Raw genomic sequence first — 54,085 nt, forward strand, 5'->3', positions numbered from 1 at the left:
ATTTCTTTCTATTTTTAGTAGAGACGGGGTCTCGCTCTTGCTCAGGCTGGTCTTGAACTCCTGAGCTCAAACGATCCACCCGCCTCGGCCTCCCAGAGTGCTAGGATTACAGGCGTGAGCCACCGCGCCCGGCCCAAAGGCAGTTTCTTACATCCGTCCAGAGTTTCTGTGTACATCTTTGCATGCACGCAGTATATGTATATTTTTTCTTTTTCTTTAACCCAGTTGTTTACATAATACTGTTCTGTACCTTGTTTTTCCACTTAACAATAAATCTTTAATATAATTTTATATGAGCTTTAGAATCTGTCTAAACAAATTCCAGTTGGTAATTTTAGGTGGGATTATGTTAAAGTTCTAGCTTAACCCGGGAAGAACTGATGTCTTTATAATGTTGAGAGCCATCATATCAGAGAACATTGAGTGTATTTCTGTTTATGTCTTCCTTTGGGTCCTTTGAGTAGCCTTTTAAAATTATTATTATTTTTTACATTCACATAGTTAAAAATTTAGGTGATAGAAAAAGATGTAGTGTGAAAGGTTTCCCTCCCTGTGGGAGGTGGATTTTGAGGTTCAGGGCTCCTTCCAGGATCCAGAGAGGGGCCTGAGCAACATGTGCACATGGTTGTGCGTTTTTGTGAATTTTTCCCAAAAGTAAGATATTCTTATATTCTTTTTCTTAAAAAAAGGCATCCATATTGTGTGAGCTTCAGGCCCCATGAACTCTGGATCTGCCTCTGTCCCCTCAGTTTTCCTCCTCAGAGGAAACTGGCAACTGCTGTCCCCTTCCCCCTGTGTCTTTTCTGAGATACTTTATGCCTTTGCCACTAGATGCGCACTGCTCCACGGTCTCCCTTTGTTGTTGTTTTTTTGGTGGTGGTGGTGGTTTTTTGAGACAGGGTCTTGCTCTGTCGCCCCGGCTAGAGTGCAGTGGTGTCATCACAGCTCACTGCAACCTCAAACTCCTCGGCTCATGCAATCCTCCTACCTCAGCCTCCTGAGTAGCTGGGACTACAGACATGCGCCACCATGCCCGGCTAATTTTTGTTTTCTGTAGAGACGGGGTCTTATTCAAGCTAGTCTCAAACTCCTGACCGCAGCAATCCTCCCACCTTGGCCTGCCAGAGTGCTAGGATTACAGGTGTGAGCCACTGTGCCTGCTCCCTTTGTTTTTTGTTTTTGGGGTTTTTCTTTAATTAAAATTTTTTTTTCTTTTTCTTTTTTTTTTTTTTCTGTAGAGACAGGATCTTGCTGTGTTGCTCAGGCTGATCTTGACCTCCTGGCCTCAAGAGATCCTGCCTTGGTCTCCCAAGGCATGAGCCACTGACCCCTTCACTTTGTTTTTTGTTTTTGTTTTTGTTTTACAAAAAGGCAGAATGTTACACAAACTGTTGTGTACTTTACTCATTTAACAATATATCTTGGTGGTCATCCCATGCTAATATGTAAGGTGTTTCCTCATTTTCCATGGCCACTTAGAATTCTATTGTGTGACTACACCATAATTTAGTTAACCATTCTCCAGTTAATGGGCATTTTGGTTATTTCCAATCTTTTGTTCTTATACATAAAGGCTGCTGCCAAATAACCTTAACTATATATGCGTCATTTTGGGCGTATGCTAATAAAAGTGCAGGATAAATGGCCAAGGGTGGCCAGGTCACAAGACTGCATCTCTTGGGGTTTTCGTAGTTAGTGTGGCATTGCCTTCCCTAGAGGGCCGGGGAGGGGAATGTTCCCCTCCATTACCAATGCCCTGTATTTTCAGACTTTTTTTGCTTTTTGACAGCCTGATAGGTAGGAAAGTAGTATTCCAGTATATTTTACATTTGTATTTCTTAGCGTGGGAGGTTAAGTTCCTTTTCATATGTTTAAGGGCCATTTCTGTTTTCCTTTCTGTGAATTTCTCTGTTCGTATTCTTTGTCCATTTTTTTCTGTTAGGTCATTGATCTGTTTTTTATTTCTGGGTGCTTGTCAACTTTCAGGAAGATGAGCCCTTTGTTTGGAATATGAGTGGCTGTGATCCCCTAGTTTATCGCTTATCTATTAGCTTTTTTTTTTTTTGAGACAAGGTCTCGCTCTATCGCCCAGGCTGGTGTGCAGTGGCCTTATCATAGCTCACTGTAGCCTTGAACTCCCAGCCTCAAGTGATCCTCCTGCTTCAGCCTCCCAAAGTGCTGGGATTACAGGCATGAGACACTGTGCCACACCTATCTCTTAGCTTTGCTTATGATGCTTTTTACCATGCAGGAATGCTTGATTTTTTTATAGAGTTGAATATTTCAGTCTTTTTTCTATACTTTCTGGGTTTGTATCATTTCCAAAAGGTTTTTACCTCTCTGAGATGAATTTTAAAAATCCTTTCATGGTTTTATTTTTTATACTGAAATCTTTGCTCTATCGTGTTGTAAGGTGTGAGGTAGGGGTCCACCTTAGTTTTTTTCTTGATTACTTCAGAGCTGTCCCAACAACTTCATAATGCATTTTTTCCCCACTAGTTTGAGATGCTACTTTTTTTTTTTTTTTTTTTTTGGAGGCAGAGTCTTGCTCTTTTGTCCTGACTAGAGTGCCATGGCATCAGCTTAGCTTACAGCAACCTCAAACTCCTGGGTTCAAGCAATCCTGCCTCAGCCTCCCAAGTAGCTGGGACTACAGGCATGCGCCACCATGCCTGGCTAATTTTTTCTATATATATTTTTAGTTGTCCAGATAATTTGTTTCTATTTTTTTAGTAGAGACGGGGTCTCACTCTTGTTCAGGCTGGTCTCGAATTCCTAACCTCGAGTGATCCTCCCACCTCGGCCTCTCAGAGTGCTAGGATTACAGGAGTGAGCCACCGCGCCCAGCCGAGATGCTACTTTTGTTATACACAAAATTCTGATACGTATTTGGGTCTACTTTTGAACTTTCTGTTCTGTTTAATTGATCTGTCCACTTCCTGGTACCATATACTGTTTTAATTATCATGGCTTTATAATATATTTTAAAATGTGGTGAGGCCAAATTCCTACTCTTTATTCTCCTCCCCACTCCCTGCTTCCAGAATTTTCCTGCCTTTTCCTGTTTGTTTATTTTTCCACATAAACTTTCAAATCAGCTTGTCAAAAAAACCATTCTGTGTGTATATTTAACGGTATTGTATCTTATGGCGTAGGTGTAAACCAAAAAAACCCCCCCTCAGATTGTGTATATTTATTTATGAATTAACTTAGAATGAATATCTTTATGATGTCTTCTCTCCAGAACTTACTATGCCTTCCCATTTGTCCAGGTCCTCTTTTTGTCCCTCACTAACACTCCAAGTTTTTCTTCATATGATCTTGTATATGTTCTATGAAGTTTATTCTTGGTATTTTATACTTTGTGATGCTATTATAAATGGGGTCTTTCATCCTGGTTTCTACCTGGCTATAATTTATAAATGTTGGTTTCTGTTATACTAATTTTGAACCCAGCTATCTTACTAAATTCTTTTAATGGTTGTAACAGTTGCTCAGTTGAGCTTCTGGGCTTTCTTTTTTTTTTTTTTTTTTTTGAGACAGAGTCTTACTCTGTTGCCCAGGCTAGAGTGCCGTGGCGTCGGCCTAGCTCACAGCAACCTCAAACTCCTGGGGTCAAGCAATCCTCCTGCCTCAGCCTCCCAGATAGCTGGGACTACAGGCATGCACCACCATGCCCGGCTAATTTTTTCCTATATATTTTTAGCTGTCCAGATCATTTCTTTCTATTTTTTTAGTAGAGACGGGATCTCACTCTTGCTTAGGCTGGTCTCGAACTCCTGACCTCGAGTGATCCTCCTGCCTCGGCCTCCCAGTGTGCTAGGATTACAGGCGTGAGCCACCACGCCTGGCCTGGGCTTTCCAATTCAAAAAACTCACATCGGCCGGGCGCGGTGGCTCACGCCTGTAATCCTAGCACTCTGGGAGGCCGAGGCGGGTGGATCGCTCGAGGTCAGGAGTTCGAGACCGGCCTGAGCAAGAGTGAGACCCCGTCTCTACTAAAAATAGAAAGAAATTATATGGACAACTAAAATATATATATACAAAAAAATTAGCCGGGCATGGTGGCTCATGCCTGTAGTCCCAGCTACTCGGGAGGCTGAGGCAGTAGGATCGCTTAAGCCCAGGAGTTTGAGGTTGCTGTGAGCTAGGCTGACGCCACGGCACTCACTCTAGCCCGGGCAACAGAGTGAGACTCTGTCTCAAAAAAAAAAACAAAAAAACAAAAACTCACATCATTGACAGCTGATGGATAGTTTATCTCTTCAACTATCCAACTTTTGTACCTCCTGTTTATTTTTGTTTAGGATTTTCAGAACAATGTGAATAATAATACTAGTGAAATGGATATCTCTGTTTCATTTCTAACTCCAATGGGAATTTTTCTATTATTTTTCCATTAAGCAGGGTGTTGGTTTTTTGTTTAAGGAAGTATCCATGTATTTCCACTTTAGTAAGATTTTCATTTGTGTAAGTAAGCTGGGTACTGGGTTTTATCATATGCCCTTTGGTGTCTGTGAAGATGGTCAGATGACTCTCCCCTTTGATTTGTTAATCACCTTCTCTTCTGGTCACTTTCTCTTCACATCGTGTCTTGACTCACATCGTGAGTGCAGGGATGGCACCTGCGACCCCACTGCCCAGTGCAGGGCTATTTTGAAAGAACAAATGAACGGCCGTGCCCTGCCTTACCTCACCTCAGCCCAGAGGCTGTGTGACGCTGGCCTCACTCACCTCCAGGAGCATTTTGCTTCCTCTGGGGGCCGGGGGTGGGGTGAGGTGAGGCTCAGCTCCTGGACTGGGCAGCAGAGGGACCAGCAGTGGTGTCCTTGAGTCCCATCCATACTCACTAAACCTCTGGGCCTGGCCCTTAGCTGGGAATTGGTGCCTCAGAGGGAATTGGGCCCTGGCCTAGGTCTTGCAGAGGGCAGCAGGGAAGAGGGGGTGCCAGACACGGCACAGATTATGCCACTGGCCAGTCTTGTAGCAGTGGCCGAGGCCGTGTATGGGGGTATGGGGTGTTATCAACACCAGGCGTTATGGCGGATTTCCTAGAAAAGGAAAAGGAGACGTGAGCTGGATGCTAGGAGGCCACAGGGCAGGGTGGGGCAGGGGAAGGCAGTTTCAGGCAGAGAGAAAAGCCCGTATGTTCAGAGATGACCTGGCAGTACCTGGCCTTGCCTGGCATATGGAACACAGGGGAGGAAGCTCCAGGACAGAACTTGAATCCATGCATGAGAGCCATGAAGGATGCTGATCAGGTGATCAGGGGACCACTCCTGGGCAGCCATACCTCTGACCTGTGCTCATCTGTCTATTCCAGGTCTGGACGGAGCCCTGCCAGTCCGGCCTCTGCTTGCGGGAACCATGGCAGAGGCCGGGGATGCTGCACTGTCAGTGGCCGAGTGGCTGCGGGCACTGCACCTGGAGCAGTACACCGGGCTCTTTGAGCAGCATGGGCTGGTGTGGGCCACCGAGTGCCAGGGCCTCAGTGATACCCACCTGATGGACATGGGCATGCTTCTCCCCGGCCACCGCCGCCGAATCCTGGCCGGCTTGCTCCGGGCCCATACCCCTCCAACCCCTGCACCCCGCCCTGCCCCACGCCCTGTGCCCATGAAGCGCCACGTCTTCCGCTCACCGCCTGGGCCTGCGCCTGCGCCTGCCTCTCCACCCGAGCCGCTGCCTGCTGCTGGAGAGGATGAGGGGCTACCCACTGCCCCGCCCATCCCGCCCCGGAGGAGCTGCCTTCCGCCCACCTGCTTTGCTGCCTCGTCCACAGCTGCCTCCTCCACAGCTGCCCCAGAGCCTGTGCTGCCCCCGCTGCCCGCCAAGCGGCATTTGGCAGAGCCAAGCATTCCACCTGTGCCTCCCCGCACTGGGCCCCCCCGCCTGCTGGTGAGGTGAGTAGATGCCGCTCAGGGTGGGAGGCACGTGCCAGGGGATCCCAGAGGGTGCACGGGGAGTTTCTGGCCCTGAGTGCTGGGGTAAGAAAGGGGCATCAGCCGGAAGGAGCAGCGTGCACAGAGCTTGGAGGAGGGAAGCACTGTCTGGGCACTCTCGGCGACGGTGCGACTGGACTGTTGGGCAGGTGCAGGTGAGGCCGGGGAGGGTGCTGGTGGGACATGCTGTGAACGCCAGGCTCGGCGGGGGGGCGGCCAGGGAAGTTTTAGGCAAAAGAATCTAAGTGCAGGAAGGATGACTGGCTGCTGGTGAGGCTGATGGGGCCACAGGGCCAGGTGAGGCCCCACTCTGGCTGCGCTAACAAGCCTGGAGGGGAGTAGGCAGATTAGAGCCAGGTGTGGGCCCTAGATGGACAGGATGGGGACCACCTGGCGTGGGGGGTGCACCAGAAAGGCCTCTAGGTTTCCGTCTTGTGTGCCTGGGTGGACAACGGCGCCGTCACTGACTCTGGGACCCAGGGACAGGAGTGAGTTTGGGAGGAGGCCTGAAGCTCAGGTTAGGACCTGGCAAGTGTGAGATACTGTGGGAGGAGGGGGTACATGCTGGCATCAGGAGGCAACACGTGGAGGAAATGGAACGCCTAGGACAGTGGCTCTCGGGGTGGGGCGCAGGAACTGTCCAGTCCCTAGTGCCTGTGTTCCCTCACACTCTGTCCCCGTCCCATTGCCACATGTCACCAAAATCCCGGGACACTTCTCAGGCCTCGTCCTATTCACCCTCTTTCTTCCTCAGAACTGTTTTCTCCATTCCGTAGCTCCTGGTACCCCTTGTTTTCTTGAATTTCCTCCTACTTCTGTGGCTGTTCCATTTTAATCTCCTTCACATGTGCCCTCCCTTCCTGCCCTTTTGAGGGGCAGGGCAGCCATGAGGGATCATCCCTAGACAGGACGAGATGGGTGTTCAGGGATTTATTAGAGCACTTGGGCCAAGTCAGGCTAATCTTGGAAGGCTTCTTGGAGGAGGAAGGGATGTACAGAGAGAGGTCTTGTGGTCCCTGTTATTGCTGGATTTTTTGCTTACGTGATGTTGCTGATCCCTGCAGTAAGCCTTCTGGGAGGTTTCAAGCATGGAAACTAAGGCTGAGAGCAGGGATTGGGCACTGGCTGGATCAATGCCAAGTAAATACTCGAGTTGGGGGGCCCTGTGTGTGAAGGGTCTGGGAAGTTCTCTACACACTGGGAGGAACATTAAATCAGGGGCCTTGAAGGCCAAGCCAGGGCTGTTTTGAGGTTTGATTGGTGGAAGCACAAAAAGGGTTCGCGCCCTTCCTGGGTTCACACGGTTGGGAACAGGTACTAGAGTGTCTTGCTGGAAGCTCAGTTTGGAGTTTCCTGGTGCCAGTGTGCCCTCTAGTGGCCGTTCTGCATGCAGGAATAATTCCTATTTGCTTTGAACCCCATCATCTGGCCCGGGCGGGGGCGGGGGCTGGGTGAGGAGGGAGGAGACAGACTGTCTTGTCTGTCTGTCTGTCTCTGGGGGTTGAGAGTGGGTGAACAAGGGGAGGAGGCAGGGCCTTGTCCTTAGGGATCTCACAAAGGCTGAGGAGGCCAAACCCCAGTGGGGGAGCAGAGGCCTGAATTCCTGTTCATGAGGCAGGACAGCTGGGTCAGGCGCGGCTAGCCATGTGACTCTGATGACGAGCTGCCCCTCTGGGCCTGTCTCCTCATCAGGTGCCCTCCATGGTCTTCCACAGCCTTCTGTGGCCCTCCTGGCATTGATACCCGACTTCAGATTGGTCGGGTGAGAGTCCTGTCCACAGCCCTGGGCCCCAGGGTACCAGCTGCTGCTCTCAGAGCTTCAGTCTGAACGTAGTTACTTAGCCAGCCTCTCAGGGAGGCCAGGCCCCCATGGTCAGGAGTCTGGCCCTTGCAGTTAGAGGACCCACAATCCATTCTGTGCTGAGAGGATTGGTAGAAAATTATTTCCTGCAACTTGGGACAATTCTCTGGGGCAGAGTGGGGTTAGGGCTGGGCTGCCAAGCCTGGCTTCCCATGTCCTGGGGTCTTTAACATTTGGAGTCGTGGGCATCTGCACTCCTTGGCTCACATGGTGTACAAAGTCTTCAAAGCCCTGTGGTAGAAAGACACAGCAGATGAGGCCTCATGTAAGTGTAGTGATCAGGGTAGGGGCCAACATGGAGCCTGACTGGCCATCCTGTCCTCTCTTGGCCCCTTCCCGTGACTCCCCGAGGCTCCATGGTGCATGACGGAACACTGCCTCTGCCTGCCCCTGCCCCCCTTGCAGGAGTCCCACCACAGTGGCTCATGGCCTTCCTACTCCAGCTTACAACCTAGGGCCTTTCACACAAAATCATGTGGTGACTGAGGCCTGTCCCCAGAATCCCCAGTGGAATTTGGGGATCGTTGTGTGTGCACGTGTATACTCTCGGGGTCTTGACTGCGTGAGGGCATGCCGGGCCAGTTTGTGTGTGTGCAGCCATGTGCAGGGTGGGGGTGGTAGTCTAAGCTGTCAGGACAGTAGTGTACCTGAGTATTTACACATTCACACAGGTTCTGAGGGCGATGATGCATGATCCTAAGATGTAAAAGCATGTAGGGATTTGTGCAGTTTCAGTGGTGACGTGAAGTGGTGTGTGTGTGAGTTCACTGGGACATGTGTGCACACGTCCATGTGCTCATGTGTACTGCTGCGGTGGGGACCCAACAGTGTGTGAGCACATTTGTGAGTATGCATACGCTGTTTGGGTAGTGAATCGGCGCGTGTGTTATTTGGGTGCTGTCAGGTGTGAGCCAGCACGTGCACATGTGTGTACATGTGCTGCCAAGAGTGTGCACTTGAATGCACTAGAATGTCAGTTCCACTAGAGCCAGGAGCTTTGCTGGCTTTGTTTACTGCCGAATCCCCAACATCTGGAACAGTGCTGGGGGCCTAACAGGCCTCTGGTGCGTATTCATCGTGTAGGTGAATAGATAATGCTGCGGGAGCGTATGTACTGCCGGGTGCTGAGCTTGGGCTGCACGTAGGTATATGTTAATATGCGTATGACACACTGGGCCATAGGGTTAAAGGGCCCTGAGCTCACCGTGCCAAATCCCTTTCCCCATCCCACTACCCAACCCTTGTGACCCCAGATGTCTTGGGAAGGGAGAGGCCTTCAGAGGAGGCAAGTGGGAAGAATGAGGCTGAGGTAGGAGCCTAGGCTGCAGACCAAGGTGCCAGCAAATCAGAAAAGAAGCAAGGATAGGGTTGTCTCCTCCCTACCCTGGCAAGGCCCAGGGCTCTCAGAACCAGGCTCACCATTCTGCCCGGCCTGGGGGACCCCACTCCACCCCTAGAGTCCTCACCCCCTTCCGTTATGTAAGCCCGTGGTAGGGAACTTGCTGAGGAATCCAGAGATGCTGAGAAACTTGCCCAAAGTCTCCCAGCCCAGCAGAGGGAAGCCAGTGTTCAGACCCTGCCTCCTGGCCTCGGGCCAGGCCTGCCCAGCTATCAGTGTCATTGACGTGAGCCCTTTGAACTTGCTTCTCTGAGAGTGGCAGAGGGGTCATTTGTGATCTGGGGTTCCAGGGTCACTCCACGGATCCCCTCCCAGCTTGCTCTGAGTCTCGGTTTCCTTCTCTGATACCTGGATGCCTGGAGATCCCTCAGGAAAAGGGAGATTTGCCCAGCGGGGGCAGCTGCCCAGCTGGAGGCACACTGCACGCTTCCTTCCTGTGCCCTTGAGTGCCCTGCGGCCCAGCCAATCCCCGGTCTTCCTGAAGGCTGATCACTTGTTGCTGGGGCAGAACTTGCTCCCTTCAAAGAGCCTCTTTCCCAGCCTCTCTGGGCCTCATTGTGGCGGTGGGAAGGGGGAGAGGCCATCTCAGGGGCCAGCCAGCATGAGGGCTTCCTGGGTGTCCTCCCCATAAGGCCCCAGCAGATACTGCCGGCTGTCCCATCCCAGCCTGGAAGTGGGGTGCAGCCGGGAGGCGGGGAGGAAGCGTCAGCCCCGCGGGATTCTGGGTGACTTTTCTTTCTCAGTCAGTGTTTTCAGGAAGTGTGTGTTGGCTGGGGCTGCAGGGGGCGGGGGAGGGGGCAGGAAGCCACTGGAGCCCAGAGCTGGGCGCAGACAGACACACACATTCACTCTCTCACTCTCTCCAGGACAGATCACAGTTATACACAGAAACACACCCGCACGCAGAGACGTGATACACAAACACTCAGGGACACAAATCACAGGCGCGCAGAGCCGTACCTGGGCCCAGACGCCTCCAAGAGAACGCGGCCGCAGACACACCCAGGGAGCAGGGTCCAGGTGGGACCCAGGCTCGCAGGGGCAGGCACAAAACAAACACTCTTGTGCACACGCTGAGCCTGCCTGGCCGGAGTCTGGGAGTCCTTGGCCTCAGGAACCAGCGGGCGTCTGAGGGTGAGCGAGGGGCAGTGGGACAGCCCGGGTGGGCTGTGGGGCATTTGGGAGGGAGGCTCCCCGAGGGCCTGGGAGGGCAGGAGAGACAGGAGGGCGTGTCTGTCTGCCTGCCTGTCTGTCTGTCACCACTTTCTGTGGTGCTCTCCTCCCCTTCTCCTTTGCTCTCAGGATTCTGTCTTCTTTCACTTTCTCCACTTCTCCTCTTTTCCCTCTACCTTTTCCTTTCCTCCCTTTCTCTCCTCTCTCCCTCTCCCCTGGGCTTTCCAGGTCTCCAGCTCCCCATAAACCTCTCTCCTGGGTCTGCAGGAGCCCACAGTGCCTGTTTTCTGGGCCTTGCTCAGACTGTGCCCCACAGACTGCTCCGCTGTGGGGTCTCTGCCCTTCAAAGACCTGATGCTGATCCCCAGTTCTGGCCTCTGCCCCCTGCACCCGTCTGGAGATTCCTTTGGGGAGGCTTAGGTTGGCTTATCTCACTGTCAAGTTCACGGGGGTTCTGAACCCCCCACCCCCAGTCCAGGGTGATGGGAGATGTGCAGAGGGCTGGCACTTAGTCAGCGTGGTTCCTACCTGTCCTCTCCAGGGCTGTGGTGTGGTGGGTGCCTGTGGAGGGTAGGGGCTGGCGTCCCCTCCCCGCAGTTGCCATGTATCCCTAATAAACTCAGTGACTCAGTGCTCAGATCACTGTGGACAGAGAGGCCTCTAACCAGGTCCTGTCTGTGCACCTACCTTCCCTATTCCTGCTTTCTGCCCTTGGCTTATCTTTTCCATAGGGCCCAGCAGACACCCGCACCTGCTCCTCCTGCCGGGCCAGCCCTGACTGGACAATGGAGAGGGACTCAGTACTTCTGTGAGCTCCCCGAGGGCTGAACTTCCTCCCCCTGCTCCCCTCAGGAGCCTGGGAAGCACTCAGAGCTGCCCTGGGAGACAGGACCTCTGCCGCCTCCTGCCCAGGACAACAGGGCTGGCCTGGTGGGAAGCTTGGCGTAGGCCTGGTGGTGAAGTGCCTTGAACAAACAGCCCAATAGGTTGTGTGAGCTTAGAGGAGGGAGCAGTTGGGCAGATTTCCTGAAGGAAGAGGTGTGTCTTGAGTACAATGAAATTAATGATCCTGCGTCATTAAATGAAGGAAAAAAAAAAGCCCCCAACAGAATGCCTGGTGCGTAGTGGGTGCTTAGCAAGTGGTAGCTGTTGTCCTAGGGAGAAGTGCTGAGAGCTGGGTGAAGCCTTGGTTGTGAGGATGGGCTCCAGGTTTAGTTGGGTGCTACTGTACCGAGAGGTGGGGGAGCTGCTGACCTTCTCCAGTGACCAGGCTGCAAGGAGGATGGTGGTCATTCATTCATTCAGTACACACTCGCCGAAGCCCCCTCTGTGCTGGGTACTGCAGGTGGCATGGAGAGGATTGGCTCTAGAGGCGTCCAGCGTGTGCAGAAGCTGAGAGGCAGGCTGCAGACATCCCATTCTAGCAAGTGAGACCCCAGGAAGAGCTGTCTGTGATGGGGCCTGGGCAGAAGTGAACAGGACAGAGCCAAAAGAGTGCTGGAAGTGCTGACCTTTGGGTCTCATGATGGAGGAGGAGGGGTAGAAGCAGCCACGGAGGAAGCAAGAGGCGTAGGACCATGGCCTGGGCCCCTGAGGAGGTCAGGGCATGAATGAGGAAGTGGGTGGCCGGGACAGTTTTCCCCTGTAGAAAGGGGACATCAGGGTAGGAGACAGATGTCCCCTGATTGTTGAGTCTGCCTCACCCTGTGGCGCTGCTGGTGAGAGTCCAGGAGCTGGGATTGGGCTGGGTCCCTCAGAGGCCTGCGTGACATCTTATGGGGAAGGTCCTGACTCTAGGATGGGGTATAGGCCTGGGTCCTTGGTCCCCTGTTATTAATTCATGTGCAGCAAACACTGATACAACCATACTGAGTGATTGGAAGTGGGGAGGCTGGGGCAGCCCCAAGGAGGCCCCAAATCAGCCTGAGGTGTGAGGGGAGGCCGGTGTAGGGGGCAGGGTCATAATTCAGGCCTTTTGAAGGAGGATGAGGGTGTGGTAGTTATGAAGCAGGTTCTTGGCTCACCTGTGGGGCCTGAGCCTCCTTCGGCCACAGCCAGGGGGAGGAGGTTGCGCTGGTGACGTGAGGGAGTGGCTCTCATTTATTGAATTATCAGTAGGCCTGGAGGCAGAGAGGAAACGGGGGCTCAGAGGTGACGCGTCCTGCTCGAGGTCACAGACTGATGTGCGGTTGAGCTGGGATTCAAACCCAGGTCCGCCTGGCTCCAAAGCCCTGTCTCGTAGCTGCAGTGACCACACATCTCATTTTGCTTGGGACAGGCTGTTTACACCTCTTGTCCTGACACAGGTATGAATAGTGCCGCTTTTAATTCTCAGAAGTGTTTCTGGTTTATATGACTAATTACATGGTCACCCTACTCTTACCCCTTCTAGCTTGGGGACCCCCGCATATCACCCAGCCTCCAGGTATAAGGTCTGCTGTGTGTGTTTTCCCTAAGCCAATGAAACTGACTTCTTAGGGGGAGCCCAGGCTGGGGTGGATCAGCCCCCGTCCCTGCCCGGGGTGTCCAGTCTTGCCCAGGCGTAGTGGGGAGAGCAGATGGCTCCACACATCCCTGGGCTAGAGAAGAAGGGGCTGAAGGAACAGGGAGTCAGGGGCATGGGAGAAAGTGGGGAGCAGCTCTGCAGGGGCCCCTCAGCGGCTGCCTACAGGGCGAGGCCTGTTGAGCTTGGGGGCTGGGATGGTAGGGAGAGGGTGGAGAGGAGCAGGAGCCCTGCGAGCAAAGGCTGGGAGATGGGGCCACCGAGGATGTGCTCAGGGCTGGTGGGTGAGAAGTCGCTGGGTAACATCCCAGCTGGGCCTCAGCGGGACCTCAGGATTGGAGCTGGGCCCCCCTCTTAAGGGTGCAGGTGCCTGGGGGGCTGGGGCTCCAACTGGCACATGGGCATTCTGTGGGCCCTGTTCTCGGCAGCAGGTCACTGCCCCTTCCCTGGGGTTTTCCCACATGCTATGCCTTCCTGACTCCACTTCTTCTTTCTTGGGCCTGGCCATGACTCACCGGGGCCCTGATGCCCTGCAGTAGACAGGCAGGCAGGGGTCAGCCAGGAGGCTTCCTGGAGGAGGTGGCTAGAATGGGGCCTGGAGGTTTAGGAGAGGGACATAGTCCCTTCCGTGCGCGACTGCTCTGCTGGGAGAGGAGCCCTTTGCCTCTGCTGCCCTCTCCTTCTCGCCATGGTCACGATAGCTGGCTGGCCGAGCTGTGATGACATTCTCTCCAGGTCCTGGATCTGGGTGGCCAGTGTGAGACAGCAGGCCTCAGAGTAGCCCTCGGATCCTGGCGTGGCCTCACTCCTTGGGCTGTGGTGCTGGACTGTTGGGGACCAAGGACAAATTACTTAGCATCTCAGTGCCTCGGTTTACTTCTCTGTAAAGTGGGATAATAATAAGCCTTACCTTATAGAGCTCTTGTAATGAATAAATGAATGAGTCCATGTAAAGTGCTTGGAAGATGGCTGAGAACATACAGACGTAGACACACACACATGCACAATTATTAAGAATTAATTAACCCAGGTGTTTGTTTATTACTCTAAATCCCTGCTGGGTGCTGGGGTTACGGCAGTGAAGAAGGCAGGTGTAGAGCTTGCCTCAGGGCGCCGCCTGCTGGGAGGCCAGCTGGCAGGATGGGGGGTGGTCTGGGCTGCTAGGGGTGGGAGGGCTGATGCTGCTTGACCCTGGGGGCGAGTGGGAGCAGGTGGGCAATCGTTCTCATTGCTACTCCCTTCCCCTCAGCTCTGCCCTCAGATCCAGGGGGAGCTTTAGGAGCCAGGCCCACTCAGCCCTGCTTGGCATCAGAAGGACAGAGCCTGTCCCCAGCTCCTCCGGGCCTCAGTTTGGCCCTGGCCTGGCAGCTTGGAGTTCTGCTCTTGGCTGATCACAGGCCGGGTCTCCAAGGGCCCCTTCCTCTTGGACTCTGGGAGGCAGCAGCCTGATGGATTGATTTGCTTGTTGGGAAGCCTCCAAGGACATCACACGTGCCGGCTGGGGCCAGCACCCCGGGCCATGCCGTTGGGCCTGCGGGCATTCCCTCAGTTGCTCGGTCATCGTTCACCCTTGAATTTGCTTCCCTTCCAACCCTAAGGACCAACTTATCCACCCACCATCTACTCGCCAGCCACCCACCCGGCCAGCGTGCTCTTGTTGCTGACTCAGCCACACCCCATCCTGGACTGTGGGGGCGTCAAGTCAGATGCTGCCCCCTGCCCTCGAGGGACTCAGGGCCACATGAGGGAGACAGCCTTGTGCGGTGCCCACCGGGAGTGGGTTCCTAGGTCCAGCTAAACATTCAAACTCTCAAGACTACCACAGGCCCCACTTGGCATGAGACCCCCAGGGAAGCATAGGGAGCAGCTTGCCACCAGGCAGTGGCAGGTCTTCGTCTGCTGGGGGGTCCTTGCAGTGATCCATGCCATGGTCCACACGGCCAGGTGTCCAGGAACCATTCTCTGGGGCCCTCTAGGTGACAGCTCAGGAGTGAAGAACCGAGACTCACAGTGGATAGGTGACTCACAGGGAGCCAGCCTGGCTTAGGGATCTATTGTCCCAGGGGCCAGGATGTCTCTAACAACCCACAGGCCCCTGCATGAGATGTGCCCAGGTTACAAGTCACCACACTGGGGCAGCCCGAAGCCCCGGCTTCCCCATCAGGTATAGGGTCCACCTACGGTTCCTCTCCATCCAGATGCAGTGCCTTTCTCAGGCCGCTGCTGCCAAAGGCAGCGTTGCCTAGCAGCACGGCTGCCATACCCCCTTTAGCAGGTCGCTAGGGGATCAGAGCTGGAAAGCTGGCTAAACATCGCTCACACGGACGGCGGAGGGTTTTGTTAACTTTCTGTGCACACACAGAGAAGAGACAGCCGTAGCACAGGGTGATGTGGAAGTAGCCACGTGCCCTAAGAAGCACACAGGCATTGGAGTCAAGGTTCAGATCCTGGCTCAGCTAGCACATCACCTGGCACAAAGGAGTTAGTTTGAAAAATGTCATTTGAAATAATTTGTATGAAGCTCCTAATGGAGGGAAGTGCAGACGGGCTGGGGGAGGGAAAAGAAAGGGTGAGGGAAGACTTTCAGAGAAGGGGCACTTGGTTTCAAAGTTAAAGAATGAGTGGATGCCCCTAGGCCAAGATATTACTGGTGGAGGCACTAGCTCAAGCAAAGGTCTGGCACCATGACCATGCCCCGGCCAGACCCTGTCACGCCCTCCCAGCCCTTCCTTGCTTTTGTGGTGTCACACACTGTGAGTCATTGCCAGGAACATTGGGGCAACAGACAAAGCCAGAAACAACCAGCGGGAGAAGCTTCCCGTCCACTCCGATACCCCTCCTTGGCCCCTGCAGGACCCTGGCAGAGACAGCTGGTGGGGCCAGGCCTCCAGGGCTCAGGTACCTTGTCCAGCTGGTGGTCCCTGGGCATCCCGTATGCTGGCACATGACACATCCTGTCTTGGTTAATGCTCTAGCCACCCTGCCGGGTCAGTAATACAGTCCCTGTCTTATAAGAGGAAATGAGGCTCGGAGGGGCCAGGTGCTTGCCCCAGGATACACAGGAACTGAGAAACTGAGGCAGGGTTCCAACCCACATCCTTGATGCCAGAGTCCTTCAGGAGATGCGCAGCCTGCAGGGAGCAGCGCGATCTGTGCTGAGATAGGAGCATCATGACCATGAGAGCCCAGGGGGTCCGAACCTGGCCTTGGAGAGTCGGGGAGGGTTCCTGGGGGAGTGGCAGCAGAGCTGAGGAGCTGGTGTCGTAGAAGGCGAGTATGGTGGGATGAGTGAGTTTGAGGGGTCTACGGGCACCCAGGAGGTAGAGAATATCCAAGCCTGGGCAAGAAGGAAGGTGATCTTGGGCCAGAGACCCACAATTCAGGACCTTAGGAGTTTCCGAGGCTTTGGTCTGTGCCTCGGGCCTCGCATCCCGTTTCAACCCCATCCCTTCCCTTTGCCATCAAATGCCTTCTTACTCTTAAAAGCTCAGGACAAGCATCACCTCCTCCAAGAAGGCTTCCTGGACTCCCCAGTCTGGTCTTTATCCCTCTTCCAGAGTGGAGGCCCAGTGGGTACATGGCGGGAAAAGCTAGAGCACTGGGGACAGCGGGTTCCTGTTTTCTTTAGGCTTTGGGGAGCCAGGCAGGGTTTTGGTCAGGGCAACGAGGTGAGGAGGGCTGTGTGGAGGTGGTGCTCTTTGTGTTTGTGTGTTTGCGTGATGCATGAGTGAACTGGGGGCTTCGTGGGTTCGAGTCCTGGCTCTGTCGCTAAGTGATGCCCAACTTTTGTTCTGTTCCAGCCTTCCCTCCAAGGAGAAGTTATTGCCGCCAGCACTCTCGTCCCCTCCCCAGCCAGAGCCTGAGGAGCCCCTGTCCATCCTCCCCCCGGGGCCTCCCCAGCCCCCATCTCCACCTCCCTGCCCGCCTGAGATCCCTCCGAAGCCTCAACGCCTGTTCCCGGAGTTCGGTGAGTGCTGCCGCCAGGGGATGGGGCTCTGGGTGGGTCCCCTGGGATCGGTCCCTGGAGAGTATGCAAGGATCACACTCTGTGTTCTGTCCTGCCCTGCCACCGGCCCATTGTGTGGCCTTGGGCAGGTCATTCCGCCCCCCTGAGCATCATCTCCAAATGCACCCGCAGATCTGACCTACTGACTGTTAAGTGTGGGGACACGGCAGACTTTCTGAGTCACCCATGGTTTAGTCTCCGAATATTTCCCAGGCAGTGGGTGGTTTGCTTGTCCTGGGTTGTCCACTTTTCTTGATTCTTGTTGCCTTTTTAGCCTTTTTGAGCAGTCCTCCCCTCTGACCCCCGAGCTTGCCGCCTGCTCAGACCTCCCTGTGGTGGCCGGGCCTCTCCTTGGCCACCCCTTAGGGCTGTCCTGTGAGGCCCCAAGGGTATAAACAGCACTTCCTATCCCCTGTGCCTTTTTTGAAAGCCAAGCCAAGGTGGGGGGTGCGGGGGGGGGGTCTTTCTTGGCCTGGGGTGGCTTTGTGAAGCCAACCTGAGGTGCCCCAGGAGGGCAGGCCAGGCCCCTTGCTTCTGAGTGTCCCCACCCCTCTCTCACCAGATGACTCTGACTATGAGGCCCCAGAGGAGGGGCCGGGGGCCCCCGCCAGCGTGATGACCAAGGTAGGTCAGGGCAGTGGGGAGGGTTTGGGTCGTCTGCTTGTAGGTGTGGAGGGAGGACTTCCTGGCTGCCTTTCAGACCCTGGGTACCACCAGATAGAGAGTAGCAGCCATATCCCAGGGGAGGTCCCCCCGACGTCATCATCGGGCCACACCGGGGTCAGGGGTCAAGCACAGCCCCAGAGCCCTGGGCCACGGGTTGGAGCTGTGGTCTAGGGCTTCTGCCCTCGGCTTTGGCTGCGTCTGGGTGGTGCATGTGGCCTCCTTCCTCCTCCTGTGTTTGGAGCACATCTGTCTGGCGCGCCTGCCTCTGTTTCCCTTTCTGTGTTCCCATGTCTGGGCATTTGTCTTAGCTCTCTAGCCTGAGTCTTTTTTTTTTCTCTGTTGCTTCATCTTTCTGTCTTTGTGCCCTAGGTTGGTGTCAGCCACTGGTTCTCCTGTCCCTGTGACCCTGGGCCCTGTGTGGGCTCCGCTGGGGGGTGGGGAGAGGAACGTGAAGAAACAGAAGTAAAAGTGCTGAGTTGTGTGGGTCAGGCTGCGTGGACGGGGGGCGTGGCAGCCCCTGGGTGGGTGTGACCTGGGGCGGAAGGCAAGGGTGACACTGCGTGGGTCTGGGGGGCAGGAGGAGCCCCCACTGAGCAGAGTCCCACGGGCCGTGCGCGTGGCCAGTCTGCTGAGCGAGGGGGAGGAGCTCTCCGGGGATGACGACCGAGGGGAGGAGGATGAAGACGATCATGCCTACGAGGGTGTTCCCAAGTGAGTGTCCACTCCTCTCGGCGGTTCCCTCCTTCCCAAAGCCCGGCCCTCCCCCAGCCCTGCCACCCCTCCATCTCCTCGGCCCAGCCCCTCACCCCTCCTCTGTCCCCAGTGGTGGATGGCACACCAGCAGTCTGAGCCTGCCCTTGCCCAGCCTGACCTCTGAGCCCCCGCCACACCCTATGGACGGGCTGCCTGGGGGCTCCACCCCCATCACACCCGTCATCAAGGCTGGCTGGCTGGACAAGAACCCACCGCAGGGGTGAGTGAGGCCTCTTGGGTCCTGCTGGTGCTCTGCGTGGGGGCGGGCAGTGCTCCGGGACTCCAGGACACTGGTGTCATGGATCTGAAAACCAGAGGGGCCCAAGATTTCTGTACATAGGTCTCCCTCCAGACAGAGTGTAACCACCAATTACCCCCTCCAAACCTATGTTTTATTGTCCTTAAAATTGGGAAGTCCTACCATGAGTCTGACTTCAGTCACTCTTGCTGTAGGTAAAGTCCATCTTCTTCTCAGTGGCCATTTGGGATCCTTCCTCCCTTGAACTTGGCTGATCCTAACTTTGTGTGTGGCTGCCTGAGGGGGCTGAGATAATCCTGGAACCTATCCTAGCCCCAGTCCTTTGCTCTGTTGTCCCTCTGCCTCTCCAGATCTTATATCTACCAGAAACGATGGGTGAGACTGGATGCTGATTACCTGCGCTACTTTGATAGTAACAAGGTGAGGCCTACCTCAGTCCCTGACACGACCCTACTCCAGCCTAGGCTGAACCCCGACACTGGACCTGGGGGAGTCCTCCCCAGAGCTCTAGTCTGACTTCTCAAACCGTGTTCTCCTAGCCCGTTGGCTGGCTCTGGGCTGGGGTCACGGTCAGCACAGGGGCCGTCCCTGACCACCTGCAGGAGACACAACTGCAGCCTCCATTTCAGCTGAGGAGGCCCCAGCGGAAGGGAGGTGCTGGGCCCTGAACTACAGCTCTTCCCTCTTCCCCAGGACGCCTACTCCAAGCGCTTCATCTCTGTGGCCTGCATCTCCCGCGTGGCTGCCATCGGGGACCAGAAGTTTGAAGTGATCACAAACAACCGGACCTTTGCCTTCCGGGCAGAGAGTGATGGTGGGAAGTTTGTGTGGGTGGGGGGAAGACTGGAAGTTTGGCCAGAGAAGTGGGGGAGAGAAGCAGGGCGCACCTGTCCCTGACATCTTACCTGGGGAGGCGTCGTCCCTTTGTGAGTGGGGGAAGTCGGTGGGGGGGACCCTCCGTGACCGGCTCTGCTCGGCACGCCCAGACTCCTCAGAACGACCTTTTCCTATTTGAAGGGGGAGACGGGCTCAGATAAGTGGAGTGACTTGGCTCAGCGGCACAGCTGGGACTGCAGCCTCAGCTTGTTGAAATCAGAGAACGCAGGCAGGGTGTAGGTGGGCCCGTGTGGGTGGGCTTTCTGGCAGAGGTGCTGCCGGAGGGGCCCAAGGGCCAGGAGAGCCCTGACGCGCGCCCTGAAGGCCAAGCCCCGGCTTCACCCTCACCCTCCTCCCGCAGCGGAGCGGCGGGCGTGGATGCAGGCCCTGCAGCAGGCGGTGGCCGAGCAGCGAGCCCGGGCCCGGCTGTCCAGCGCTTGTCTGTTGGGAGTGCCAGGCCCAGAGCAGCCTGACCGCGCCGGCAGCCTGGAGCTGCGTGGCTTCAAGAATAAGCTGTATGTGGCTGTGGTCGGAGACAAAGTGCAACTCTACAAGAATCTGGAGGTGCTAAGGGGTCGGCCAGGCCACTGAACCTCTCCCCTGCTCATGCCCGTCCCCCTCGTCCCTCCTGCTGCCCCAGCCCCGCCCCATTCCCCTGTACTCCAGGTGCCCCTCATCCCTCCCCCCGCTCTGCCCCCCCCCACCGCCTGTGTCCCAGGCCCCCCGTGACCTGAGCCCTGCCCTTCCCATTCCCCCTTCCCTGCGCTGAGCCCAGCCCCTCGTCTGCCTGTCCCTGCCCCCTAGTTCTGAGCCCTCCCGCCTCCGCCCTGGCTCCTGCACCCCCTCCTCATTGCTACCTGGGCCTGAGCCCTGCCCCAAAGCCCTGCCCTCATCCCGTCCCACCCGCCTGCCAGGAGTACCACCTGGGCATCGGCATCACCTTTGTGGACATGAGCGTGGGCAACGTGAAGGAAGTGGACCGGCGCAGCTTTGACCTCACCACACCCTACCGCATCTTCAGGTGAACCCTCCCTCCCCTCTGCTCCCTCCCACTCCTTCCCAGGAGCTCCTTTCTGCAGAGTGCAGGAAGCTGCCCTGTCTCCTAGGACGGCTTCCCCAGCCCTTGTCAGCGCTGCCCCGCCTGTGCGGGAGCTGGCCTGCTCCGATCCCTCCCTTCTAGGAGGTCTCATGCTCCACCTCGCCCCTCTGGCCATCACTGCCCTCCCCTGCCCGCCCCTCTGCACCCACCGCCCTCTCCCCTGCTGCCCCCCACTACGCCCCGAGACTGCACTTGTCCACTGACCAGCTCCCCCTTGTCTCTGGGCCTGTCCCGGCGCTCCTTCCTGAGCCTCCGAGGCTCTGCTGTCTTGGTTTCCTCTGACCTCAGCTTTCGCTCAGTGTCTGTCTGTCCTTTGCCCTCTCCCTGGGCAGCCTCACGCACTCCCAGGCCTTTAGCTGCCATCTCTGAGGCATTGCACTGTGCCCGGGTTCGAATCCTGGGTCCACCACTGACTAGCTGTGTCACCTGGGATATCGTTTGGTTACTCTGTGTCTCAGTTTCCTGCGGAGCTTTGTAGCACTGGGTAGTAACTGCCCAGTAAGCAGCGGCACTGTCACCAGCACCACCTCTCTGCCTTCAGCCCAGATCCTCCTCTGAGCTCTAGGCCTGCCGTCCCCAGTTCTGTGGCCATGTCCTGCCTTCAGCTTCCCCACCCCCTGTGCTGCCCAGGGCCCATCTCCAGCCATGGGATTCCCTCCCTCCTTTCACCCCTGGGCAAACCCATCCCCACCTGGTCGGCTCCCTCCCTCTGCCCTCACCACACGCCCCAGGCTCCTGCCTCCTCCCCACTCGCTGGCTGCTGGTGTGGTCTGGGCCTATCCACTCCATCCACTCTGGCTGCCAGAGGCTTTTTTTTTTTTTTGAGAGAGAGGCCAAGCTTTTATGTGTTCATTTCTTGCATTTGAAATACTCTTTGATGATATCCTTGACCTGAGATTGTTTGCTATAATCCTTAACTACCGCACAACTGCAGCCAGTCACTTTGTGGGGTTTTCCCTCTTTGTCAGTTTTACAGAGGCCTACTCATTGCCCTAGTTTCTTTATTTTTTTCTTTAAAAAAATTTTTTTGGAGACAGGGCTCACTCTGTCACCCGGGCTGGAGTGCAGTGGTGCAATCGTAGCTCACTCTGGCCTCGAACTCCTGGGCCCCAGTGATCCTCCCACCTCCACCTCCCAGGTAGCTGGGAGTACAGGTGTGCACTACCATGACCGGCTAATTTTAAAATTTTTTTTATAGAGACGGGGCCTTGCTATGTTGCTCAGGCTGGCCTGAAACTCCTGGCCTCAAGCGATCCTCCTGCCTCAGCCTCCCAAAGTGCTGGGATTACACGCATGAGCCACTGCGCCCGGCCTCCCCTAGTATCTTATTGTCGTTAACTTTAATTAGGTTGGTTTGGTGTTCAGCACAAAGGGCCGCTACCAACTTGACACGTGTGGCTCGTCACAGTTGGATGTAAGCACACAAAGATGGGCTTGGCACTTGCCTAAGCCTTCGGCGGCTTTGCGAATTCCACATGCCAGGATGTCGTGGACGAGGGCAGTCCCTGGCACCTCTCGTGGCGGTTGTTCACAGCCATTACACCCAGCAGCCGTGCCTTCCTCAGCCGTGGCTGTGGGTTATGGGTGGAGTGGACTCTTGAACACGGGTGTGACTCTGTGGTGGTGGCAGCAGCAACAGCAGGGAAAGAGCCAGAAGGCCTTTCTTCTTTTTTATTTTTTAGAGACAGTTAGGCGTTTATTGTTCAACCAGGGCTTCCCACCCTGAAGAACAGGAATAGTGTGGCGGGGCCACGGTGTCTGGATATGTTGGGCCAATGGCATTGTTTGTGGGGTGGGGCCACAGGGCATGTCACAGTTGGGGCTGGGATAGGAAGGTGGCTGAGGATGGGGATGGCAGAGAGGTCTTTTTAAGACATCTCTGTGCCCTCCCCTCCTTCCCATTTAAACCCTCTGCAGGTTCTCCATTGTCCTCAGGGTACACTTTGACTTCCTCTGCCTGGCACAGGCCTGTCCCTGTCTGCCTTCCAGCCTCTTCTCTGCCAGTCTGCCCTCCTGCCCGCAGGTCCTGGACTGCCCCATGTGCCATCCTGCCCCTTTGCAATGCTGTTCCCTCTGTCTAGAATGCCCTTCCACCTCTTCACCGGCTCAGCCCTTCTCATCTGTCAAGTCTTAGCTCAGGCGTCATTTCTTCCCAGCGTCCTTCTCCGCTCCCCGGGCTGGGCAGAACCCCCCAGGCCCTCCCACCCCCATGTCACTCAGGTTCGTGGTGTCCTTGCCTCTGTCCACGCCCACCTTCCCCACCAGGCCCAGGGTGCCTCCTTCTTCTGCCCAGGAGCTCCCAATGCCTTGTGCCCCCAACACTTCATGCTGTGTCCCCTCGTGCTGCCCCCAAGTCCCTCTGAGCCCTTCCCCACCAGTCCCCCACTCCTGTGTCTCCAGCTTCTCTGCCGACTCGGAGCTAGAGAAGGAGCAGTGGCTGGAGGCCATGCAGGGAGCCATCGCTGAGGCCCTGTCCACCTCAGAGGTGGCCGAGCGCATCTGGGCCGCGGCCCCCAACAGGTTCTGTGCCGACTGTGGAGCTGCCCAACCTGACTGGGCTTCCATCAACCTCTGTGTCGTCATCTGCAAGCGCTGCGCAGGTGTGCGGGGGTCGGGCCACCGGGCAGAGGCCTGGCAGGGCTGGCCAGTCGGGTGGCAGGTGACCTGTCGGGCAGGATGGGCTGGAGTGGAGACAGCAATCAGAGCCACTGGTACCGAGGCTTCTCTTGTGCGCCAAGCCTTTCCCTCCCTGATTAACCTCCAGTCCCTGTGTCGCAAGGCAGGGATTCAACAACTCACATCGGTGTGCGGACACTGAGGCACAGAGAGGGAAAGTGGCTTGGTCAGGGTCATCTGGCAAGTTAGTGAGCCTGGATTTGAGCACAGGACTATTGGGGTCTTGCATCCCTGTCACATCAGAAGCGTGGGGGAGGCCAGGCAAGAGGGGCTGGTAGGGGCTAGGCCAGGCGGGGCTTTGCATGCAGAGGGAGAAGCTAGTGTCTCGTCCGGAGGGAGGCAGGAGGCAGGGACAGGGTCAGATTTGTGGGTCAGACTCTGGCTGCCTGGGGGAAGCTGAGTGAGGAGGCTGCTGCCGGGTCCAGGAGAGGGAGGAGGGGGAGGCTGGCCCCGGGAAGCGATGGGCACTTGGGGTCGGGGGTGTTTAGGATCCACAGCGTACAAGTCTCAGTGGCTGATCAGATGAGGAAGATGAGATGAGAATGAAAGAGGGCGGAGCCCCAGATTCATTCATCCATTCAGCCAACATCGATGAAGGGTCTGCCTCGTGCCAGACACTGTGCTAGGCGCTGAGCATTGAGCCCTCGTAGGAGCTGACAGTGCCTAGGCAGCAGCTTTGGGAGGATGGAGGTGGGGACCCTCAGAGGTGGGGACCCACCGGGAGGAACAAGTCTGGGGAGGTTGCTGAGCTCAGTGAAGAACACTGAGGTCTATGGGATTTCTAGGGCAAATGTCCAGCAGGCTAGGGCCATGAGGTCTGGGTGCAGGAAAGTGGTACCCCAGCTGGGGACCAGGTTAGGAAGGCACCAGCGCATGGGGGCGTGGGCTGGCTGGAGGGGACTGGGTGCTCATAGGAGGGGGCTCAGGGAGGCCAGGCCAGAGCCAGGCAGTGCCGGATGCTGCTAGTACCCCCCAGCCCCTCTCCCCACACAGGGGTCCCTTGCGGGACCTGTAGCTGGGCAAGGCTCCGTTCTCTCCAGCCCCAACTCCTCTGGTCCTTTGATGCCACAGAAGTTTATTAGGCGCTTACTGTATGCCAGGTTTGTTCTAGGCACTGAGGATAGAGCCCTAATGCAGGCAGCCAGTGTTCCTGCTCACGTGTAGCTTCCGCTCTAGCGGGGAGAGGCAGGAAATACACACCCGCACCAGTAGAAGTATCGGGGATACCGAGTGCTAGCAAGAGCACGTGTCATATGTTGGGGAAGCCCTCTCTGTGGAGGCCACGTGCCAGCTGAGATCTGAATGACAGGAAGGAGCAGCCATGGGGAGATGGGGGAAGAGAGTCCGGGCAGAAAGATGATGTACGGGAAGCAGGTAAAGCTTTGAGACCTAATTCTGAGAGCCACAGGAGGGTTGAAAGCAGGGATTGGAAGTGAAGGATTTGCGTTTTAAAGAGATCACTCTGCAGAGCTGTGCCAAGAGTGGCCTGCGAGGGGCCACGCAGGGCTGTAGGGACCCAGTGCCAGGGGCTGGTGCAGGAGGCCAGTGAGGATTGCAGGGCTCCCCTGGTGCTGCCCGTGGCCTCTCGTGCCTGTCGGCCCCGGGACGGGCACTGGGGGTTGGGGGGTGCTCGCGGGAGGGGGGGGGTGCTCGCGGGAGGGGGAGCACCAGATGATCCTGGGCCCGGCCCTCTGTCCACAGGGGAGCACCGTGGACTGGGCGCTGGCATCTCCAAGGTGCGGAGCCTGAAGATGGACAAGAAGGTGTGGACAGAAACACTCATCAAGGTGGGGATGCCCCCTGCTTGCCACGGATATTTGGGGTCTGCCACAGGCAGCCCTGCTGGGGTCTTCCAGCCCCCCCCCCCAATCTCACTGACCCCAGCATCTAGGAGCCAGAAGAGACCTTTGTGGTAATCTAGGGGGTGAGGATTTTGGGAAAACCGATTTTTGGCAGAGTCAGCAAACTGGCCAGTGAGCTAAGAGTTTTTATAGTTTTAAAGGGTTGTTAAAAAAGAAGAAGATGGAACAGAGACTGTATGTGTTCTGTAAAGCCTAAAATATTTATTATTTGGCCCTTTAGAGAAAGAATTTGCTGACCCCCCATCTAGCTCAACTTTCATGTCGTTGTACAGATGTGGAAACAGGCCCCGGACAGGGCTATAATCTGCCTGAGATTACACAGCAAATCCATATTGACCACCAAGCCCTGCCCTTTCTTTCCATCCACTTCCTGGCTGACCCGGGGCCGTGTCCCCTACCTTGCACACCCCTGGCACCAGTGGGTATGTGTACACACACTTCGAGCGCACACTTATGTGTACATTTGTGCCCATGTACTTGAAGTTCCCAGGTGCCCATGTGGTAGACACAGGGGAGGACAGGAGGCCAGACTCAGGCAGCTACCACACAGGGCATTCGTCACAGCCCCAGCCAAGCTGCAGGCTCCAGAGCAGTTTGGGTGTCACTCAGTTTCCTATGTCCCCACAGTGTGTTTGGCACATAAGTGCTAAGGACTTTGCGTTATGTTAATTGACTCTCACAACAAGCCTGTGAATTAGGATCAGAATAACCAGTTTACAGACATTGAGGCCTAGGGAGAGAAAATAACTTATGCAAAGGCACAGAGTGAGTCAGAGTGGCAGGGACTGTTCCTGCTTCCCTCTGCTGTCCCCTGGCGCCCCACATAGCACTTGACAAAGAGGCAAGGTAGGGCCCAGGAAGTGGCTGCGGCATGATGAGCAGAATCAACCAATGAACGAGTTCCCTGAATGCTGGCCCTGTGTTCCCCCAGAGTCCGCCCCACCCCTCTTGCCCGGAGAGGAATGTCAGGGACAGGAGATGTTTCCCAAATCCCTGCCCACCCCATTGGCTGACAGGTCAGGCACCGCCCCCAGCCAGGATAGCCTCAGGAATGCAGAGTTCCAGATGTGGGACTGGGTGGGGCAACAGAAAGGGCCCCAGGGACCAGGCGCCAGGCCTGAGGCATCCACCTGTCAGGCTGTCTGCCTCTTGTCCTGTCAGCCAGCCGAGGACCTGGGCTCAGCCCGGCGCTGGTGGGTGGAACACCCACAGCCACTGGCAGGCCAGGCTGCCCCTCACCTTCCCCTTGGGAATGGGGGCAGATGGCCTGGCTCTCCAGCCCCTTGGCCTGACAACGTCAGAAACCAAGATTTTGCCGGACACGGCCCCTGGCTGTTGGCCTGACCTCTTGCCCACACCCGCAGCTCTTCCTACAGCTGGGCAATGGTGCTGCGAACCGCTTCTGGGCAGCCAACGTGCCCCCCAGTGAGGCCCTGCAGCCCAGCAGCAGCCCCGGCACCCGGCGGCGCCACCTGGAGGCCAAGTACCGTGAGGGCAAGTACCGCCGCTACCACCCGCTCTTTGGCAACCAGGAGGAGCTGGACAAGGTCAGGGCGCTGCACCGCTGGGGCCCCCTGACGCCACCCCTTTCCTGCTGCCCATCCCTCATCTGTCTCTCCTACCAGCTCAGAGTGATGAGCTGGCATGTGGGGAAACTGAGGCCCAGATGGCAGGAGGGCCCTGCCTGAGCCACATGGAAAGTTGGGGCAGTGCAGGGAGACGCCAGGCCTGACCCTTAGGTCAAGGCCACTTCCCCAGCATCTGTCTGCCTCCCTCCTGATTCCTCTGTCTCCCGCACCCTGTCCTGTTCCTTCTGAATCCTGCCAAGAGGAGTGAACTTGATGGGGATGCTATTTCCTGTCAGGCTCATGAAAAACAGCTGGGCTGCTCCGACCCACCCCCATCCTCACCCCACTCACGAAGAGGCCCCGTATGGGCCCCAGGCCCTGACAGGCTGGGAGCCAAGCCTTGGGCCTCCATCTGCCTCCGCCTGAGCGGGAGGCAGCCAGCTCCGAGGCTGGGGGATGCCATGGGTGACCTCTGGTTGGCCTTCAGCCCCTCCCCCAAGCTGCCCCTCCCCCAAGCTGCCCCTCCCCAGCCGGCGCAGTCCAGTCCAGCTAGGAGCGCAGTAGGAGCCAGCCCTCCACCTCCCAGGGACCCAGGCGTCCTGCCCCCGCCCAGCCCAGTCTGGCCTGCAAGCCAGGAGGGCGGCAGCTCCCATTGGTTAGGAGGGCTGGGCAGGCGGTGAGGAATTCAAATGTGGGAGGAATTAGCTACAAAGCACCCCCTCCGCCCCTCCACAAGGCAGAGGGAGCTGGAGATCTCAGGAGGTTCGCTGGCTGACGGGGCAGCTGTGTCTGGGCCGTCAGCACGGGTGAGGCCCGGCAGCTGGGACCCCCGGCCTCTGCGAGGCAGCCCCTGCCCACCCTCCCTCCCCTTGGCCTCTCTCTTCCTCCTCTTCTCTCTTCCTCCCTGTTCTCTCTTTCAGTCTGAGGATGGGCTGCCCCAGACTGGCGGGACTCCTTCCTCTTCTCTCCTCTCTTCCCCCACACCCCTGTCCCTGCTCGGGCTCACCCTCCCCTCCCTCTTCCTAGGCCCTGTGTGCTGCAGTCACCACCACAGACCTGGCTGAGACCCAGGCGCTCCTGGGCTGTGGGGCTGGGATCAGCTGCTTCTCGGGGGACCCTGAGGCCCCCACGCCCCTGGCTCTCGCCGAGCAGGCAGGGCAGACGCTGCAGATGGAATTCCTTCGGAACAACCGGACCACAGGTGAGCGTGGCTGAGGACGGGGCATCCCTGCCGACAGGGTCTGGCCCTCTGGAGGGCTTGTGGAGTGGGGGTCTGCCAGGGGCCGTGCAGTGCCCTGTGAGGTTTGATTTACGCACCACTCTCAAGCTGTGATTGTGACTCCTTGAGGGGCCCTGGGTGCAGCAGTGTGTGATTTGGGGTGTGTTTGGGTTTGCATGTCAGTGTACCTTTGTGCTTCATGTGTGTCCCATTGTGTCTCTGTCTCTGTGACTGTTTAGGTGTTAGGATGTCCCTTCCTGACTTGCAGTGTGGGCCCCTCAGGGTGGCATCCATGTGCTAGTGTCTCTGCACCCCCGAGCCGCTCTGGGTCTTTGTTTCCTTGCACCTAGGGATGTCGAGGACTTTGGGGTTTGGGCATGTGCAGAGTGTGTCTGTGCTGCTGTTGGGGGGGAGGTGTGCTGCATTTCTCCAAGCGTGGGTCACCTACTGCGGCAGCCCTGTCTGCTGCTGTCTCTGGGTGGAGCTCAGTCACAGAGCTGGTTTGGGTCCCATTTGGCTCCCACTCTCAGAGTGGGTGAGGAGGGGCCGTGGGGGTGAGCAGCGCTGGTCGTGGCCCAGGACTGGCCTCTGGGGCCACATCCCAGGACTGAGGGTGGAGTTCAGTGGCTGGGGCTCTGGGCTCAGGGCCATGGGTGGGTGGGGTGCGACGGGCTGGAGAGAGCCCAGGTGTCCGGGGAGGCACAGGAGACCACCCAGCTGGCGTGGGCTTGGGGGGCAGACCCCCCCTCCAATTGTTAACTGCTGGAAGCAGGGCTGGAGCCAGGCTGCTTCCTTGAGCTGCACAGTGTCTGGGACAAACCTCTCTCCAGGGATTGTTACTGAGTTTGCCCCATGGCCCCCTTGTGCCAGTGGACCATGCCTCCAACAGGGAGAGTGGGGTGGGCTGGGAGTGAGGGAGGCTCCCTGGGAAGGGGAGGTGCTGGAGCTGGGCCTTGGGAAGGGGGTAGAATTTCCACAGGTGGGGAGAGATGGAAAAATGGCTTGGGCAAAACCCTGGAGGTGGGAGTGGAAGCCAGAGGCTGTTGGTCAGGCAGCTGGGGAGCCGGGACTAGAGACTTGAAAGTGAGCCTGGATGTCCGGCCCAGGTGGGAGTAGGGTGGGGACACCCCTTGGATGGCTAGCATGACCAGACATTCTTTCCCCCTCCAAAGAGGTACCTCGGCTGGACTCGATGAAGCCCCTGGAAAAGCACTACTCAGTTGTTCTGCCAACTGTGAGCCACAGTGGCTTCCTCTACAAGACTGCTTCTGCCGGCAAGCCACTGCACGACCGCCGTGCCCGGGAAGGTGGGTCCCACCCCAGACACCGTCCCGGCCCATGGCATTCCGGCATGGCTGCAGGGCCAGGGCAGCCAGGCCTGGCCAGGCTGGTAGACCCATGATGGTGCCAAGTGGACTCTGGCAGAGTCACCCTAGAGGGCTTCCTGGATATGGCCTCTGGTACACAGTAGTTGCTTAATAAATGGACTAATTGGGAGTGGGGGTGGGGCACAGCACTGCAGAGCAGGTCAGTGCCAGAGTTTTCTCTGGACTGAAGAAGACCTTTATTGACCTCTGGGAGCATCTGGTTATCTGGAGCCTGTGGATGGTAGGAGGTTTGAGGACTAAACTTAAAGGCCGTGTCCTTCTCTTATGTCAGCTTTCCATTCCCACCTCCTTACCACCTCCCACAGGAGTCTGCACAGCTGGGGCCCCACCTGTTGCTCTCTGACCCCTCCCCCTCGCTCACTCTGCTCCAGCTCTGCCAGCCTCCTCGCCAGTGCTCAGATATGCCATGGTCACTCCCACCACGACCTTTGCACTAGCCCTTCTCTCTGCCCTGAATGCTTTTCTGCAAATACTGTCATGGTCAGTCCCTCACCTTTTCTTTTTGAGATTGGGTCTCACTATGTTCCCCAGACTGGTCTCGAACTCCTGGGCTCAAATGATCCTCCTGCCTCAGCCTCCTAAGTCGCTGGGAGTACAGTCACACGCCACCACGCCCAGCTAGTCCCTCACTGTAATCAGGTCTCTCTTTAAATGTCAGTTCTGCAGAGACATCATCCCTGACCACCCCATCCAAAATAGCATGCCCCATCTCTCCCTTTACGCTACTTTCTCTTCACATGAAGTGTATGGTATTAATTCGTCTTTTAAAGTGTCTGTCAATTCTCTGAACCCCATGGGAACAGAAACAACTCCTGGGCACCACCGTAGCGCCCAGTGCCTGAGACGGTGCTTAGCACACAGTGGGCACTGGCACATGTCTGCAGAATGAAGGGAGACTGAGGCAGGGCTGCTGCCTCTGGAGGGAGCCCATTCTTGGCAAATGGCAGGCCCTCACAGACAGGATGAGAGACAATGTCTGCTGTGGGGACATCGCTGAGGCCATTGCTCACTGTATCCCTCAGCACCTCCTACGTGAGCCATCCTGGGGATGAAGCCCCCCAACTCCCAGGGAGATTCCTTTGGACCCTATGCCATTCACAGCCTCACTGCCTCCAGTCTACCTCCCTCTGCCTGATAATGTCATTTATGTAACTGTCTGAGTCATCCTTTTTGCCTTGGGTGCCAGGAAGCTCTGAGCCACTGTGAAGCTCGGTGCTATGAACTATACAAGCCTGCATGGCCTTGACATTCTATTCTTTCCACTACATTTCCTGGTCCAGAATCCCATTTCTATTTCCTTTATGGGATCTTGTCAGTCTCCTCAGAGCCACTGGAGGAGGAGGCAGAGTACAGAGTGACGGCTGCTCTGGCAGAGGAGGGTGGGGCACCGGGGTGGGTATAGAAGGCTTCCTGCAGCACTCCGGTTGGGGGGGAACAGGTGGGCAAAAGCCAGGAGCGCAGGGTGTGTGCAAGAGTGACAGGCAGCTGGAGAGGTGGGCAGGGGCAGACCCAGCAGAGACTCTGTTCTGAGGACAAGGGGGGCCATGGAATGCTTTTGATCGGAGGAAGGGTGGAGTCTGGTTTTAGCCAGGTCACTCTTAGGTCTTGGAAGAGGCCGGCTGGAGGCCAGGAGACCAATGAAGAGACCACTGCAGAGGTCTGGGGCAGAGGATGAGGTGCAGGGTGGCTAGGGGGGCGGGGCTGCAGAGAGAAGGATGGTTCAGGGGAAACTTTTGAGTTAGGATGAAGAGCACATGGGTCAGGTGGGAACAGGGGCCAGGGAGGATGCAGAGGTGGTTTACAAGTGGTGTTGGGGGCTCTCTGATGGCTCCCCTGCCCAACTTTTCCCCAGAGTTCAGCCGACGCTGGTGTGTCCTTAGTGACGGGGTCCTGAGCTACTATGAGAATGAGCGGGCAGTGACCCCCAACGGGGAGATTCGAGCCAGCGAGATTGTGTGCCTGGCAGTGCCCCCTCCCGACACCCACGGGTGAGCACCCCTGGGCACATAACTGACTAGTGTTGCCATAAGGTCCAGTCCCCACTGGGGAGACAGGGAAATAGACCCGGAGAAGGGCAGGACCTCCCCAGGGTCGCACAGCAAACTGGGGCTGTACAAGGGCTGACCCAGGTCTCCTGAGGCCACAGCCCAGGGCTTTTCCACCACCCTTAGGGGACCCAGGAAGGGCAATCAGGAGGGCAACACAGAGGGGGCAGGGAATGGCAGTTGGTGGGGGGGTGGGCTGGGGCTGGGCGAAGTGGGCCTGAGTCCTGGCCTATGTATTTACAGCTTTGAACATACCTTTGAGGTGTACACGGAGGGAGAACGGCTATACCTGTTTGGGCTGGAGAGTGCGGAGCTGGCTCATGAGTGGGTCAAGTGCATTGCTAAGGTGGGCCTGGGTTAGCAGGGTGTGGGTAGGGCATGTCTGACCAGGGCAGGGTGGGGCCTGCTGGCTGATCCGTGTATCCCAGCTCCCCTGTCTCTGATGGAGCAGGGGCTGGAGCGAGGGTAGCAGATACCAGGAAGGCTTCTCAGGCCAAGGGCCTGACGCAATCTGCAGCCCTCTGGGGGGAGGTCAGGAGACCTGTCTCAGCTCTGCAGCAAAGGGCTGCGGGCCTTGCATTCCGTAGGTGCTCTGTAAATGTTTAATAATGAATGACAGTCGGAGCCATCTTGGACAAGTATGCTCCTTGTCCCTAGTGGTATGTGAGCAGAGGCTGGAGGGAAGAGGCAGGGAAGATACAGGGGAGAGCTCTGCATTAGGGACTAGAGCCAGGTGCCCTCTGGGGTCCCCTGTGTGTCTCGGTCAGTTCTCTGTGAGCCTCCAGAGGATCAATTCTCAAAGTTCTGGGGACCCAGATGAACCAGTCCTGGTCCTGGCTCCTCAGTAGCTCCCATGCAGGCTGGGGAGACAGATGGGGTCCAGACCGTAGCAGCAGTGCAATCAGTGCTACAACGCAGGGCGAGAATGCTTTGGCACTGTGGGGTCCAGAGAAGGGCCATCCCCAATAGTATCTGGGGAGGCTGGGGTGTCCCGGGCAGACAGGGTCGTTGGCTGATGCAGCCTCCCCTGGTTGCCTCCCCCACAGGCATTTGTGCCTCCCCTGGCGGAGGATCTGCTGGCCCAGGACTTTGAGCGGCTTGGGCGTCTACCCTACAAAGCTGGCCTGAGCCTACAGCAGGCCCAGGAGGGCTGGTTTTCCCTTACCGGCTCTGAGCTCCATGCCGTCTTCCCAGAGGGGCCCTGTGAAGAACCACTGCAACTACGGAAACTGCAGGAACTTTGTGCGTGCCCAGACCTGGGCCCCCCACCTCCAGGGCACCCTATCCTGGGCTCCCAGGCCCCCAGCCCCTGCCTGGGAGTCTGAACTCTATCCCTGCCTGGCCAGAAGGAGCCAGCCTGCCTTCTCACATTCTCTCAGTGACCTCGTATGTTGGTGGGTGGGTCCCAGGGTTGTGTGTGCCGAGAGCCTCAGGAGGGAGCAGGTTGGGGATCGTGAACAAGGCCTCACCTTGACTGACCCCTCCACAGCCGTCCAAGGGGACAATGAGAACCAAGTACTGGTGCTGGTGGAACGAAGGAGGTAAGCTGGGGCCTCCCTCAGGGGCTCTGAGAAGTCTGGGCTAGTCGGACAGGCCCTCAGTAATTGACTGTCCCGGGCCCAGGACGCTGTACATCCAAGGGGAGCGGAGGCTGGACTTCATGGGTTGGCTGGGGGCCATCCAGAAAGCAGCAGCCAGCTTGGGGGACACGCTGTCGGAGCAGCAGCTCGGGGACTCGGACATCCCGGTGATTGTGTACCGCTGTGTGGACTACATCACGCAGTGTGGTGAGCCCCGCCCCACGGCACAGGCCCCGCCCTCCCACGGAGCCACCTCCGAGTCCCTGGCACCTGGTTCCCCAGAGCCCTGGGAAGTGGCCCCTCCTGGCGCCATGCCTAAGGCCCCAAACGTTTGACCCTGCTCCGCTCCAGGCCTGACCTCGGAGGGCATCTACCGCAAGTGCGGGCAGACCTCAAAGACGCAGCGGCTGCTGGAGAGCCTGCGGCAAGACGCGCGCTCTGTGCGCCTCAAGGAGGGCGAGCAGCACGTGGACGACGTCACCTCAGCGCTCAAGCGCTTCCTGCGCGACCTGCCCGATGGGCTCTTCACTCGTGCCCAGCGCCTGGCCTGGCTGGATGCCTCAGGTGGGCCGTGCAGCCCCGTCTGCTGTATCTCCGCGTTCCCAGCCCCTCCCCACTGGGCACTAGCACTGGGCGTGCCAGGGGCACGGCCGGCTCCAGTTCCCCGGCCTCCTTGCTGCTTATCCCCGCAGTCTCTGTATAGAGCCAGGGCCCCTTGACCGTGCCTCATCCTTGCCGAGTGCCTGGCCTGCTTTGACTTGGAGAGCACGGGGACTGCTGCTTTCACCCAGCATGGGAGGCAGAGCAGCCAGAAGGTGGTTGTGGGGGGTTTCTGACCTGGTCTATCTCCCCCACCCAGAGATTGAGGATGAGGAAGAGAAGGTATCCAGGTACCGAGAGCTCCTGGTGCGTCTGCCCCCTGTCAACCGGGCCACAGTGAAGGCCCTTATCAGCCACCTATACTGGTGAGGGGGAAATACCATTGTGAGACACTGGGGGGATGGGGTGGAGAAGATTCTACCCCCAGCCTGGCTGACTGCCCTCCCCTGGGAACCAGGTACACCTGGGAGCTAAGTATTGACTACGATCTGCCCTAATCTTGGACGTTTTGTCTCTCAGCTTAATTCCTGCAGGTGGGAGAGTAGAGGATTTTTCAGCTTGGGACCAGGGTACCTTGACCAGCTTTCCCAGCTTCCCAGCCCTCCTTGCCAGGCCCCAAGACATGGCCAGAAGGACTGTGCCTCCCCCCTTAGCTAGTGGTCCACTGTGACTAGGCCAGTCTCTGTCAGAAATCGGCGAGGTGAGATGGGGCAGTAACAGGCCGGACTCTTCACTCAAGGGCTCCCTCCTCCCCTCTCCAGCGTCCAGTGCTTCTCAGACACGAACCAGATGAACACGCACAACCTGGCAATTGTATTTGGGCCCACGCTTTTCCAGACAGACGGGCAGGACTACAAGGCTGGCCGTGTGGTGGAAGACCTCATTAGCCACTACGTGGTGGTGTTTAGTGTGCGTCCCTGGCCAGTGGGCAGTGGAGGGCAGGGCTCAGCCCCCCGGATGGCAATGGCCACCTATACCTGCCCCTCTCCCCTTCCCAGGTGGATGAGGAGGAGCTGAGGAAGCAGAGGGAGGAGATCACTGCCATTGTGAAGATGCGAGTGGCTGGCACTGCCAGTGGGACCCAGGTGAAGGCTGAGGCCTGGGTGGGGGGCTGGACCAGCCACCTGCGCCTGCTCCCTGGGCCTTCAGCTGGACCTTGTCTCCTCGCAGCATGCCGGTGACTTCATCTGCACGGTGTACCTGGAAGAGAAGAAGGCAGAGACCGAGCAGCATGTCAAGGTAGAGGCTGGGGACCTAGAAGCCAAGGGGTCAGAAGAGTCAGGGTGGGCGGTCCAGGCTCAGATGGTCATGGGAGTGGCACTTCCATCCCAAGGAGAGCCCTGGTTTGGGACCTGTAGCTGGCTGGTGCTTGCTTGTAGGGACCACTCACAGCCACCCCTCTGCATCCCAGTGGGCTTAGGCCCTGAATCACACAGGAAGGTGTGGTAGAGCAGAGGCTGGGGATGGGGTAGGTTGACCTCTTTCTTTTTGGTCACCCGCAGATCCCAGCATCTATGACAGCTGAAGAGCTCACCCTGGAGATCCTGGATCGCCGGAATGTGGGCATCAGGGAGAAGGACTATTGGACATGCTTCGAGGTCAACGAGAGGGAAGAGGCAGGTGAGTGCCTGCTGGGTGTGGTGCAGAGGAACGTGTAGCCTGTCTCGTCTGGGCTGCAGCCCCCGTCTCTCTCCTACCCTATGTGGGAACGGGGCAGTGAAACTAGTTTTGGATGGCAGATGTTGCTGTCATACTGATGAGCCTATGATCTCGGTGGTGGTGACGGCTGCTGGGAGGGGTTGAGGTGATGCCTGTAATGTGGCTTTAGGAGGGACAGGGAAGGGGGTGGATGGCGTTAGAAGTGATGGTGCTTTCTTAGGTGTCAGCGAGGATGGTGTTGCTTGCAGGGATGATGCTGCTGAATTTGATGATGGGATTGTGGGGTGACACCACTCTTGGTGGTCATGACCATGCAGGAGAGGAGGATGGGGCGGGGCAGGGGTTGGGTTAGGGTGGTTGTGATGGTATGACAGGCCCATGGTGATGAGGGGATGATAAAGGCATCTTATGGTGAAGGGTGGTCTTACTGGCAGTGGGGGGTGAGGGTGTATCTGTTCATTTCTTGAGTGCCAGGCACTGGACTGGGGAGCCAGACACATAGTCCCTGTCCTTGTTGGGGCTGGAGACATTAATGTAACCATCACTGCCAGTGATACGTGTACAACTACAGTTGCACTAACTGCTGTGAAGGAAAGACCCACGGCATTGCCAGAGCTTCCCTGAGCTAGGACGTGAGAACAGCATGAGCAAAGCCCTGTGTGGCCACAGGCACAGCGCTTTGAAGGAGATGAGGGCAACAAGGGGCTTGTGGTATGGGCGGAGCTGGAGATCCTGGCAGAAGCAAGACGGCCACACGGGGCCCAGCAGCAATGCAAGGCCACAGCAGGGTTAGCGACTGGGAGTTTACAAAGATTGCTACTTGCCGCTGGGTGAGGAGAGGAGGAAGCAAGGGAAGTGAGAGTGCATGCAGGAGATGACTTTGAAGGTCATGGTTTGGTCCAAGGAGAGGACAGTAATATGGGCCAGGGTGGAGGCAGTGGAGATGGACAGCAGGGAGATCTAACACGTGGAGGGTGAGAGGCAGGAGGGTTTGTTTTTGGCTTGAGCAGCCTGGTGGGTGGCGGTGCTGCTATTTCGCTGATGGGGGAAGATCACGGACTTGGTTTTGGACACGTTGAGTTTGAGCAGCTTTGGTCACAACCAGATGTGTCAAGCCTGAAGCCTGTCGTGGGGAGGGTGGTCATGATGGTGATGTGGCATGGTGCCAGCAGACAGTGGGAGTAGACAGTGGATGCGTAGGTGGTATGTGCCCACATGCCAGCCCTTGGTGGTGTCAGGCCATGTGACAGTGACAGTGGGTGTGACCTCTCCTCAGAGCGCCCTCTGCACTTTGCTGAGAAGGTGTTGCCCATCCTGCACGGGCTGGGCACAGACAGCCACCTGGTGGTGAAGAAGCACCAGTCCATGGAGGCCATGCTGCTGTACCTGGGTAGGTGGTGCCTGCAGGTGGGGCAGGCAGGGTGGGACCCTCTATCCAGAGCCAGGGCAGGAACTGGTGGCACCAGGCAGGAGCAGCTCAGGCAGAGGGTGCCAGGTGGGCGAGCCCGTATGGGGGCTGGGGCAGAATGGGACAATTTCCTTTATCCTGGGACCTGGCCCAGGGGCATCTGGGTCCGTGGCTAGGGGGTTGGTGCAGCCCATGCCCACTCCATTCCTCCCCCAGCCAGCCGTGTGGGTGACACCAAGCACGGCATGATGAAGTTCCGGGAGGACCGAAGCCTCCTGGGCCTGGGCCTGCCCTCAGGCGGCTTCCACGATCGCTACTTCATCCTCAACAGCAGCTGCCTGCGGCTCTACAAGGAGGTCCGGGTAAGTGGCCTCACTGGGTTCTGCCCTGCCATGGGCACCTGCACCCCTCAGTGTGCTCAGACGTTCCCCTTGGTCTGCAAGTGGGAATATCCCTATCATGGCGACTTGGGATGGCACAGTGGTGGGGAAGAGCTGTGGACTCTTAGGGACCCTCCAGCTGTGGCCTTGGGTGGCCACTCTACTGTGCCCTGTAGCCCCACTAGGCCCTGGTACCTGGATGCCGTCACATCACACCCGTAGTCTCTCCCCGTGCCTGTGCCTTGTCACAGCACTCTCGAGAACATGCTCTGTGGTGACAGCCCTGAGTTGTGGGCCATGCATGCCTTGTCACGTCACAGGTCGTACCCCGCCCAGCTCACACTCCACACCCACTCTGCCCACGTGCTGGGTGTCCTCCCAGACCAGACTGCATCTTGGCACCCCCACCTGCACATACATGCCACATCCCCGCGCACACTGCACTTGCTGTCCTGGCGCTAGACCTGGGACGACTTCTCCCGTAACCCTGATCCTCTATCAAACAGAGCCAGAGGCCGTGGAGCGGGGCCCCTGAGACTGTGAGTAGCTGTGGGCCGACTGCCAGCTGCCTTACACCGCCTGGGGGGCAAAGTGAGCCGGCGGGAGTGTGGGGACGTAGCCAAGGCTCCTGGCCATCCAGGCATGGTTCCCTGCCCCCTTGCCCGTTGACACTGGCCCCCATGCCGGGGCCCATGGCTTAAGCTCCTGCTCTTCATCCCTAACCCCATCCCAGGGTCCTTTCCCTAAGATAGGGTCCCTTATCAATGTGATGTTCTAGAATTTTCCAAAGGACTCTGTGGAAGTTAAGGAGCCAGTAATGGAGGCCCCTAGGTTTGAATTAGAGCGCTGATCCTCATCTCCTGTCACCCCTGGAGCCAACCTATTTCCAACCCTGGAGAGAGAGTTCTGGGGCTATCAGAATGTCCTTGTTGCTACTGCCCTGATCCTAAGATATCCGGGTGGGACTAGAGAGGCTTATGAACCACGCCCCGTCTGTGGTAGGAGTCTCCTCTGCAGCCCTGGCAGGTTGGCCAGAGAGGGGTGCTCATCCACTCCTCCCTCGGGGCTGCGCTGTTCCTGGGGGGATACTTCTGCCTGGGAGAAGGCCTTTGCTCAGGTTCAGCTGGGAATCTGCTTCCCATCATGCCCCGTGGCTCCCACCTGTGCCTTGAGGGCCACAGAGCCTAGGTGCCCTGCAGAGGTGAGCAGCAGAGACGTGGTTCCAAGCCCAGGGCTCCTTCCTGAGCTGTCCCACGAGCGTCTTCAGCCCTTTTTTGCCTCTTGCATCTCCTGAGGACATCTAGACAGGTCTTGGCTGCCATGGAGGGAAAGAACCTTCACCTCCTTCTCTTTGCACTTTATACCTCTATTAATGCAGCCTGGGCTCCTGCTGACCCTTGTGGGAAACACTTCCTCTACTCTCCTTTGCCTACCTCTACGATCACAGCCTCACTTCTGAGCCCGTCCGCCCCTCCAGTCAGTCTTCTTGGTTCTGGGATGTAATCTCTTGAGCCCCCTCTCTCTAGGGGTGCTTGGCCCCGTGAAGCAGAGCAAGACCATCAGTGTGGGCAGAAGGGAGGGAGGATGGCTGAGGCACCTGGAAAAGCAGCTGCTGACCCTTTGGCATGGAGCAGAGAGGCAGGAGAGCTAGAAAAAGGGAACAGACCTAATGTTCCCTAAGGAAGCAGGCTTGGCTCCTGGCCCCTCACACTCTGATACGTGTAACCTTTACTACTGTCCTGTGAGGAAGGTGTTAGCCCCATTTCACAGGTGAGAAAACAGGCTTTGACTGACTTGCCCAGGGCCATCTGTAGGTGGTAGAATGGGATTTGAACGCAGATTTGTTAGTGTCAAAACTCACACTTTGCATTCCTGGAAGACAGGAACTCAAGGACACAGCAGGCAGGGGCTGTTTGGTGCTGGGTGAGCGCTGCTCTCTATACCCTAGTGACAGCCAGCACCTCTGGCCTGACAGCAGCCCCGGGCAGGTGTGGTTTGGTTACTGAGATGTTGGTAATTCTGGTATTTGTTCGTTTATGGGGCAACAAGACAGGATATTTGAAACTGGGACAGTCCCAAGCAATTCAGGATATATGGCCACTCAAGCCTTATTCTGGGTCTCTTGTTGCTAAAGACCTTGAGGCACCTGGAAAAGGCACATTCTAGAAAGTTCTTGGTTCTAGCAGAGATCGTTAAGTAGCAAGGGTGAATTTCATTCTCCACCAATGACCTTGTACCTTGGAGATGCTGGAAACATGAGCTCTTTGATTAGAAATGAAGTCCTTGGGGGATTCATTCTCAAAAAGAAATTGCATTGACTGACATCCCGCCTTCCCTGACCCCCTCAAACTTCCTGTCTCAGCCAACCTCACGTCACATACATGCCACGCATACACCACGCACACCAGCGCCTGGGAAAGCAGAGGCCCGAGCGCTGTGTTTTCAGAGTCTCAAGGAGCCACAGCCTGCCTTGATGCGTCAATTCCTGCAATTCTCTCTGGCCTGACTGGGGCTGTCATCGCTGTCACATCCATGGGCCTGTCCCTTCCACCCTCAACTCACTGGACTCCTAGCTTCCAGTTCTCTCCTCCTCCCACCCACAGCCTGTTGTCCATTCCCAAAGCCTGATTCCTTCCCTACCTGGAGCCCAGTGTTCCCACGTCCTTGCTCTGCCATGCCCAGAGCCCTGTGCTTTCCATGCCGCAGCCTGATCGCTTTTCAGCCTCTGTTGTGGTCTTTCCGCTCCCTCTACCCGGTGTCTTCCGGTTTGCAGGCGGGTTCTGCCCTGCTTGCATGTAGGTTTCGCCCATGTTACATTCTCCCCACACCTTGTTTCCTCCGTATCCACAGCCTGATCTCCCCCTTCCCACTGCTCAGTTTCCTCCCTGTCTACAGCCCTGATCGTCCCCTGCCTGCAGGCCCTCTTTGGCACATGTCAGGTCAGGCTATCTGTAGAGGACTTGGGGCTCTGCCATCAGGCCCTTGTCATTAGGAGGTATCAGGGTAAAAGCAGGGTGAAAGTCCTTACTAAGGCCCTCCTAAGCCACACCCTTTGTGACAGCACGGAAGTCCCCATCAATCTCGAGGCAGCCCATTCTTTTGTGATATCACAGGGAAGTCCACCAATTCCTGGAACTTTCCACCTCCCCTGGCTCCCTTAGTCCCCTCTCTGGTTCGTGCTGAGGAACCATGCCTGGGGGTGGCTGGGAGCAACGGTGGGAAACAGGATAGAGGCAGCTCAATCTTTGACCCCCAGTTTCGGTTGTAAGTGGATCCCCCTCTCCTGCCATTCACCCTGGTGCCCCTATGGGCTCCAGGGGTGCCTGGTAGGGGGAGGGCTTCAAGCAAGTGGCCCCCAGAGCAGGAGGAAGGCTCAATAGCTTGACCCAACCAGCCTCTTCCTTGGGGGTCATTGCTCCCATCCCTCTGCCTCCACGCCAGCCTGCTCCTCCCAAGCCCAGACCCATATGCAGAGGTGGGGCCAGAGGTGAACATACTGGTGACCTGGTGCCCCTCCTCAGTACATTGGTCTCTCGCTTCCTGACCTGGGCTATTGGGAAGTTCTTCCTTTTATCTATGGAACAGCTGTCCTGCTTCAGCTCGAGTCATTAGCCTTTTCCCAGGGAACCAAAGAGCTAGTAGCTGCTGATCCCCTCTGTTCACACGGTCAACCCTGGAGCCTCCATGGGGCAGGGAGGGGTGAATGAGTAACCTGAGAGACAGATCCAAGCAGCCAGCCAGGGCGCTCAGGTTGCACCTGCTCGTCCCAGCTTGGTGCTGGAGGATGCAGTGCAGCAGGCCTCCCTCTGTGTGCACCCTCATTCCGGCTGGTACTACAAGTCGATTCTTCAATTTGCAGGGCAGCAGGGTGGGGCTGGGATTCGCTGCTTTGGATGTCCCAGGTGGGACGGCTTCCTTGGGGACTGAGGGTTGACTGTCTGATGCTGCTGCAGGGCGAGAGGCCTGGGGGCTGGTTGGGCTAGATCCAGAACAGGGAAGACTTCATCAGGAGGGCTTCCTGGAGGAGGCGATCTGTGCTGGGATGCAGAGGCGGGTGGGGAGTGCCCAGTCAGGAGAACTGCCCCGATGCCACTTAAACAGACTGAAGTGCCCTCTTCTCCCCTCCCTCATCCCAGAGTCACCGGCCGGAGAAGGAGTGGCCCGTCAAGAGTCTCAAAGTCTACCTGGGAGTGAAGAAGAAACTCCGGCCACCCACCTGGTGAGTGGGGACTGAGGAGACAGGCTGGCAGCTGGGGCCTGTGGGGGCTCAGAAGTGATGGGGGGAGGCACGCCGGGGGCTTTGAACTTGACAGAAGTCAGTGCAGGGGTTCTGAAGGTGTGGTGCCCCAGACAGCAGCATCACCGGGACATACCTTAGAAACGCAAATCCTCAAGTCCCACCCCGTTCCTACTGAGTCTCGGGTTCTAGGGGTGCACCCAGCGCTCTGTGTTTTAACAAGCTGTGCGGGGAGCTCTGGTGCCCGCTCATGCTTGGGAACCACTGGCTTGTGTTACAGTCCTGTCACTGACTGGGTCTGGGACCTGTCTGGGCCTCAGTTCCCATGTCTGAACAGAGAAAATAATGGCACACCTGTTTCCAGGGTGGTTGTACATTTTAGGAAGTTGAAAAGTGACGCATGCCACTATTGCCATTATGAATTGCGGTCACCAGACTTGGTTTTCTGACTGTCTCCTCATCTGCTGGCCGTGCCTGGCTGTCTCTCTGGGACTGGGGCAGGCTTGGGCTGGGGCTGGGGCTGGGGCTAGAGGGAGCCCAGGCCCTGGGAGGCCCGTGGGGGCTGAGAGAGAAAGAGGCCGGGATGTCCTCTTTCTTGTGAGAAGGCCTTGAACTCTGCCCCTGGCTCTGACTCAGGCTTCTGGGCTCTGTCCTGGCAACCTGGGCACTGAGGCCTCTGCAGGCCATCAAGCGACCCCACTCCCTCCCCTCCTCCTCTGCAGCTGGGGCTTCACAGTGGTGCACGAGACAGAGAAACACGAGAAGCAGCAGTGGTGAGTGAAGGCTCCATCCTGACACTCCAGGCTGAAGAGAGATGGTAGCACGTCCCCCTTGATTGGGTCCCCAGTCACAGCCCAGATCTGTGCCCTGCCGGCAGAGCCTGGGTAGGGGAGATGGGCAGGGTGTCCCCCACTCAGCCAGGCCTTTGGCAGTGTCCAGACCTGTGCCCTGTCCTGCAGGTACCTCTGCTGTGACACGCAGATGGAGCTCCGGGAGTGGTTCGCCACCTTCCTCTTTGTGCAGGTACCAGGTGCAGGGTGTGGGGGATGGGGTGGGGTCCCAGGAGGCTTCCATTATAGAGAATCGGTACGCTTGTGCCTTCACTATTCAGGCCACCCATCGCTTGAAGGAGATTTTGAGTTGCTTTTAATGCATTGGTTTGTTGATTCAATAAACCCCTCCTAGTGCCTACTGTAGTCCAGCCCCGAGCCAGGCCTGCTAGGGACAGAGAGCACACAGACCCCTGCCCTCTGGCACTCCCCATGTGAAAAGGAAAACAGACACAGAAGCAGCCAGTTATAGCCCAGTGTGATCTGCACGGTGGAGACAAAGGAAAGCCCAGGGACCCCAACCTGGTGGGTGGGATGCAGGTGGCAGCAGGGAGAGGGTGTCACAGGAGCTGAGTCTTAGGGGATGAGGGAGAATGCGCCCCACACAAAGAGGAGGGGGACGGCTTCTACGTGGAGGACAGTTTATGCAGAAGCGTGGAGATGTGAAGGAGCGGTACAGACTGCCCAGTGGGGTGACAACGAAGAAGCCAGGAGTGCCAGAAGCTGGCACTGGAAAGAATCTCAAAGGCCGTGCCAAGGAAGCTGAACTTGACCCGGTGTGCAGTGGAGAACCCCAGGAGGGTTTTAAGCAAGAGAGAGTGGTGTGCAGCTTAGATCCGAGAGGGCCCACTCTGGGTGTGGTTGCAGGGGAGGAGGGACAGGGCAGTGCCCAGAGGTGAGCAGGCCAGTGAGGCTGCGGCTGCGTGGCCTCGGCAGGAATGGGGTGGGGGTGACTCCCGAGCCAGAGAGGGCCAGAGGCTGGGTTAGACTTAAAACAGATGAGTTAAAACAAAAATTTTAAAATGAGGGCTCAGAATTGTTTAGGGAAAAGGCAGACAAAACTACCAGGACCCTGGACTGAGTTCTTTCTTGTAGCTAAGTTTTTCTTTTAGCTCCGAGCTTCCTGGTAATCAAGGCCCAAAGGGAAACAGGGTGGATTCTATAGTTCTTTGTTCCTGGTAAGAGGAGGCTCAGACATGTTCCTCTAGGAGAAATGTTTTCTTGGTGCTGCATTCTTGGAGAGGTTTGTGGATCCGGAGATGGGAGTTGTTGAGTAACAGAGTTGGCTGTGTTTTGCCAGGGATGCAGTCATGTTCTCACAGCTGCTTCTCAGATCGGCTGGGATCAAAGCTGAGGGTGTCACCTCAGTTCATAGCTGGAGGCATTTCTGGGAAGGGTGGGCAGATCCGGAGCTGAGCGTCTGGGTGAGCTGAAGCTGAGCCCAGGCCCCAGCCCCCTCCTCCGCCTGCTCCCCAGCACGACGGCCTGGTGTGGCCCTCAGAGCCCTCGCGTGTGTCCCGGGCCGTGCCCGAGGTCCGGCTGGGCAGTGTCTCGCTGATCCCCCTGCGCGGCAGCGAAAACGAAATGCGCCGGAGTGTGGCTGCCTTCACCGCGGACCCGCTGTCTGTGAGTGTCTCTCCCTCCCGACGGGGGCTGGGGACCCGGCTGGATGCCGGCCTTCTACTCCACAGCTCACCTCTGAGCGCCCTCCGGGCCCTTCCCTCGTCCCTGGCAGGACCCTTTGGTTCACGTGGTTCCCAGCAGCCCCCTTACTGGCCCCGGGGACCCCAGCTGACTCGAGCACTCCCAGGCAGGAAGTGGAGAGTGGCTGCAGAAGCTTCAGCTGGGAGCCCGGCCCCTCTGAGCCTCCACACAGTGCTTACAGAATCTGGGCTTCTGCCTTCCTGCAGCTCCTGCGCAACGTCTGAGCAGGGAGCCCGCCTGGCTCTGGGACTCTCCGCTGGAAGCCTTCCTGTTCAGACGCCCTCGTGCCCCGAGGGCCTGGTGCAAGCCAGCAGGGGGCGCATGAGGAAGCCGCACCCACGTCCCACATCCTCCATCCTGACGGCAGCATGGGGTTCCCTGGCTGGGGGTTGAGGGCAGCAGGGTCTGCCTGGGGGGGAACCCCTCGAGGCTCTGTCCGGGTGCTCGGCCCTCTTGGCCTGACCTGCTTACCCTCGGTGTCACTGAGCCTGAGCCTGTGGGCTGGAGAGGTGTGCATCCGTCAGGAGCGCTGGAGGACCTCCATCCTTTCTGTGGCTTGAGGCCCTGGGGCCCCCGCTGGAAGGGAGCCCCCCTGCAATGAACTCTAGGACAGCAAAAAGTGGGTGCTCTATGAGAACACTCAGCTGGGTGGGGAGGGAGCTCTTGGGTAAGTTTCCACAGAGCTGAGAGCTGGACTTTGGGGACTTCAGCCCCCCTTCCAGTCTGGGCTGCTGGGAGGGTCCAGGCTGCCTGATGCCCCTTCCCCACTTTGGGGTTTTTTTGATAATATAAATATATCTGTATATTTTACTCCGTGGTGCTGAGGCCTGTGATTAGATTGCTTGGAGGGATCAGGTATCCTGGGGTAGGAGGGGACAGGAGGTCGGGAAGCCCAGAGGCGAGTGCCTAGGGCCTGAAGCCGGGACCTGGACCCTGCCCTCTCCAGGCCCCGAGGATGCTCCCCGCCATCCACATTGCACAGCCGGGTCTGTGCAGCCAGGCTGGGAATGCCAGTGCTGACTCAGACCCGGACAGACCCCAGCTGGCCCTGAGCTCCTGTCCTTGCTGCGGTCTGAGTCTGAGCTGGGGCCTGGATGTGGCATGTCGGTAACTCAGTGCATCCCCACAGCAGCCCCTGCTGGAGACACAAGGTCACAGAGTCGCAGGAGCTTTAGTAAATTAAATTAGGAAGGACCTTCTGGTCGCCCTCAGCCCCTGTGCATACCCCCTATGGGTACCCCTCCAGAGGTGGGGCCTGCCTTGCGCTGGGAGCTGCCCTCACTGGGCACTGCCGGGCTGTCTCCTGCAAGAAGATGAGGCCCTGGCCAGCAGGGGAGATAACGAGCTGTGCAGAGACAGATGTGGGACTCCCTGGGAAAGTGCCAGACACCCCGTCTGCCTCTGCCTGGAGCCTCATTACACCCACTCCATCACTCTCGGGCTGACCTCCCAGCGTCAGCCTCAGCCAGTGGGGCTGGGCAAAGCGGGTGGAGGATGGGTCACAGGAGCTCTGACTCATGACCTGGCTCAGTGGGGGAGCCTGGGGTCTGGTGGGGGACTTGGGGACATGGACCCCAGGTTCCTTTTCTCTGTCAGGAAGGGGAGATAGATGCCAGAGGACTGGAACTGGTTCTCTGAGTCTACTGACCTATTTCACAGGCTGGGGCTAAGTCCCTTGAGTCTCCAACCTCCTGCCCTGCCCTTGGTGGGCTGCACCAGGCCAGACTGATGGATTGAATGTCTGACCATTCCACCTCCAGCCAGGACAAGGCTGATGGGCCCCCTTGTCCAAGTGCTCAGGGACTGGAATTCTTTCATGGACCTGACTTTGCACTGATCAGCTAGCCCTGGAGGCCCAGAGTCTGGGTGAGACTGGGGACACCCCCTTGCTAGGCTGCTAATGTCACTGCCTCAGCTCAGGGGACTGGCTGCAGTACTTCATTGGGCCACGAGGGGGAGGCCGTGGACCACAGATTATTCCTGGAATCGGGACAGGGTCTGGAGGACCCCAAGGTGGTCGTCCTGGCCCAGACCTGGCTCTGCTGGGGTTTGGAGTGGGACCCAGCCCTACCTTTGGCCCTAGGCTGGTGATATTCTGGAAGGTAGCACAGTACAGGAATGTGCTTTTGACTCCTGGGCTCTAGGAGCCAGGAGGAGAAAGGAACAGCCTTTTACCGAGCACCTGTGAATCATGCCTGCGCTTTGTGCACTGTCTGCCCTCGGCAGGCGGGGAGTTAGGCCCAGAGAAGGGAGGTGGCTTTCCCAACATCACACAGTTCTTCTGAGTCAGGCCTGAGGCCCATTTCCACTGCCCTACTTTGGGGGTGTCCCTCCTCAATTCCCCTTCTGATTCTAGCCATTTTTTCTTCTACAAGTGGCCCTGTGTGTTCCCTGAGGAAGGGGCTCTGAAAGTGCCTTTCCCCGGGCTAGGGGATGACAGGAGCCTAACAGCGTTGGGTGGGTTAGGGCAGGAGGCTCTGCTGGTTCTTATCACAGGGAGTCCTAAAAATGGGGCCTCTTGGGACCCTGGGTGGTTTGTTCACACATTATTTAAGGTTGGGGTTGGGGGGATTGGGCTGAGGAGCCCAGAGCTGGGCCTGCTGAGGGGCAGGGAGCAGCTCTCTTGGAGAGGGAGGGGGCTTCCTGGGGGAGAAGGTGCTCCTGAGTTGGCCCTGAGGACTGGAAACCTTGCCAGGTGCACATGGTGGGGAGGGGTACGATTTGGGGGAGGGGTGGGAGTGTTGTGGGGACAGGGCTCCAAGGGCCACCCGAAGTTCAGGCCTAGCCCCAGTGGAGCCCAGGGAGCCCTGGGAGAAAAGGCTGTGGCAGGTCAGAGCCTGGATGACAAGGGCAAGGGGGAGTGTAGGGGATGGGCCGGGAGGTGGGGGGACCTGCCTCTCTCCTTCACCTCCTTCCAGCTCAACCTTCTACTCCGTGGAGAGGCCTGAGGAGCCCTGGGGGCAGGGGAGAGCAAGAGCTGGGCCCTGCCTCCTGCTCCCCCTGCCCTGAGCCCCAGGACTGGAGGGGGTGCCTGGAGCTGAGGCCTTCTTTCCTGGCCCCTTACTGGTGGCTCCCCAGCCGCCTGCCCACGGCTGTCTTGGGAAGCATGGGTGTAGGTGCCGATGCCCCCGCTTACAAGCTGTGTGGCTTTGGCTGAGTTACTTAGGTCTCTGATCTGAGGCGTTCTTGTCTGTACTCTGGGGGTATTAATAGTAGCTACCTCCTAGTGGGCCGAGGGATTAAATGAGCTAATACATGTGAAGCACCTAGCACTGTCCCTTGCTAATCCCCTTCCCAGATTCTAGGCCCAATATATTTTCATTCACCAAGCACTCATGGAACACTTACTGTATGCAGAGCTTAACTGAACGCTGAGGGGGCGCAGATGAGTAAGTGGTGTGGGGGAAGGAGGGAGCCCTTCTGGTGGGGGACGTTGGTCAGGAAAAACTCCATAGAGGAGGAGAGCCTGGAAGGTCTAGGCGGAGCTGAGAGGCAGCAACATCTCCAAGAGTGGGAATGGCATGAGTACAGGCAAGGGGCTGTGACCCTGCAGTGAGCGGCCTGTTGTGGCTGAAGCTGAGCGCTCCGGGGCCACCCCAGGACCTGCCGCTCGTGCCCCCGTGTTGGATCTTTGCCTCTGCCCCCTACCTCTGAGATGCGACCATATCCCAGTCTTCTCCCACCAGGAAAAGGAACAGTTCGTATTTTCTTAGCCAGCTCTGTGACCTAAGTGACCCAGACCTGTTCTGGGAGACTGTCTCTCTCATAAACACAGAAATACAGCTGGCCTGAACCTCCCAGCCTCTCCTCTCCAGGAGGAGACACCTCCTTCAGGAAGCTCTGCTGGATTGCCCTTGCATCCCGCTGTACTGTGTGCACTTAGGGTGTGGGTATGTGCCCAGGTCACTTGCACCCAGCTAGGGACTGGCTTAGGGAAGAGCTGTCAGGGACAGGGTCTCTGGTCAGCTAGGGTTGGCCCAGCCCTAGCATGTCCCCTCTGCCATGCCACTTTCAGCCTGTGGAAATTTCCGCACTTCCTCTGCCCTGGTTACAGCTCCTACTGCTGTATTTATCACCCTGGAGACACAGTGGCACAGGCGCACACATGCCACGCACACTCAGGCCCTGCACACACGTGCCTGCACACCTCAGCCTGCACTTCCAGATCTGCAAGTGCATGCTGCACACACACACACACACACACACACTCAGAGCACGTGGATGAACACCCACACACACAGCGCTCTCTAGGAAAATTGCTCCCCTTCCCTTCTGCTCCGCCTCCTCCTCCCCCTCCTCCTGCTCCTTTTCCTCCTCCACTCTGTCCTCCCACCACCGCCCACCTCCAAACAGCTGAGACTAAAGAGATGGGCTGAACCGTCCCTCCCACCACTTGTCAGCCTGGGGAGCCCTTCTGCCCTGGGACTATAGTGTGCCCTCCCTCTCCCCTGCCCTCTGCCTCCCCTGCTCTCCCTACCTTCCCCCGTCCCTGCCGCTTCCCTGCACTCCTGCATATCTTCCCTCCACTAGTCACTCCAAGTCCTCTCTTTGTGACTCTTTTGACTCTGAAGTGGAAACTGTCCCTCCCTGCTCTCTTTCTTGGGGGGCTCAGGATAGGGACCTCACAGGGCAGCAGGACAGGCCTAAGGGACCCTAGGTCCCAAACTCAGCTCCGGTCACCTTCAGCTCCTCATTTTGGGTGAGGGGAGTACCTTTGGGTGTACCTGGCACCATGGAGATGAGGATCATGGTAACGCCATCCAGGGGGGCACAGCCTTCCTCCTCCTTGGGGTGTGGGGCAGAGGAGGAGCTGCCAAGACGCCCTGAGGACATGGGCCGTGAGCTGGTGCTTGCCACTGGCTGCCACGTCTGCTTCTGGCTCATACTACCCCCGGACACCCCACCCTGGCCAACATTGCTTGCACTGTGGCTTCTAATGCCACAAGTCACTAATCCCCCTTGGGGGGAATCCTCTTGCAAACACAGGCTCCAGAACTGGGGACCAGAGAAGGCTGGGGCTTGCCTAGGGTCACACAGCAAGTCTGGCCAAGCTCTTGACTCTCAGACCTCAGTTGTCCTTTGGTCTCCCACTTTCCATCCAGGTCAGAGGTCACTGGGGGCAAAAGGCTCAGTCCAACCTCAGTTCCAGCCACCTGGGAGGTCTCCAGCCAGTCCTTGGTGGCAATGATAATGGTGATGCAAACAGTACTGCTGATAAACCGTTGTGGGGCACCCACCTCCTCCCATGCTGAGGCTTTGCACGTGTCTTCTCATTTAATTCTTACAACAGCCTACTAGGAGGATGACTAGCAAGTGGCGTAGCTAGGACAGGAACACAGGTCCTTCCCAGATGGTACAGGCGAGCTGAGGCTTCATGCACGGGGCATCCCCAGCGGGCGTGCTTTTCTAAAGGAATGGCAAACTGTGTTTCCAATTCTTTCTTTCTTGCAGGAGAGAGTTCATGGGGAAGATCTGGGGCTTAGTCTGGGTCTAGCCCTAGTGTTTCTGGAAAACAGAGATTATTTTTCTAAGAAGATAGAGAGGGAACAGAGCCCTCCTAGTGTGTTTAGATCTAGGAAAGACCTTCTTGCAGTCCGGCAATGCGGAGACTAGTTTCCAGTCCCGGGGGTCCTTCTCGAGTCATGTCTAATGCCCAGGCTGGAGCCTGGGGTTGGAGGGAAGGAGACCCCTGCCTCCTGGGCCCAGCCTCGACTTGTCTCCCGACCTTGATGGAGTCACGTTGCAGCTGCCTCCCTCCTGGCTTATGTAATAATTCAAATATAGCAGCTGCCTTTATCCCACTGAGTCACACCCCCTCCATCCCCAACTCAGGTGCGGGGAGTTAGGGGGAAAGAGGTGGATCAGGGCTGAGTGGGAGGCTCAGGGCCTGCTGGCAAGGAGGATCCTGGTGTGCTGGATCGGAGGCTGGTGGTGGAGAGGGAGCTGGTGCTGGGGCCCCAGGGAGAGCAGAACCTTCCCCAGAACATGAAGCCATGGGGGCCGCTTCTGCCCTGACCCATCCCTGCTCGCATTCCACATTCCTGGGGTTCCCTCCCAGAGTCACAAGCTATATACACAGTCTTGTCTCCTGGGCCTCTGTCCCAACTGGAGGAGGTGAGGAAGAGGGAGAGGTGGAAGTAGTCTGGTGGGACAGTGGCCAGGAGTCACTTGTCCTAGGCCCAGCCTTGCTCTTTACTTAGTGTGTGACCTGGGTGTGGTTCTGACCTCAGTTTCCCCATGTGTACAATGAGGGACTGGACTCTACTGGCTCTAGTAGTTTATGCTCCCTGCTTTATCCCTGGAGGTAGCCTCAACCCTAGGCAAAGGCACTTCCCTCTCCTCTTCCTGTCCTCTGCCATCCCAAATACACCCATCCTTCCCGGGCCAGCTCAGCACACCCCCACCCCCACGAGTGGGACAGAGTGGGCAGCAGGGCCACTGGATTCTGGGCTGAGGGGCTGAGCAGCCTTTGGCTGCCTCTCCCTTCCCTGACCTTGCCATGTTCCACCCCACCTCATCCCCCTGCCCAACAGGAAGGGGGAGGTCACTGTGCTCACCTCGGGTCACCCCTTCCCTCATAGGGCAGCTCCGACCAATCCTAGAACCTGAACCTCTCTACTTAGAACTATTCTAGAGGCTGTGGTGGCCTTTCATTCCTTTGCCAGCAAAAGCTTTGTCACCCGTTGTGTGATGGGGTCCCTGCTTAGTGTGGGAATGCAGGGAACTGTGCCAGTCCCTTCTCAAGGACATGGTGCTTCTCCAGCCATTGTCATTGGAGCCACGGGTGGCAGCTTCCTGGCTGAGGAGGAGGGGAAGCACTGTGAGATGGCTCCCAGAGCTCCCCACTCCACCCTTCCCCTGCACCTGGGCTTCTGTTGCCAAGACCCTGATGTGGGCCTATTCTGACCGCAGGCCGGAGGAGTGACCCAGGGGTGTTCAGCCCAACCCTTCATGAAATCTGCGTTCCACCAATTAACCAGCCTTTCCCCTGAGAGCTGGAGGGCCGTTTCATCCTCTGTAACCTCAGCCCTGGGGGGTGGGGGGTGCCTTCTGCCACCACCTGTGTTCCCCCCACGCACCTGCAGTCTACTCAGGGCTTGCTCCTGTGTGACCCTGGGCTGAGCTCTGAGGTGCATCAGCTCATTTCCATCTGTCCCCTTCCCTCTGACTTTCCTCCAGCAACATTTCTTGCTTGTACCTGTTGGGGCTGCCCAAAAGCTGGGGACTAGGAATGAGGTGAACAGGATGTTGGCCTACCTTTGAGGAAATGAGATATAGAAGAAATAGACATAGAGACATAGAAGACATGAGATGAACCTGAGCAGGGGGATCAGGTGGTGGGACAGCTGGCAAGTCAGAGAAGGGAGGGGCTGATCAGCCCAGAATCCAGTGACCCCACCTGCCTACCCTGTCCCCTGTGGATGAGGGACAAAGTGTGTGCTGAACTGGCCTAGGAATGGTGGGCCAGGATTTGGGATGAGCAGAGGAAAGGACTAACATGTGCTTAGGGACCAGACCCTGCCCCACCTGGAGCAGAGGATGGCGAGATCAGTCAGGGCAGATCATGAGAGACCTCAAATGCCAGGGTGAGGAGCTTGGCCTTGAGTCCGAGGACACGGGGGAGCCATGCATGTGTTCTGAGGAGGAGTTCCACAACCAGACAGATGTCTTCTAAAGCTGCCTCTAGGTGCAGGGTGGAGGTGGAACTGGGGTAGGGTGCTAGGGAATGACCAGGAGAGGGGAGGAAGGCGGGGACAGGGGATGGAGGGAGTGCACAGATGTGAGAGAATCTATAGGCCTTCAGAACAGACTTGATACAGGAAGTGTAGGAGGGGGAGAGGCAAAGTGACTTTGAAGTTTCCAACTTGGAGATTAGAAGTTTGCTGATGCCTTTGATAGAGACAAAAGATGTGTTGGATGTTGAATATTTGAGTACGAGGGGCCTTTGGAGTGTTCTCAGAGGAGATGTCCAGAAGGCAGCTTGTACCAGACATCTGGAGCTCCAGAGAGAGGACTGGGCAGTAGGGGACGCCTGAAATTGTTAATCTGTTGGGGGAAGGCTCCATGCTCCCGGTGGAGTGTTGGATGAGGGGAGATAGGGCCGGTGCTCCCGTGAGGAGCGTCCATATTGAGGGGGCGAGGATAGGATGAGCCAGTGAGGGAGACAGAGGAGGGGCCGGCCGGAAGACAGAGGGAAACGCAGGAGAGGGCGGGGGCGAGCGCTGAGAAGCAATGAGGAGGAAGCTGGAGCCTGTGGAACCTGCAGTCCTCCAAGGCTACGGGGGCAGCGTGGAGGCCGGATTCCAGAACTGCCTCTTCCCATCGCCTTGGGCAGCCACCCTGCCTCCCAGGAGCGTCCTTCCTCCTCTCACTTCTCACTTCCCCCTACCCCCAGCTCCCCAGCTAGCAAAAACCGGTGTCTGCTGACCCCTGCGAGGCGGCGACCGGGGCCTACAAACGTGGCTCGCACGGGTCAGCACCCTGGAGAGCGGCCATAGGCGGGGCGGGGCGGGGCCTGTGGCGGGGCGGGGCTTCGCTGTCCAGGGACTTTGGCTTCACTTAGAGCTCGTCTTTCAGGAGGGTGGAGGAGGAGTTAAGAACAATTTAGGGCCGGGCGCGGTGGCTCACGCCTGTAATCCTAGCACTCTGGGAGGCCGAGGCGGGCGGATCGTTTGAGCTCAGGAGTTCGAGACCTCCCTGAGCAAGAGCGAGACCCCATCTCTACTAAAAATAGAAAGAAATTATATAGACAGCTAAATACATATATAGAAAAAATTAGCCGGGCATGGTGGCGCATGCCTGTAGTCCCAGCTACTCGGGAGGCTGAGGCAGGAGGATCGCTTGAGCCCAGGAGTTTGAGGTTGCTGTGAGCTAGGCTGACGCCACGGCACTCATTCTAGCCTGGGCAACAGAGTGAGACTCTGTCTCAAAAAAAAAAAAAGAACAATTTAGGACTGTCTCCCGCTCTCTCCCCTTTCTGCACCTCCCCCATTCCGGCACTGCCCTACAGGAGCCCCTACCCCAATATTTGGGGCTATTACTCTCTTGGCTCCATCAATTCGACATCTTCAGTGGGGGAGTGAAGGGGAGAAGGGGAGCAACAACTGTTTACTGGGAACTTTACAGACGTCTGCCAAACCTCACAACCTATCAAGCTTGGACTTTGTGACCCCTTTCTGATGATTGAAGTTTAGAGAGGTGAAATAACTTGCCCATGTGGCAGAGCTGGGATTTGAATTCCACCCCCCTGGTTCTAAGTCCCGGAGTGCTCATTGGACCTACTGAATCCTGGATCTTGCACCTGGTTCCTGCAGACTCTCTACTTCTGGGTAACTGTGAAGTGTGGTGTGTTAGTGGGAAGGGGAGGAGACCTTGTTTCCCACCTAATAGCTTAAGCATATTCCTAAGAGATTTCGGAGGAGGAGGCCACCACCATTGTCTCCAGAGTGGGAAGGCAGAAAGGAGGCTGAGGGCCAGGTGAGACCTTGTCGCACCTGCAGCCACCCACGCTCAAGAGGCGCCCTCTTTTGAACTCTTCTGACTCAGCTGCTTTCTACCAGGTTCCTCAGGCCTCCTGAGTGCGTTTGCAGGGCGTGAAGGGGGGCTGTGAAGGACCCAGACTGGCCGTGGTCCAGGGCCACAGCTTTCTGAGCCCAGAGAATGCCTTCCCAGCTGGCAGGAATGGAGTAGCAAGGTCTCCGGAACAGGCCATGCTGAGAAGCAAGACACGAGCTCTACGCTGGCTCAGCTGGTTTAGGACCAGCCTGGGCCTTGTTCTCTTCCAGTGAGAAAACAATTTGTCCAGAGGTTTCAGAAATCCAATTCTACCTTCTGGAGTCACAGTGGGAGCAAAGGGTCCCTCACTTTTTCTTTCCTAACACTTACCAGGCCGTAAGACAACTACTTTCTGTAGCACTCAGCCTGGACAGGCCTTCTGCACAAGCTCGGTCATTGGTGTCCATCCCTTCTCCACCGTGCACCCCCATGCCCTTCAGCATTCAGTTTCACGGACTTCTCTGCCTGGAGCCTGTTGTGTGGGCAAGGGTATTCTCCCCATAGCTCAGAGACGGGGTCACTGGTGAGGGTTACTGTAGCTCCTCTACCCTAGAATATACCCCCTTGTGCCTTTAAAGACCCAGCTCAGATTTTATCTTCCTGAAATGTTTGCCAACACCTCCCCCCTCCCCCCACACCCCCCACTGACTGGGTCAGGAGTCCCTCTGGGCTCCACACACCCTGAACTTCTGTCTGTCACAGCCTGCAAATCTCCCCTCCCGCCACTGCAGCCTGGGTGCTCCTAGGCAAGAGACAGTCTGAACCATTTCTGATGGGGTCGTCCAGCGGTAGGCCAATGAATGAGAAAGTTAATGGTGGAGCCAGGACTCAAATCCC

At 57.3% G+C, this 54,085-nt stretch overlaps 1 protein-coding gene across 3 annotated transcripts; it reads left to right on the top strand.

Annotated features, from left to right (window-relative positions):
• Positions 1–5,345: 5,345 nt before the first annotated feature.
• Positions 5,346–44,476, top strand: ARAP1 (ArfGAP with RhoGAP domain, ankyrin repeat and PH domain 1). Of its 3 annotated transcripts, XM_069471018.1 has the most exons (33): positions 5,346–5,903; positions 16,679–16,845; positions 17,447–17,508; positions 18,128–18,261; positions 18,374–18,523; positions 18,913–18,982; positions 19,256–19,376; positions 19,800–20,002; positions 20,353–20,459; positions 22,938–23,137; positions 24,915–25,000; positions 26,440–26,622; positions 27,670–27,844; positions 29,035–29,169; positions 31,103–31,238; positions 31,539–31,641; positions 32,342–32,537; positions 32,785–32,836; positions 32,919–33,082; positions 33,227–33,439; positions 33,735–33,840; positions 34,237–34,384; positions 34,474–34,560; positions 34,646–34,714; positions 34,978–35,095; positions 36,411–36,524; positions 36,759–36,904; positions 37,429–37,461; positions 41,059–41,141; positions 41,882–41,932; positions 42,119–42,182; positions 43,466–43,615; positions 43,900–44,476. In XM_069471018.1, the coding sequence occupies exons 1-33, from the start codon at positions 5,368–5,370 to the stop codon at positions 43,915–43,917; spliced, it is 4,380 nt and encodes a 1,459-aa protein (XP_069327119.1). In that variant the 5' UTR covers positions 5,346–5,367; the 3' UTR covers positions 43,918–44,476. The 3 variants fall into 3 exon arrangements, with proteins under 3 accessions (XP_069327119.1, XP_069327120.1, XP_069327121.1); XM_069471019.1 differs by lacking the exon at positions 37,429–37,461 and having other exon boundaries at positions 5,347–5,903; positions 43,900–44,475; XM_069471020.1 differs by lacking the exons at positions 5,346–5,903; positions 16,679–16,845; positions 43,900–44,476 and adding an exon at positions 43,800–43,893 and having other exon boundaries at positions 17,452–17,508.
• Positions 44,477–54,085: the final 9,609 nt, after the last annotated feature.

This window comes from Eulemur rufifrons, chromosome 6 (genome assembly GCF_041146395.1).
Source record: "Eulemur rufifrons isolate Redbay chromosome 6, OSU_ERuf_1, whole genome shotgun sequence".
Lineage (NCBI taxonomy): Eukaryota > Metazoa > Chordata > Mammalia > Primates > Lemuridae > Eulemur > Eulemur rufifrons.

Coding starts and splice junctions, on each gene's coding strand:
- ARAP1 (XM_069471018.1), top strand. CDS start 5,368: ATGGCAGAGGCCGGGGATGCTGCACTGTCAGTGGCCGAGTGGCTGCGG. Junction 20,460..22,937: donor ACACCCTACCGCATCTTCAG/GTGAACCCTCCC, acceptor CTGTGTCTCCAG/CTTCTCTGCCGACTCGGAGC. Junction 32,538..32,784: donor ACGGAAACTGCAGGAACTTT/GTGCGTGCCCAG, acceptor ACCCCTCCACAG/CCGTCCAAGGGGACAATGAG.